The sequence below is a fragment of the Manacus vitellinus genome, unplaced genomic scaffold (genome assembly GCF_001715985.3).
Source record: "Manacus vitellinus isolate BGI_N305 unplaced genomic scaffold, ASM171598v3 scaffold_2_pilon, whole genome shotgun sequence".
NCBI lineage: Eukaryota > Metazoa > Chordata > Aves > Passeriformes > Pipridae > Manacus > Manacus vitellinus.
Genome location: NW_021940208.1, coordinates 62,057 through 133,418, shown reverse-complemented (window position 1 = coordinate 133,418; position 71,362 = coordinate 62,057). Strand labels below are relative to the sequence as shown.

Sequence of the window (71,362 nt, the reverse complement as noted above, 5' to 3'; positions counted from 1 at the left end):
AACAGATGTAATTTTGTGGCATGTTTCCTCTGTGGTGATTGTGGAGTTTATTTCAAGTTCAGCAATGCCTGAAAAATGAAGGAACAGGTCACATCCCTGTCCTAGCCATCTCTGTCTGTCTGAGGTATATTTCTGTCACCTCCATTAGAGTTAGTTATACCTCAGTAAATCAAGACCTTTACCGTATTTATCCTTTTCATATCCCAGTAAGGCAAAGCTTCAGATAAATTATGATTTTCCCAGGTTATTATTGTGGAGAAGCCAGAGCCAAAGCATCAGGCTCAATTTGTACCTTCTGAGTGTATGTCTTTCACAAGGGACATGCCGACTCCTGACCTGCTGTTTTCATTCAGTTCCTCCCAAAACTGACCCATCAAGGGTCTGAACTCCTCCATTGAGCTGGGAGGTTGGAGGGTGGGAGGGTGTTGTGTTTGGAGATGCAACTGCAGGGAAGGGGCAAGCAGCTTGAAAGGAAAATGGAGGAAATGAGATGGAGGGGATCATCCACTAGAGCCTAGAATCAGTGAGCCTGCAGGAACTTCTGGCAATCACCTCATTCAACCCCCTTTCCCAAAGCAGGGTCAGCAAGTGCATATTGCTTAGTATTTTGAGTATCTCCAGAGGTGGAGAGTCCACAGCTTCTTTGGGCAGCCTGCACCAGTGTTTGACCATCCTCACAGTTAAAAAAAAAAAGTTTATCCTTATGTTGAAATGGTATTTCCTCTATTTTTAATTTGTGCCCATTGCCTCTTGTCCTGCCATTGGGCACAACTGAGAAAAGTTTGTCTTGGTCATCTTTAATTCCTCCCCATCAGTATTGATCAGATCCCCCTGAGCTGCCTTCTCTCCAGGCTGAGTGGTCCCTGCTCTCTCAGCCTCTTGAATGTCAGATGCTCAAGTCCCTTCATCACTTTTGTGGCTCTTTTGTTAGACTCTCTCCAGTACATCCATGCCTCTCTCATACTGGAGAGCCCAGACTGGACCCAGCATCTAGTGCTGAACAGGGAGGAAGGGTCCCCCTCCTTGGACCTGCTGGCAACACTCAGCCTAAAACAGCCCACAAGGCTTGAGACTTTCTTTACTGTGAGAGCAAACTTACTGGCTTGTTGTCAACTTGGTCTCCACTAGGACCACCCAGTCTGGCAGATAAAGCTGCTGTACAGACAGTCGTGCCCAAGTGAGACCCACGTCCCTGTCCAGTTATCTAGCACATACTTCACTAGTTTGTATACCTTATGGGAGATATTTTGAAAAAAGGCATTACTAACATCCCATTAAGAAGCACCCTCTGCTCTGACCAAGCCAGTCATCTCCATGTAGAGGATTTTCACATTGGTCAAGGGTGATTTGGGGGTCTTATTGCTGAGGTGAGCAGGGTCAGAGGGGATTGTGGAAGGTGGAGGTGACTTAGTGATAACTGCAGCAGATATTTCAATTTTCTTGGAGCATTTTCAGCTGTGATAACGTAATTAAATTAAATGGTCTAGCAACATCCAGCAGCAGGGGAGGTGTTGCTGGGCAGACACAGGGCTTCTTTATGGAGCTCAGCAACACACAGGGGTTTGTCATTCAGGATTTGCCCCTGTGGCTGCCCCTGTAATGGGTGTGCTGACGCCAGTCCATCTCTCTTGATCCACTCACATCCCTGTCTGTGCCAGAAAAACGGGTCTCCTCTCTCCATGCTGCTGTACGTAAAGCCACATCTCCCCTCTGTCTTCTGTGCAATACAACATGCAACTTAGTTGATATGCAGTGAGGAGCAATTTATATTTTTTTCTTTATTTTCCCCTACTTGCATCACTTTTGCAGAGCTCAAAAAAATACAAATAAGAGTGACAGCTTGGTACACTCATAAAGCCAACAGCCAAGAGGGGCTTTGCCTGAGGAACAGTTCTGCCAAGTAAAGTAATGCTTCCTAACACAGCTGATTGAAGCCAAAGATGGCACGAGTGTGTCCTTACACTAAGCAAGAAGCTCACCAGCTCTTGAGGATCAGGCTGAAGCCAGGAAGAGCCAATAGCAGATTTGGGAGTAGGACCCAAGCATGACCCAGTGGTTGTGGATGACCCCCTTTGTTCAGCAACTTGTCTATATATTCTAGGAAAGAAACACTATTAATTTTTTTTCCCCTTTATTAAAAAAAAAGTCAAATGCTCTGGCAGAGAGTCAGCATGCAAGGAATGGGCAGGCACACTGCCTCATTTGTTGGAATGGCCAACAGATTAAATTAAGGTTTAAAAAAAATTAAAAATTAGAGAGGGAGAGAGAGAACAAGTGTTTTCTATGAGCAGAGTTCATTCACAAGTCACTCATTTCTCTTGCTCTTCAGGGAGTGATATGAGACAATTAGCTAATTGGTTTGGGGAGGTGACCTGTCAGTGACTCAAAGAGGAAAAGTCTCCTGTGCAATTTGACATAAAGAATATATTTTCAGCCCATGGTGACAGCTGCAAGCACCCCCCATTAAAATCAGGATGTAATGGCTGTAATAACGGCAAGCTTGGAATCCATCACAGCGAGGGAAAAGCAATGAAAAACCTGATAACATGCACTAAATTGCAGCCAGAGCTAATATGTTATGTTGTCAGGTTTAAAATATTTCTAAATTATCTTATCATTAGCACTGCGTAAGCACCCTAAGCCTTTCTGAGGTTGAAGTCTGTCCCCAATTACCTTTGCAATCCCTTTAGTTCAGTGGCTCATCTACCTTCAGAGCTGTGTAGCTGCGTGTCTTCGTGATGGAGCTGATGATTGTGTGTGAAGTTGGGAGGACTTGAAATCTGGGATTTTAACCCAAGCTTTCGGAAAGAGGGTCTGGTTGATCAATGTGCTAAAAGGTTGCAGATTTTCCACATTTTTCTCTAAGTTCTCAGGACCTGTTCTCAGAGTCAAAGGGATGGCTTCTTGTGTTGGGTGACATTTGAAGTAGGACCTGGGCTGAGATCGTTGAAATATCCCCATCAACCTGCTGCCCTTAATTTTGTGTGTTTTGGCAAAAGCAATAGGCTGGGGGGAAGCAATGAGAAGGAAAAAGTTTATCTAAGACGACAGTGTTGCCCTCAGAGCCACGCCAGCACATCCCCTCAGCCGCTAATCTCACTGATTTAGCAAAACCCAAAGTACTGAAGCGAGCATGTTACAAAGAGACAGCAGTCATGAGATAGTAAGATGAAGAAAAGCAGGAAGTCTCTTTCAGCCCAAGTGATGTAATTTTATCACAAACAAGACTTTATTCATGTGAATGTTTCAAAGAAAAAAAAATTTAAAAAAATAAATGCAAGTAGGGCAACTACAGCTTTTAGCTGCCAATGGTTGGAAGCAGGAGCAGGTCCCAAGCTAGTGCTTGGTTTTCTTTATGGAGGTGATTGGTCCTTTCTGAATATCAGATACCTAAAAATTATTACTATTATTATTATCATCATCATTAAACTTTTGAAAACTTTGGCTAGCAAAGCAAGACTCCATCTCTTCCCACAGTCCTACCATTCACCATTATTTCTGTGTGCTGTGCTCCATGTTCACGTGAGCCTGGTACAATACTTGTGCAGGAGGAATGACTTTGCTGATGTTCATGGATCTGAGTTTCTCTACTGACAATGACAAGGGTCAGCCCTGGGGATGTGTTTAACAGAAACTGGAGATACAGTGAATAAGCACATCACGTCTTGGAGGCTTCTGGCCACCAGGCACAAGTGAAGACATCCTCCCCATCCCTGCCCTGCAAATCCCTATAGGAAAATACACTGCTGGGTCCCCTGCATGAATGGGCAGGGGTTGTTGGGGGATCCAGAAGCACTGTGTCAGTTCAACACCTGTTTGGCTTGATGAGTTTAGGCCAACAGTGTTTACATGATGAATTAGGAAGGGTGATATTTTTCATCTTGGTGGTGTGTCTGATGGTTTCGCTGCAGCACAAACAGGAGATGCTATTTTAGTCACTGCTACACAAGAGGTTCTTGTAAATGTCATAAAATTAAAATAAACTTTGATGGACTGACCCATCATTAGTGGTAAAACCACCTATGTACCACTCAGGCATGTCCCACAGTAAGGCAACAGGATGTGTAGGCATGATTTACTAAAAAAAAAAAAAAATTTTCAAATCCTTTTTTATTTCTAAAACATCTAGTTTACTTCCTTTTTCCTGAAGTATCAAACATTGCTGAAGTGTATGGACAGCTTGTGTTTTCCCACTCTACCTCTCTGAGTCCCTGATTTTCATCCCTAAAGATCACAAGAGAGAAAGGGTGGCAGAGCTGCGCCGTGCTGGATCCCACAGGGACTGGATTCGTGTCGAGAGGGAAGTAGGGGCAAATGAAATAATTACAATCACATCAAGCAATTAAAAGGGGTTTTTTTTATCAGCATCCAAAAGAGCTTATTGCTCAGCCACCACTTTATCTCTTCACACAAGCAGTGTTGGAAGCTGTGATTTGAATACCAAAAGGGTGAAGCTGATTTAGCTAATGACCTCATGCAGCGTGTAGGGTTGAAGTTCCCAAATCCCTAAATTGCAGCAGCACAGGAAAAACTCCTTCCTGAGCACTGAATTTCTTTGGGGATGGTTTTCTCTATTCCAAATACTGTACTCCAGAGCACTCCAGTAACTCGTCATGTGTCGTGTAAGAAGAGGAATCAAAGGTCTTGCCAAAGAGCTCTCAAAACCTCTTCGTGTAGCCCAGAGACATTTCAGGCTGCAAAGGGCTCATTTTCTTAAAAGTTTCGGCTGCAAACCTTGAAGCCAGGTGCCTTGTCCAGGGCCTGGAGGAGAGGTTTGTCTTGATGAGCTGTGCATCAGGATTTATGCATTAAGCCAGGTGAAGGGCTGAGACCTCAATTATATTAACAGACTGAGGTGGGAATTTTTTGATAAATCATTTTTTGGGGTCAGAAAAATATAAAATTATTAAAAAAATTACAGAGACGCTTTGCTTTTCCTTACTCAAGAGGAAAATTCAGGGGAAGGGGGGAATAAAAACTCCTTTCTGGCCAGACCTGGGCCAAGATGTGCCAGGTATGGAGAACTGCCTGTAGGGATCCTACCCAACTTTATTGGTCACTGTCATTAGTAGAGAACCCTCTACCTGAGGGTGGGATGGAGGTTTTTCACATTTGTCTTTGGCTTTTCCCCTGGGGCTGGCTGTAGTCTGCTCTGAGGGCACTGACATTGGTCCAGGCTCTTTGCTGGGAGGTGTTTACTGAATTCTCCACATCAGGAGGTTTCTATACATACTTTGCTCTGGGCTCACTGCAAACATCCTGCCGGGAAGAGGAAACATTTCCTCTGCCCCAGGATAACCTGCCTTCCTATAGAAAGAGAATTGATGTTTCCGGATGGAGCATATGGATGTGGAAGACAAGCCTGCACGTGCTCCTGCTGTGCCCCAAGGGCCAGCTCTACCATTGGCCAAAGTCAGTGGGATAGCTTCACATGTTGAATGGCATTTGGAGTAGGAGTTGTATGAGGATGCTCCCTGGAGTAGTTTTCCAGGTGCCGGAGGGAACTCAGGTCATTTAATTCCTCCCATGCAGCAGCTGTGAATGCAATGGAAGTCCATGCTGGCATGCAGGACTTGGAATTGGACATAAAGTGAAAGCTGCTGATGCCCTAAAAACAAATACAGGGAAAACGGAAAGAAAGAAATGAGGCAGAGAGGAAGACTCCAGGAAATTAGGTGATTTTTTGGTTGTTTTGTGCTCTTTTTTTTTTTAATAAAACATCCAAGAAAAGATTTCCTGTGGCATGAAATTGACAACACAGGAGGGGAAGCTCTTCCTAAAAATAACTAAGAGCTGTCTGGCATCACTAGACAGCTCCTCTGCAGGGACCCTCAAGTTTGGTAGGGAGATGGATCAACCAGTTCCCACGGGTGTGTCCACTGCAGCCCTCTCCTTTTCATCCGATAGCAATGTGTTGAAACAAAGCAGAACTGACTCTTCCTCTTCTCTCCTTTCCCCCAGCTTTTTTTTCCTCTGTGCCAAAAATATCTGAAGTCTATCATGAGAGGCGATGGGGATGCAGGAAGGGAGGCATTTGCAAAAAAGAAGGGCTGGGGGGCTGGGAGAAATCCTGGGTCACTTGCACATGCCAGGCACGAGGCTAGAAATAAAGAGGATGAGAAGGGATGTCTGAGGGTGTTTATCTGAGAGCAGAATGTGACTCCACAGGTGCCACTGCTGTGGATCTGCGTTAGCGGTAGGGCAGCACCTTGGGGAATGAAACCAGTAGGTGAAATAGTGTCGTAATTGGGATTTTGATGGTGTTGATTCATATCTTGGGCAAGTGGGAGTATGTGGAAGTGCCTGGCTACCTGCTTGTCTTATTCCTGCTGCTATCCATCAATAGAAAGTGGACCAAGTGAGATCTGGGTGCAGAAGGTCAAGAGTTGAATTTTTCTTGCTGTTTCTCCCTGCCATGCCAGGTGCTCATCAAAAAGGGCACTTCTTATAACCAGCCTCTTCATGTCCTCAGAGAGCTGGCAGAAGAAAAACACAAAAGGCAAAATAACAGCAGGCAAAGAGCTAAGGATGATTCTCAGCTTCGTCTGGTTAAGTAGACATTTTTTGCAAAGGAAAAAAAAAAGTAATGGTGATAACAATTTTTCCCTTAAGTTTCAAAAATACTCAGAACAAAGGAGAAAAAGAGGAAGAGAAGAAAATGACTTGTTACTCCTTCCTGCTGGGATTGCCTGGCACCAGCACCAGAGAGGTCACCTCATGTTAATAAATCACCGACAGCTTTCTAGGGGCATAGCTCCATTGCTACAGTTCAGCCCCATCTCTGAAGACCCCAGGTTGAGTTTCCAAAATGTCACTTTCTGTAACAACTTTTGTTGCCATCTCCTGGTTCGGTACAGAGATGTACCAAACCTTTGGGTTGTTCTGGCTCAACACAGCAGCCAAACAGGCTCTCAGAGGAAGCCAATGCTTTTATGGAGGAGGAGATTATCCACTTTTTAATTATATTAGAATATAGACAAAAAAGCTTTGGGAGCATTGTTATCTGATCCATTTCTCTGCGTCAGCTACAGCTGCAGTCAGGGGGCTCTTAAGCCCTGTGTGCTGTGCATGTCCTGTGCTGCCTGGATTAGGGGAATGCTGTTCCCAGAATCAAGCAAGTTCAGTATTTTAGGGAGTTCTACACCTTTCCCTGGGACATGTGATACCAACCACACTTTGGGGAGGCTGGAGGACCTTTGGCCATGACCCAAGCTAGCAGATCCACCAGGTGGTCCTTGGCAAGACATGCTGAGCGTTCGGTGTTCAGCATCCCCAAGCCAAAACCTCCCAGATCTGAGCAGGTTTTCAGATCTTCCTCTGAAAGACCAAGGGGATTTACCCAGTTGGCAGATGGGAGATTGTTGCTGTCGAGCCCTAGCTTTCTTGTATTCTGCACTTATGAGCGAGTCAAGTCGCAGGGAAATTATGGCAGCTGAATGAATGCCAGGGGGCTGCAGCTTTCAATGGCCATGGTGGTTCTCACAACCTGCCTTTGATGGAGATGTAAATCCAGGAGAGGTTAAAAACAGTGGAGGTTGTCTGGATGTTAACCTGAGTGTCCAAGATGAGGATCCAGCCCTAAATCTGTATTTCTGCTGCAGGGGTGGCTTGGGCCAGGCTGAAGCAGGTTTGGCTGTTGAAATCACACCTTATTCCATATAAAAACTGTGTCTTCTTCCTGCTGCTTTGACCCTTCCATGAGGGCACTGCTGTCCTGTTGCCCCTCCCCTTCCCAATCCCAGGACCCAGAGCTCCCGAGAGCAGCCTCATCCTTCCAACTGCACTTAACACTTCTTTAGTTAAATGATTCCTTTCTTGAAAAATTAAAAAAATCAATTTCCTTGAATTTTTCCAAATTGCATAAAATACTTGAATGTGTGAGAGACCAGGATACACAGGGAGTGGTTGCTGGACTTGACCTGAGCTAAGCCCAGAAGAGTCTTATTCTGAAAAAAGCCATCAGTTCTTGCCCATGTGTGACATCTTGGACAAGCTTTTCACCCAACTCCCATCAACAAATTTGCGAGCATTTTATTCATCCTATGAGGCTGTACATAGGAAATACAAACAGATCCTTCCTAGGGTGTGGTTCTTATATGCTCTTCTATAACCTTGAATGGTTCCCGGATGCTCTACATGGTGCCTCATGATGAAGTAATGATTGTAATTGTTGGTATTTTCATGTTCTTTCCCAAATAAACCTCAGGACTCCCTGGAGGAGCTTCCCAGCTGCTGTAAGAACCTGCCTGGGGAGCACACAGGGGTTCTGAGACGTGTGGGTGGGGGCAGACAGTTTTGTACAACCACAGTGATGCTGCAAGAGGTGATAGAGTGTGAAGAGGGCAATTTTGGCAAGAAGTGTGTTTGAAATGGGGGTTGTTGCATGTTGCAAACACTGGGCATATGTCTTACTTTGTAGTCCCTAATGGGGATTAGTGTTCCATCCTAGAACCACTCTGCATTTCTGTGAACCTACAGATGAGAAAATCTCTTCCACCAGGATGTAAGAATTGCCCCTAAAGCCAGGAACATGGGTTCCTGGCGCTGCTTGTGGCTACTGGGCCAAGCACAAAGCCATCTTATGCCCCACAGCACCCCAAAACACATCAGGTTTTACAGCCAATGCAATCTGAGGTTGTTCCAGCCAGAGATGGCGTTCAGGGTTTCATTCTAAACCAGCAGCACTGGATTGATGCAGTGATGTTCAGCTTTCCTTCTGCTTCTTGGAAAGGCATTGGGAATCCAAAGGAGTAGTTAAATCATGGGAGCAATTTACTGTAGACCTTTTCCACACAGCTCTGAGATGGCTGATGGCAAATACAAGAATATCAATACTGCAGAGCAACCACAGGTTTGGCAATCAGTGACAGAGCAAGTGCAAGGCATTTTAATGCCATGGAAGAGAGGAGGGAGGGATGTCAGAAACCAGAGACCTGCCATTTACAGGTAGCAACATGCTAATGAGCGACATGTCAGAGCCTCATTAGCTCCTGAGGCAAATGCACAGTGTTCAGAGGGTTTCAAAGCTCTGTGCCATCATGGAGGGGGGTGACATCTCTGCAGAGCTTCAAGGAGCACAAGTGCCCACTGGTGCTCTTCCAAGAGCACTGTGTGAATATCAAAAAGCTGGGGTAAAGGGTTTTAATCTCACTTGGAACATCCACTTTCACTCAATGAATCTAAGAGAGGGAGCAGTGGCTCCTTGCCTGCCACGAGCAGATGTGCTTGGCTGTCTTCAGCCCCTTCCCACAAGCTGGGTCTTGTACCAGCTCTTTTCCCCCAGCATTATCCATTCTTCACATCCAGCACTGTGCAGACAGCCCTGGCCTGGAATAATTCAAGACTCTCTTGCCCTAATAGAGGCAGAGGTCAAACCTACATGACTCATGCAGAAACTCATCCCTTTGGGGCAATTTGTAATAAATCCCTGTGATTTCCAGGTGCTTTTTTTTCCCGATGCAGCTTTCCCTTGTCTTTCTGTAGCTGGGTAGAACAGCTGAAATAGGGAATTGTTTCAGGTGGATGCAGCTTCACACAACTGGCTGGCACACTGACATCCATCAGCCCATCGGAAACAGGCACAGGAGTGTGCCAGGCAGACGTCAGCAAGTGTGAGTTGCTGCTTCTGACAGAAGACAATACAGGATGAGGCATTAAGATATCCCTTGTTCCTGAGCTTGAGCAGGTGCCCCAGGGCTCTGGCTGGCCAGTGTGAACCCAGGCCCACTGAAACTGCATTTGGGCTGATTTACCTTTCGCCCTTCCTGCCCCATCATCCTCTTGGCATCTCCAGCATGATAATAAATGCAGATGTTAAATGAAAACAGCTGTAGATTTGCTAAGAAGCTGAATTCAGGTGTTTTGCAGGGAAAGTACTGCCCATGTACAAGGCTGGGTTTGCAGGCTTGCTGCTTGGAAGGATGGAGACATTGGGTTTGCAGCATAATCTCCAGGAGCCCCTTGGGAAGGCAAATATCCCACCCTGAGGTGGGACATGAAGATAAGCGAAACCTGTTTAGTTCTTACAGGCAGGATTTAACTACCTTAAATTATTCTAAGTGGATGAGGAAGCGTCCTGTGATCTCCAAGCCAAGCAGGTCACCTTTAATTTCCTTTTCCTTCCATCAGTAATGCTGGTGGATGGGTGTTTGATTTATTAAGCGCTGAATAATAGGGCTTTCATGTGCATTGCTGTCAGAGAGACAAATAGGCCCCTTTGAAGGCAAGTTTCAGGGAGGTGGCCGTGACTTTTTTAATATATATATATATATATACATAAAGCAATGCAGACCACCCCCTCCTTGGACATCCGTGATCTTTCAGGCTGTACGTGGCTCTCCCCCCATCCGCCTTGGGCCTGTAACGTGCTCAGAGTGATGATCCCCAACGTGCCCTGCTGGGAGGATGATTAATGCCTGCAAAGTGCTTTGAGAACATCAGATTAGTAGGACAGAGCCTCATTATTATATTAACAATCACCAGTTCCTTGGCCTTTTTCACTCTCAGCGCACTTAGTGCTGCATCTAAAAGCGAAATGCTGTTTACAAGCAAACCTTGGAGCGTTTGGATACTTTAGGGAGAGCTTTTTGTGTTGTTCACAGGTTTATTTTTAATGATGCACCTGTGGTCCAGACTCCTCTGAGGTCCCCACAAACCGCTGCCCTGCTTTTCATGCAAACACTGTGCAGATTAAAAATAAAGGCCATTGGGTACTCACTGTTATAACTATAGAAACCAAATATTTGGTTCAACTATAAAAGGCAGGAGTGTTTATGACTACAAGGCAAAAAGGCATTTCCAGCCAAAATGGAATGTATTTTAGTTCTACAGACTATTTATAGATAGGCAACTGCTCTAAATTTGAATCTTCCCTTCCGTAAGCAATTTTTTTGTGCCTACTGGGATATATCCTCGTCTGGGGTTTAGCAACGTCACTACAGGGAGTCAAAACAGTTTGGAGTCACCCTATGAGATATAATTACTTGTTTTAGGGGGTTTCTATGAGAGTTCTGTGAAGCTGGAGGAGAAGTTAGCTTGAAAAATGAATAAATATTTCCTTTGACTGTAAATTAAATATTTTGATTTGGAGCTATTGTTTTAACCCTTGCAGTTTAAAAGTAAGTGCTACTTTGAACTGAAAAATCCAAACATAGTTATGAAACGCTAAAATGGATTGCTTCAGGAGCTTGGAGAGGAATTTAAAGAATGTTTTCTTCAAGTAAACAATTTTGCAGAATTGATATGGAATAGCCAATTTCTTGCCATGTCTGTCCTAAGGTTTCAACTAAAACTCAGCCCTGATCCCTGTGCTTTAGATTTTAAGCTGATGGTGATAGAAGAGAAAAACAGGGTGTAGGTGGGGAAATGTGCTCATTGATCAGCCTGAACACCTGCTGGGAGTAGGGCTGTTTGGTTTTGGGTACCACTTGCCCTTGCAATGGTGAGCTGTAAATTGCACCAACATCTAGAAATCTCCTTGTTGGCATCCAGAGAGAAAACCCAATGTAAGGGTTGTGTGCGCTTCTCTGAATCCCATCGTGACACAACAGAGGCTAAGGAGACCTATAGAGCAGCTGTAGGATGAGGGAGCTTGAGTAAATAATACGTGGAGATACCTAAGCCCCGCTTAGCAATCGTGGTGGGTTAGTGCCTTCACTTCATTCCTGCTCATCCTGCTCTGTGAAACTCCCTCAGTGATTTCCCTCTTGTCCATAATGTTTACACCCTTCAAATATTTGCAGACAGTTGAGTTGCCAAGCCCCTGCTAAGCTGCCATTAAGCCAAGCTAAACACATTAGCTCAGAAAGTCAGTCTCTCTGACTCCATAATAATAGTTTGCTTTGTTCTTCTCTGATTTTCCTCCAGTTTACTGATATTTTCCTGGGAACATGGCACCTGAACCTGATGGTGATACAGGAGGTGCTGTGTTTGCAGAAAACCAAATGATGGATACGAGATCCAGGTGCTTGTGACACATGAAGCCATAAGTGCTGCTTTGTTTCATGGGGTCTAGATGCTTCCTGGCCTTGTTTGACTAAGTGCAGAGTGGAGGTGGCCCCATGGCCCCTTGGCTGAACCAAGGGATTAGCTAATTGAGTCCAACCGTTAGCCCAGCTCCACCCTGTTCACCACTAATATAGGACCACTCTCTGTGGAGGTCAGAGGGTGCCTGTCTGATGGTCATTCCTTGGGCTCCTCCCTCCTATCTTCTCCTTAGTGAAGCTGTCTGAAACTGTACCTTGCCATTCTCAAACCCCTCTGAAGACCTGCAGCACCAAAGGCATCTTCAGAGCTTCTCTCCCAATTCACTTATGTGTGGGGTGCTTTCTGCAGTAGAAAGAAAACCCTACTATGCCTTATCTCTAGGCATAATCCTACAGCTTTTGAAGCCCAACCTAGTCCTGCTGCCACCTCCCCAATCTTCATTCTTCCGTGCTTCTGCTGTTACAATCTCTCACTTGATCATGGTGGCTTAAGCAAGGAGACATCCTTGGCTTGGTGTCTTGACTTTCTCCTGCATCTCTGGATGCTAATAGTGGTAATCAGGAGCACCGTGGCTACATGGAGCCCACCCTTGCTATGAAGGAGATCTGGTCTCCAGTGTTTGTTCAGGGTGGAGAACCCAGCAGGGTCCTCATTTCTCATCCTTGCTGGTGGGACGGTGAGGAGGCCACGTGTATACAGCTCAGGGATCCACAATGGGCTACGCTCCTATTTACTCAGCTGCAGAAATCACTTGAGCTTGCAAAGGGCATCCATAGAGTCAACACAAACCATGTGCAGCAGGCTGCTGCAGCATGATGGGGCAGCACTGGGCTGGACTGGGAGTGCAGGGATGCATGGTGGGTTTTGGAAGTACCCAGAAAAAGGAAAGCCTGGGCTCCCCTGTGCATCAGGAGGTAATGTAATAAGGAATGCCTCGAACATTTGCAGAGCGCAGGGTTATATACATATCCTTGGAAAAACATGCAGCCAAGGAATCTGAGGTAATTCAATCCAGTGTAGACTTCCCATCTTTCTCAAACCCAACAGCCTGTGCAAGGTGGAGCAGGAAAGCCATGTACCAGGTGCATTCTCCAGCATAGCCAGAGAGGTCCCATATTTTAGTAATGCTGCTTTAAAAAGACAAATGCCTCCAAAGGGGTTTGCAAATGAGGTCCTGTGCAGGAATACAGTGACTCTCTTACCACTTGTAGATGCAGTCCCTGATCACGCCCGTGCCCATGCCTTGGTCCCCCACTCACTGCTGTGATCCAGGAAAAACTGCATTGAAATACAGAGGGTTATAGTGGTGGGAGAGACATGCAAGTGGGATCAGATAAGCAGGAAAATTCGAATGAAGAAATGCTGAGATGGAGGTGCAGCACTCCAAAGCGGAGGGGAAAACATCTTTCAACTTACTATGCACCCACCTGAGCCATCAGACCACCAATCTTAGTCTGTCTTGCCAAAGAATTTGGGGACAAGGGCTCCCTGTGAGAACTGGATTTGTTTTTCCCTGGCACCCTATGGCAGGCCAGTCCTTAAAGCCTCTGAGTAAATCACTCAGAGAAACTCCCCGCTCCCTTTGGAAAGCATCTGTGGTAGTCCCCAATCCCAGGTCACTTGAGGGGCACCTCCAAAGGCCCAGCAGGTCAGGTCCTTCAGGAAGGTTGGCCACAAAGAACATTTCCTTCTGGCCTGCCTGGTCCAGACACTGTGTTCCTGTTCCAGGATGGATTCCAGATGTGAGTTAGTACTAATACATCTCAAATCCCAGCTGCTGAGTCCTCCACCCCCATCCCAGTCCCTCTTGTAGAGGGATGATTAACACATCCTGCAATAAAACTCATCAGTTACTGCTCTTTCCACCCCTCTTTGCTGCAGGTTCAGGTTCCCACGCGCTGTTTTCTACCTCTTGGTTTGCAGAACTGGTGCAGGCAGAAAAATTATTCCCCACCCATCATATAACTCCATTTTCCACCCCCAAAGTATTTTTGCAGATAGCAGTTCAGTCATTTTTTGTAACATCCTTCTGAGATCGGGTCTTTATTTGACACTTGGAAAACAGCGGCACAACAGGGTAAAACCCCATTCTCCAAGGGTTTTTGACAGATTAATGGCAGCTGCAGCATCGAATCTCACAAACTCCTACCTCCCAATCTTGCGTTCAGCTTTCTACTGCAGTTCATTCTGTTCAGTCCCATTCTGTGTATTTTAGCTCAGCTAACACCCAGGATATGTGAGCTTTATGAAACTAAAAATAATCAGGGATTAATGTATATCTCCAGGGTCTCCCTCTGGATCTTTTCCTAAGGGGTGAAATTTGGGACACTTTTTAGGTGTCTTCATGAACCTTTCTTTGCTTACCCCTTTAGTATCAAAGTTATTTGGCAGCTCAGTTGCTTGAGATAAAGAGCATCACATGAGAATGAGCCACAAAAATGCATTTGAGCTTTAAAACACTCCCTAGCAGGAAGCTAGTATGATAGTCAGGTCAGTGAGCAGGGCACAGGATGCAGCTCCCAACCCCACAAGGTTTGAATGCACCTTGTGGCATCTTTTTGTCATTGCTGCACTTTCCAGGTGCTTTCTCGATGATGAAGCAAATGGAGCTTTTGTGCCCTCTCTAATAACCTGAGAGTCTTGTAGAGTCTGAGCACTTTGCAGGCCACCTTTCTGGGATGAGAGCAGCTTTATCTTTGTGACACTAATGGAAAAACAAGACCTAATGACAGCTAATCCTGCTCATTTCACTTACAGGACTACTTTTGGTGCTGAGTGGTGTTTGTGCTGTCAGTTTGACTTATCCAGTTTTGCCCAGCAGTGCCCTGCTCCCCCCACATCCCATACATGTTAGTTTTGAATCAGGGATTTCTGTGGAGCAAATCTAGTGATTCCCTTGCTGGAGAAACCTGGGAGCAGAGAATGGGGATGTCTGAGCATCAGTCTGGACGTGTTTGACTGGAGAATGTCCAGGATGCACTTTTACTGCCTCATGAGCCCTGTGAATCCCACCATGTGCGGATGGGTTTGTTCACCACCCTTCATCATGTTTTCCGTTTGCGTTGTTAGAGAAGGCAACGTGGGGAGAAATGAAGGTTTCTTCCCCAAACCCACAGGTTCAGGAAGGGATGAGTGCTGTGTAGGAAGGAGGACCAGGAAGTCTTGTTTCTCTGGCTGTGTCCATGCGGTGTATGGGCTGAATGTTTCCTTTGTGGTTTGGTCTGTAAAGGCTTGTGTCTAGCCCTTTGCTCTCGTGCCAGGGAGTCCCAGCCCTTCCATCCTGGAGCTGTCTCACTAAGACAAAGGACGTCAGTCTGTGCGCAACTTCCCCATCTCTACCATTCTGACTGTTTTGTGTTGGAGTGGAGCATGTTTAAGTGGGTCAACAAAGAGGTCATTTTTCCCAGTGCAAAGTACCCTAATAAATTAACCAGTGAGAATTTTAATAATACATGAAAGGAGAGAGGTTTGCTGCTTTTGGAAAGACTTTTCAGCTACTGATGGGGTCAATAGCTGGGTCAGTGGCCATTGGGATTCCAGTGGAGGGAGAGGTGATGGGCATTATCCTCCACTGATGACCATATCCATGCTGTCAGGCCAAGACAGACCTACCCATTTCAATCCACTGATATAAATGTTGCCATGTAACCATGTTTCAACATACATTAACAGGCAGATGGAGGAGCTGCTGTGCACTGGTGGTGATATGGAATCAGTGCCCACCCTCCTGTCCACTCCTCTGAAACCTGAAGAGCACGGGCTTCAAGCTGAACTTCCAGATGGATTTCCGAAACAATGAGACTTGTGTGATCAGTCAGGGGGAGCGGTAGACTACCTCAGTTGTGTGTGTCTGCAGCCACTTTTAATGGAATAATTTAAATTTAAGGGAAAAAGGCTAATCCACAGAAGTCACACTAAACAGTCCTGTTGATCCAGTAGCTTCTTGGCTATTGTAAAGTGTTTTTCAGCACCTCAGCCAATTTATTTCCCTTTGGCTTCCTTGATTTTAAAGAAGTCTTTAAAGAAGGCAATCTGTTACCATGATCCCAGGTTATTTTTCTGCCCTGTTCAGCCAAATTTGTGGGCATTCTTCAGGTCAAAGTCACAGTATTTGATGTCCTGACTGTGCTGTTGGTCAAGCAGGAAATAGGAATGACCAGAAACCCTGTAGCATCCCAAATATACTACTGCAAGGGTTTCTACAGGCTCTAATTTTTAGAAGACAATATTGACATGAATATTCATTAGAAGTAGGCTATCTTTGGCCATCTTCTCATCCGTTTGATCTCCTCATCTGTGTTGACTAAACCAGACTACTGTTGATCAAGTGACCCATTACGTGTTTGAGTTCCCAAAGCCAAATAGATTATTTGAGCTCTGAAATATCTTTGCCAGGCTTTGTTTGCTGGCAGAAGCCAAAGGCTGGGGCAGACATGTGGTTAATAAAGTGCCTCAGCACTCTGTTGGCTGCTCTTCCTGAAGGCCATGAAAGACTCTGCCAATACACAGTCATATGCTACTGCAACATCCATTAGACCCTAGTCATCTGTCTTTGAGGTGCTACCATTTCGGGAAGGTCTTTCTTTCTGCAAGGAAACCAAGGGCTTTACTTGCTCTCTTCGAGATTCTGTGTGGATGGTCTCTGGAGACTGCATCTCATAAAGCCTTCTGCCACAACTGAAACTCTCAATGGCCATTTCCCCTTGATTTTTGGAAGGGTTTCCTTCACTGAAGAACCTTAGAGAGATTTCAAAGTCTGGTATTTGAGGAAAAGTTGAGCAGAACAGTATGCAAAGTTCCTGCAAGGAAGCTTGCGGAGGTCCAGGAAGCAGCAGTCTTCCTGTCTTTCCACCAAAGCATGGACAAAGAAGACGACATCTTTCTAGATATGGGGTAAAAGAGATTAGGTTAATTCTAATATAAGGGAGTTATTTCAAATCTAGAAGGTAGAAGAAATGTACAGAAGAGACCCCCAGGCAGCAATAGGTCGATGCCCAGCATCAATCTTGGCCCAGTGGTGTAGCCCCCTGGTCTCTTAAAGGCAGCTATAGCGTAGTGAGGGCAGTCCATACAGCCCCAAGAGCATGGCAAGTGAATTAAAACCTGACAGGTCCCAGAAAGACGTCACCCACAAATGTGGCTCTTCTTTGTGCCATTTTTCGGGGATTAATACTAGGTCTCAGCATTTCCCTAAGTGGAGCAATTCCAATGGCTCCTGCGGGGAGAAGCTGCCGGTGGCACAAAGGGTAATTAAACGGTAAATGTTGAAGACAAATTCATCAGACAGGGCAGTCTGGATCACTTGGCAAGCAGAGCACATTTGAAAAAAAATACATTAGAAGACAACCCAATGCAAAATTGAACATCAAAGGAGAAGAAATTGAGATTGTTCCTACGGAAAGGGGCAGTGAATCACCAAATGCAGGGTTTTCTGGGTTTGGTGGAAAGAAACTGCACGAGCAGTTTCTGATGTGAGTTGAGGCTGCGTCAGAAACAGCTACAGTGACCTTTCATGTCTAAATGAAGGGGTATGAGGTGTATTTATTTTTCCTTATGTACAACAGCAGCAAAATATATTAGAGTACCTGGATACTAATTTCAATGCCAAAGAGGGAGAAAGGAAACATGAATGTTTTGCAGAAAGGGTGTTTGTCACGGAAATGTTTAGACTGGAAGCTTATTAGTTTTTTGGAAGAGCACACCCTTGTGTGGTGCAGATTTGGGGTTGTCCCCCTGCGTACCCTGAGTACTCTGCTGCCCTGAAGCCCATGAGCCAAACTGCCTGAGCAGGGTGCCTGTCAGGAGAGCAGTGGTCAGGGCTGTGAGCTCCACACGGCTGATGCAGAGCCTCGGACAGTGTCTGGGTGTTCATGTGCCTTCTGTGAGAGTCTCCTGGAAACCAGTAAATCCCTCAGCAGGTTTCAGAGGGGCCTGACACAAGGATGAGATAATTAGGTTTCTACGAGTTTCATCTAAAAGGGTGAGCTGGAAAAGGAGAGAAATCCTCTTTTAACTAAGGAAAGGCTTTCACATGAGCTTACACATTATGAAGCATCAGGGAATCTACTCATCAGGGTGCCCTTTTAAGCTGTAGGAATGAACCCCAGGTCCTAAAATCAACTAAACCATGAGAAACCAGCGGACAGGTGAGTGTCATTGGTACTGCTCTCCACGGAGCTGTCTTTTTCATAGCAGCTTTTGGCTCCATTTCTCACTTTTGCCCACATTTAATGCGTTTAGCCTCACAACCTCCTGACTCTCTGTCTTGCCAAAATAGAAACACCCATCTTTCCTGGAGCAAAGCCAGGGCATCATGTTAAGCTGTGGTGGTTGGGCTTTGCCACGAGGGTTGTTGTGGACAGTGCTGCCTCCCTTGCCCTTTCCAGGTATGGCACATTTGAACATCCGTAGAGAGTCAATCCCAAGTCCTTCTTAGTGTTGAATGTTGCACAGTGGTCAGTAAACCAGCATCTAGGGAAGACTCTCTCCTCCTCCTAATATTTTCCCTGTTGTAGACAGTTTTCATTGCGGACCTCCATCATCACACATGTTGGCACTCAGTGACCTTGGGGGGGATTTTGTTTCCGTGACTTTATTCAGTCTCCAAATGGGGCCAGCTAAACTGGAATCCTCCTGAGCATTCTTCAGCAAGGTCATTCCTGTGTTGCCTGAGGAAAGTCTACTTTTGTGTGCCCAGAGCCTGGCTCCTGTTACCTTCCTGTATCTCTGTCATTCTTGTATTAGGCAAGAGTGAGTAGGTCATCTGCACCACCCTCTCCCTGCCACTGAGAGTTTCCTCAGCATCTCTCCTATCCTGACGCTTTTCCAGACTGAGGAGTCCTGTCTCACTTATTAGTTCCTTGCAGAGAAGCCATTACAGACCTTTCATCTTCCTTGTTGCCGTCTTTGTGACAGCAATGTGATGCTGGCTTTGGCCTTGTCACCCAACCAGCTACCATGAGGAAGTGCAAAGGGTTGTCTAGCAGACTGTGAGTTCAGCGTGAGCCAGATAAGGCCCATTTCTCCCCCTGCAGAGGTTAGTCGAGCTGGAGATGGTTACAGATGATGAGACAGCTCATTAAAGTGGCTAAAAATTAACAAGCCTTGGAACTTTTCTAAAATTAGGAACCATCCCTGGAAAGACAAGCCGATCCCAAATATCCTGCTACTAGCCAGAGTCCTTTAGATCACCAGAGAAACATCCTTACTATCGTCTTCAGCCCCACATTATCTCCAGCTTATCATAGCAAACCAAATGGGATGGTGATTTTTGCTGTGCGTAGATTCTATTTGGCTCAGAAGATGTTCAATATCACTTTTTAAGGGACTTTTTTCTGCAGCCTTTAAGCAAAGGAAGTGACATGTCAAGGGAAGGGGAAAGCATTCTGACGTATCTCTCATTCCTGATATCCAGATCTATGTCCATCTGTATTTCTATCTGCCTTCACCTGAGAGATTGAGGGCAGAGTACTTTAATTACAGGATTCAACTGCTAGAGCTGACATGGGTGCCTATCTCCAAATGATTAAAACTAGGCCTTAAATTGGCTTTTTCAGATTCTTTTCTTTGTTCAAAAGTGCTGCTTTAAATCAGCTTTGCTTTGAAACACAAGCAGTGTTCAGGGTTTGGAAAGGGCTCATTGGTAGGGAATAAAGCAGCCCCTTCCCCATCTCCCTCTAGGGTACCATGGATGCTCATGGATGTGGGACAAAAGAAACCCCGAAATGCAATGCCCTGCCTGGAAAATATCTCTCAACCAAGCCCAAGCCTGGTGAAAGTAAACCTTATTCTCTCTTGAACATCCTCGTGGATGTCACAGAGGGCTGGCAAAAGGTGACACAGGGTTGGAGAACAGCCACAACCTCCAGGAGGAGGCAGAGGGGAGATGAGCAGTGGTGTTGTTTTTCCAGTGAAGCCCATCACTGGGCACTCATTGGGCGAAGCATCCCAGCAATGAGTTTTGTGTGGGCAGAGACTGGTGTATGTTTGCCAAGGAAGTCTGGGGAACTGTGGCTCCTGCCAACATGGTGTGGGTGTTTTTTGGGCAGATCCATGTTGATAGAATCATACAATCATATAATGGTTTGGGTTGGAAGGGACCTTAAAGATCATCTTGTTCTACCCCTCTACCACAGGCACAGAAACCTTCCACTAGACCAGGTTGTCAAAGCCTTGAACACTTCCAGGGATGGGATACCCACAGCTTCTCTGGGCAATGAGGGTAGCAGCTCAAGGTAGCCCAAAGCTAGGGGCAGGGGAGAGGAAATTGCTGACACTGCTGTGGAATTTATTTTGCTCTTGCTCAGACCAGAAAGCTAGAAAAACTCAGTTATCAAAATGCTGTGCTCCAAGTCATTTATTTATGCTGCGTTCCCATGTCCAGCCCTGCTTGTGTAATGACCGGGAAAGCTCTTATCAGAGACTGATACCAGAGTCTCAGGAGGGAAAAAAAATCTCCAAGCAGTTTACTTTTGCTTCCAGAAACCCAAAGTTGAAAAAGCAAAATAAACTCTGCTCTTGCTGGTGGTATGCTTGCATAGTATGGGCTGACTTGGTCAGCTCTTGGTCACCTCCACAGGGTTGAGTGTAGTCAGTGGTGGCAGCTGGGTTTTGCAAACAGACTTGAAGAGCATCGATCTCAATATGCATCATGTAAAATATGTATAACTGTAATATTGTAATATATGATATATATGATAAATAAAATATCACATCACGGGCTGCTGGGGCATCCTGTTTGATTGTTGCAGCCCCATATCCTGTCAGCCTTCGAAGAGGACACAAGGTACAAGCCAGCCCCCACGGTGCTGTGCTGGCAATGGAGATGTTGGGGGACACGGACTGTGCAGCTTTGTGCTCAGTTCATCACTCGTGTGGCAGAACCACATGCCTGTGCTCAGTGAGGCAATACAGCAGTGCCATCACTCTGTCGCTTGCACCAGTGTCGAGTCAGGATGCATCCAAGGCAGATACAGAGGATAGGAATTGCCCTTCAGACCAGTATTGCTGAAAACAAAGCACCTCAAGGCCAAGAATGAAAATTCTTTTAGTGGCACTCCTTTTCTGGATTAGACCCAGACTAAATAGTCAACTAGAGATTTGCTGCAATCCCATCAAGACCCCGGGGCCATTGCCTGCAATGTTGCTTTTATAGGATGTGATCCTTTTCTTGTGCTGTTTTTCTTGGGCTGGCTGATGGGGGCTTAGGGCAGAGGTAATGGTGGTGTCATCTCACCCTTTCTCTGGGTGTCCTGCGGATCCCCAGGGAGGCACCAGCTCTGTCTGTCCCCACGCAGGTACACCCACCCATCTGCCTGTACCTCCTTTGGGTGCTGCTCCAGTATCCCACAAAGGATGTGCCACAGCAGGGCGGTGGGAGAGTTTTCGACTAGGAACAACAGAGTGGAATACAGAACACGGATGAATAGGAGGAAATAATTCCAGATAACAAAGTCCATGCACGGCAGCAGGGATGCGTTCGAGGCTCTGCGCATGGACCATTTACAGCTAACCCTGAGGCAAGAACTGGGGTCCAGGCCGGTCCTGTGAACCCCTTGTTTTCCCAGCACCTTCTCACTTGCAAAAGCACCACGCAGCTTTCAGCAGAAGGAATTATCCAGAAAAGGTTACTCTACTCAACGAGAGTTGAAAAATGCCAGTGCTGCCCTTTCTCATACTAAATGCTGCAGATGGATGTGCAATGAGTGGCTGCGCTGATCCCACATCGGGACTCAGGGTCTGAGTGGTCTCATCAGGTCTCCATATGACAAGTTTACTAGGAGCTGGACCTAATTATGGAAAAGTAATTTAGACTTGGAGATAACAGGTCAGAAGGGACCTTTGGAGATCTCCAAACCAACCTCGCTCTCAAGACAGAGCCAGCTTGAAATTAAGGCCAACTCTGGAGGTAAATCACATCACTCCTGGTCTTGTCCAGGCAGGTTCTGAATATCTCCAAGGCTGAATATCACCCCATCTGGATTTTTTTTTGTCCTACCTCTCACTTTGAAGCCTTTTCCTTGCATTTAGTGAAACTTTCCCATTGCCTCTCACACTGTCCCCATGCTTCTCCCAGTAGAGTTTGGCTCCATCCTTTCTACACCCTCCAGACAGGAGCACTCCTGGCCCTCCCCAGGGTTTCCCCTGTGTACCTCTTTCTCAGACAGTCACAGCTTGTCTGGTGATGTAAGTACAACCTCACTATTTGGTATTTTGTTTTTCTCATCCTTAATCAGGCGCTCCTAAGTCCCATCAGAAATGCTATCAGTGCCCTCGCGTCCCAGAGAGAAATCTTTATTTTCCTAAGATTGATCATGCAGCACAGAGCTACTGAAATCTTTCCAACCAGAGAGCTCCCATAAAATAAATATAAAGGGAAATGTTTTCCACATTGTGTCACTGCTGTGTCGCCCATTGCGTTCGCAGAGGGTGGAGGTGGGGAGCAGGTCCTCCAGCTCACACCAGTGTACCTTTAGCTCCAATCTGTCCCAAACCCTTCCTTCCCTGGTAAGCAAACATCTCTGGTGGCAGGAGCTGTTTTTGAAGCTTGTAGGTTTTTAAATGGTCTTGCAAGTAGGTTTTAGTCTGTGTTTGTGCCTCACCTCCTTAAAACCCCATCTCACCCAGGCATGAGTGATGCTCGGTGCAGGACGTGCTGCCCTTGGGTGAATTTCACACGTAGCGATTCAGCGTGTGCTCTGAAGCCTAATTACACCTCCAACACTGGGAAAAAAAATACCAGGAGGGGAGGTCAGTTTGACAGCCTGAGATACACACTGGGTTGGGGTTTTTTTTCTTTGTATCACCTTCCCTCAATCCTTCAACAAGGAAGAGCCTCTTTGTACCCCAACAAGGTTTCCTGTGCCCTGCAGGGTCTTGCCATTGTGGTGCGACGTTATTAACACTGCCAATCAAGCCTCCCCCAAAGCGATGCTGCTAATGAACTCTCTGTGAACGTGGCCACAGCAGGCATGTGATTAGCAGGGAACAGTCTCCATTCCTTTGCAGTGCGAGGAGTGGGGTTGGGACCTCTCTGTTCCCAGCACCGTGTGGAAAGGTGCTGTGAGCCGGGAGTGGGTAAGGAGAAGGTGCTTAGAGAACAGTGTGGGGGATCTGAAAGGGCAGGAGTGGGTCTCAGGGAGCTCCTGCTTGTTTTTGGGCTTGGGGGCATAGGGGCTATGTGACAGCAATCAGCCAGCAGAACTGTTACCTGAGCAGACATAGGAGGCTTCCTTGCTGCTTACAAATCTACTTCCAAGTCGCATTTCCTTTGAGTTAGCACTAAGACAGGGAGGGGAGAAGTGTTCTTGCATGAATAATAAAACCAACATCCTTCTGTCCATCAGATGAGATAAAAAGCCCCCAAGGACACAGAGGAAGACAACATTATTATACAGGTCACCAATAGGTTACTCTACAATCCTCCTGTGTGGGGCTTCACTCGCTGATGCTGGTAGCACCAGCCACAGTAGGGGATCATGTTCCTTCTAAAGGACTGTGGGGATGGGTTTGCTAGGGCAGGATCAGCTCCGGTGCTGGGTAACACAGTCCAACAACTACTGTCAGTGTAATTGTTGCACATGGCAAAAACGGTAACACCACTGAATGGCCCAAGCCACCCCAAAACATGCTCTCAGCATACCCCCATTATTTCTGTCTCCCTTTCCCAGGGGTGATCTTGCCAGGATATCTAAAGTGGTAGCAGACTGGAGAGGGCATCAGGGGGACACAGCGACTGGGAAGAACAATGAGACCTTTCCAGGCAGTGCAGTCCTTCTCACATGCTCCTGAAGCGTAAACTCCTCTCTGCCACACCAGATGTGCCAGGAGCCAGAGGGCGAACATGCTCGATGGGGTGCAAGACCACTCTGCACTGCAGAGTGAAATCTGGGGGGTTGTTGGTTGGGACAGACTCTTGGCTTTCTGTAGAGATGGTGGCATCCCCACCAGCAGCTGGTGGCCACAGGGACACAGGAGCTATCCTGCACCACCTAGAGCTTCTCTGGCTCTGAGCAAATCTGGGACACAAGCACCTGCTCGCCCTGCCGTGGGGTTTCCTCCTTGAATCGCTCACTCTGTGGCTTCATCCCGGTGTGAGAAATTTGCCTGATGTCATGGCTAGGTCGCTCATCCTGCCTGCCAGCCTGGATTAGACCCTGTGATTTGTGTCAGATCAGATTTTGGAAGGTTTACTTCACACTGGTGGTGTGCAGTGCTGGTGGGCATGAAGTTGATGTCAGGGAGAAAAGGAACAGGGCAGAGAGATTTCCTGGGAAATATATATTTCTCTTCTCTTCTCCTTACATATGCTATAAGGGTGTGTTGGTAAAATTTATAATATTTCACATTTGAGAGATCTGAAATATAGGAGTTTATCCTGATTGTAAGAACATCCCTTTCAACTCAAAACTAACAGTCTCTGACTGTTTCCAACCCCTCACTTCAGAGCTAAAATAATACTGGGTGGACCACTCCTATAGGCCCCACCAAGAGCCATCTCTCCATATTGTCACTATTTGATTCCTTCTTAGGATTGTGGCACTTGGCAAGCTCCTCGGGGATGAATACCTGGCTTTACTAACATTGAAATTACAATTTTCCTCACCTCCTTTTTTTTGGAAACAACATGTAGGCTGGATATCTGCAATCACTTTGCAGAGAACGGGGAATCAGAAGGGAAGATGCTGTCCAAATGTCCTCTCACTATAATCATAGTTAATAAAGCCTCTGTCTGGCCTGTCCTGAATTGCATTTGGGTACTTGGAGGCCCCAGATTCTCTGCCCTGAGGCCACCAGCTTTGTTACAGCATTGTGACATCAGGACAGCCACAGGGGACATGAGGGACCTCATTCAAGGAGTGGTAGGAAGATAGTATGGTGGTGGTAGGCAGATGGTATGGTATGCTATGGTGTGGTATGGTGTGTGGTGTGGTGTGGTATGGTATGCTATGGTATGGTATGATGTGGTGGTATCTCAGTTGCTCAAGAGCAGCCACTTCCTCACACAGCAGAAGGGACAGGAAGGGTCCCAACCACTGCCTGAGCCCCCCAGAGCATCCCTGCCAAGCACACTCAGCCAATGAACCAGAAGCACAACTTCATCTCTGCCAACCCAACTCTCCATAAAACAACCAGCTCCAAGTAGCATCCAGCTGGAAAGGAGTCAGTTTTGTAAACTTTAACTTGCCACAGCACTGTTGAGGTGGAAAGCAATCAAGCAGCAGTTACAGTTCTCAGTACCCAAGGAGGATTCACATTGCAATGGGAGCATGATGGATGGGCATGGGCATTTTTTTTAACAAAAAAGAAATACTTGCCAAGTGTCAAAATATTTCTCAGTGATACTAAGGGCCTTTGGCAGCTGTAATTGAACTGTGAAGGAACCTGATGCAGGCAAAGGACCACACAGCTGGAAGTTTGTGCTGCAAAGGCACCAACTCTTTTATGGCTCTTAAGCTGTTGGCCACTCTGCATTGTAAAGCTGTTAAACAAACACAGCCCTTGGCTCACACCAGTGTTGGTGAGGCACACTGCTTTGGCAGGAGTGAACTGATGGCCACAGGGGCTGCAGAAGAGCTATGAAGAAATAGAAGTAAGGAGAGAAGGAAAATTCAAGTGGAAGAGGAAGTGCATGTTGGTCATCACAGCCCCATGCCGGGAGATGATGATCTTGGAAAGAGCGTATGCGTTCACATGGAGTTGCATCCTCCTCTGGTTTGGCATTGTCTGAGATTGCTGTGCACATATGGATCACATACACCTTACTGCTGTCATAGGTGGTGATCAGTAGACCCTTAAATCACCCTCTTGCAGGAAGGTGATATGCTAGGGAAGCCTAAATGTGGAAGATTTGGATGGTATTGATAGCTTTTAATTGGTAAATAGGCAAGCTGAGCCCTGTTCCTAATGAAGACATAGGAAATCCACAGGGAAGAAATAAAATATGCTTGCTGAGCTCAATGTTCAAAAATTCAAAGAAATGGGGAAAATCTCTATAAAAATAAGGAGGTTCCTGGCTATTTCTTTATTGTTTACTTCTCTTCTAGTGATCAGTGCTTATTCCTCTGGCTCAGAAGCTGATCTTAGGAGGCAGGAACGGCTGGCCTTGCTGCCGGGAAGTGTGGTGGGAGATGCCTCCAGCTGTGCTGCCTGCAGCCACCTGTCCAGGACAGGCACTCCAGAGGCTGCTGCCATGAGCTGTTTCTGGGTCAGAAGCTGTTTTAGAACACCAGTGACTCTTTATCATCAGGAGGGCACCTTGCAGAGGTGGACTGGGTGGTCATCCCAGGCTGATGGGGTGCTGCCCTGTCCAGTGGTCGCAATCCTCCAATGATACTCCAGCTCCTGAAGCTTCCCAAGAAATTTTGTGCTGACAAGACCCGTTCTTTCTCAATCAGCCTATGTTAGAACTTTTTCAATACCACCAGACTGTGGGTGTTATACTATTTTCTCTGCCAAATGTTGACTGTGTGGGGCTTTTCATTGCTATCAGACAGACCAAAGAGAATTGGAGAACTTGTGACTCTCACATTAGTGATTAAAAGAGAAGCTGTGGTAGCATCATTTGCCTTGCTTGCAGCATTTCCTCCTGTTTTTCCATGAGAACTCTAAATTCTGGAGTCTGGTTTCTGTACTTCGTGGATTTTTTAATGCAATGTCTCAGCCATGAAGGGATGCTGTAAGATTGCATTCCAAATGGTTGGAAAGCAACGAGCTAAGCAGCTGGAACTGGTATTGGATGTGTCTTCATTCAGGTGATGGTTCATGTGGTTGCACAACTGCATCTTCTTTCACTGATGTATGTCCATGTCTTAGCCCTGCTAAGTGGCTGCAAAGAAATAACTCAGTGCTAACAGGAAGAAGCTAGTGGGACATTTTCCACCTAGAACTAGAAAAAAAATGTTCATGAGTTTGTTTTCCAAGGATTTGGGTGAACCATTTTGAGGAGATAGACTAGCAAATTATTGCTGCTGCCTGGTGAAATTGTTTTTTTCCCTCCCTGATGGACACAGCTCTGCTGTGTGTCTAGCTTTTCATCTAAAAACAGACATTTTGATGAGAAGTGGGTGACTGTCTCCTAGATTAAACTAAAATCTGCCAGCCTTGCACGTCCTCCTGCTAAGCAATTTGCTGCTTCGCTGCCTTTAGAAGATTGCACTGAAGTTGCTTTCCTGGCACCAGGACCTGGTTTGAGAATTAGTGCAAAACTAATTTGGTTACAAATCTAAAAGACACCACCAAAAGCTATTTTCAAGCCTTTGAGAAGGATGGTGTGAATCAGACTGTTCAGGGAAAACGTTGCAGGCATTTCTTACCCTTATTACAGCCACAAAATTCTCCAAAACTGTGGGATCCTGGTGCAGCTGGCTGGCTGAGTTCTAGCACGTGTCCCTCACCAATATGCAAAGCCTCACAGGGCTGTGGTCAGCACCCAGGGAGCATCATGGAGGACCCAGCACACCGCTCGCCCTGCTGCCTCTCTTGGGTATTAAAGATGTTTGTGGCTTTTGGTTCTCCTTCTTAGGGACATCATGTGCTTCCTCATCACCTAACCTCTTATAATCATATGAATTCCAAAACTGGTTACATATATAAAAATTGAAATGAGGTAAATCTCATTACAAAAAAAAAAAGGTCCACAACCAGAGTGGGATGGTGGAGATCATACTGGCATGCTTTGGCATCCTTTGGTTAAAACCAAGATGTGTGTCAGGTAATGCAGGAGCACTGGTAATAATCCACATCGCCCCAATCATCCACATGCACCTCTCAAACCTTCACTGCCTTCAAAGACATCCTGAACAAACTGTTTTTAGGACCATGCTTAGATGTAGTCCTTTCCTTCCATAGGCCCTGGGACCTGAGGCCTCTGCAAGGCAGCAGACCTCTTGCAGTGGAGAGCAGCTCAAGGTGGTCCCTTAACCCATGCGTCCCTCACATAGGTGCCATGATCCTCATGCGGAGGACACCCCAGAAAAACCCACTGTCCATCCCATAGGATGGGGAGTTACAACACAGAGTTTTCCATGTAATTTAAGTTTTAGCATTTAGCATATTATCATTGTGGTTATTCCCCCTCCTGTGGGCTCCCAGCTGCATTTGGCATAGGGAGAGCAGTAGGGCTGCAGCTCTCAGGGCCAGGGCTGATGGCTGACATTTATTTTACTGATTTACTTCAAACTCCGTAACCCTCTGAGCCCATTCCATGAGTGGTTTGGCCAGGGGCTGCCGTCAGCAGTGCTTGGAAGAATCAATGATAACCTTTTTCTTTGCTAAGGAGTTACCTACGTGCCAGGGAGGCAAGGATGCTGAAAAGCAAACGAAGCTTGGATGCTCCATGGACCTCCCTGGCATTATTCCTGATATTTAAAAAAACAAACCAGTTCCCTATTGATTTTACTAGTCTTTCTATCCTGGCATTTAAACAGAGATGGGATTGGCATGGTTGGTATCTGCAGACACATGCTATGATACTCTCAGGAGTTTCTTTGAAGGTCGGACCACCAAGGGTGCTATGTCCAAAGTGCTTGAGCAACTCCAAGCTGCTGAAAGGCATTTTGGCACTGCTATGGCTGGTATTGCCACTCCACAGATTATTTCACATCAAGGAGAGAAGGGTGTTTGGGTCCTGGGAGCATGGCTGGGCTGTAGGGTAGGAGCAGGGTTGCTCTGAGCCTCAAGACTCTGAGCCTTTTTGGGGTCATCTTATGCTACAATACTATTTCAGTATTTAATTCTCCTGGATAACCAGTGGGATTTTAGTGTTGAAATGAAGAACTGAGCTGAGTCTATGCACCTCTTGCAGGGATGTCCTGAGCAGTATCCCGAAGCATCCCATGATGGAGAAGTGTCGTGTCCCTCTGTGTCACCCTGTGCCTAGTAGTGGTTTTTCGCTCTCACAGATTCAGTGATGGGATTCATGCTTCCTCTTTTCTTGGTTTCAGGCATGGAAGAAACGCTGGTTCGTCCTGCGCAGTGGTCGGATGAGTGGCGACCCCGACGTCCTGGAGTACTACAAAAATGACCACTCCAAGAAACCTTTGCGTGTGATCAACCTCAATTTCTGCGAGCAAGTGGACGCGGGCCTGACCTTCAACAAGAAGGAACTGCAAGACAGCTACATCTTTGACATCAAGACAAGTGACAGGACCTTCTACCTGGTGGCTGAGACTGAGGACGACATGAACAAATGGGTTCGCAGCATCTGTCAGATCTGTGGCTTCAACCAGTCCGAGGAGAACACAGGTACCATGAGAGCCATGTCCATGGCCAAGAGCATCTTCTGGCCTGTCCTCCTAATGGTGCCCAGCTCCTCTTTCAGATCAGACCTGTGGGAGGGGAGTTCAACCTGCCACAAGGCTGGCAGGGCTGGAGTGGGAAATGGATGGGCTTCCTTGAAGCTTGCCTACTTTTGACATTTGAAGCAGAGCTGGCTTTGCTCCTGTGAGCTACCTAAGTAATTTTTACCCCCCATAACTGCAGACCATGGAGTCTCTTACAAGAAGTTGGTAGGGCTTGGAGACTTTTTTAGCTGCAGCCTTTGTCCCCATGTGTCACTGAAATGCCATTGAGAGTGATGGGGGGCAGCAGTGAAAAATACTCCTCATTCAGAGGTTTCAGTCCCTTGGTGAAGTGGAGGGAGAAGCTTTATGGTAACCATTTTCCTCCCCACTGCAGTTTTCTCCACTGCTGACAGGCTTCATGTGAAGGACAGACACATACCCCACACCTACATCCCTGTCTCTTCCTGGGACCCTCTGGGAAAGCGCCCTCTGGGAGGGGGAAAGAAAACCCCACATAGTTTTGTGCAGTTGTGGGACCTGTTCTACCGGTTATGCTTCAGCATCCAAACTCGATTGCATTTGGCAAGCTGCTGCATTAAGCAATGGTGAGCTTCCTCTGCTTTCCCAGTACCATGAGGTCACATATAAATCCTGAGGGAGATGGGATGAGGAGTTGAGCCTGGTGTGCAGTACTGCAGTCACCTGCCAGTCCCATTATACCTGGTAGCACCTCTGGGCATCTTTGCTTCATCTCATCCATGATCCAGTCTCATCCAAAGGGACTCCAGTCCCATGCTCTATCTGCATGAAACTCCCTATAATAACATCCAGCTTGAATCTGTTTTGGTCCCTTGTGGAGCAGCTGCCATCCGCGGGAGCTGAAACCCTGCCAAGAGCTTGTCAGGCAGGACAGCAAACAAAGCATCACAGCAGCACGGATGCAATCTTCACTGGCTGACGCATGAAACAGGATGTCACCTTGGCAATGGGTGTACAAGTGGTAGAAAGGATCCTTGATAACGTCCCCAACCCGGTCTTTTAGGGAAAGGTCAGGCTAAATAAATTACATACCGTTCCAATATCAGCAGCGCAGCCCTCAAGGTTCAGCAAAATTGTTCAAGCCCCCTTTTTAGGAGCTGTTTTGTTGCAGGATTTTCCATTTTGCGTGAGTTCAGTTGGGGGAACTGTTTTTCTTCTCATTTAGTAAAACGAGCTTTTAGCCCAGCGGCAGCAGGATCGATACAGGACTTCAGTGAAATATAAATCTGTGCAGCAAAAGGAAAAACAATCTCCTGCTTGCAAGTACATCTGTCCCAAAGGGCACACAGGGATCATCAGGCTGCAGAGATCTGAGCACTATTCCCTACAGGATCATCGAGTGACATCAGCAAAAGAGGAACAAAAATCCCTATTTGTAACAAAATCACAGCTCGTTAATGCTTCAGGGAAAGTACCCACTTGAAACAGTACCCAGCTGCCAAAGCGTGATTTTCTGAGTAAGCCAAGAGAAAGCCTACAGGGGTGAATGCAGCAGATGTGTCCAGATGCTGCAGCAAAGAGGGATCATGAATTATTCAGAGTTTGTGCTTCACTTTGGCTGTTGCACGGGTGACCCCATGCTCACCTTTCCTTCACCATCCCTGCTAAGTAATGGCAAATAAATCATCAGTTTCCCAGAGTAGATAATGTTCATTTGAAGGACCCATGGCCCAAGGCTGGCTGGAGAAGTTGAGGGATCATTGGAGTGGGATGGGTGTGGGAGTCTTGTCCATCTTGGCATGTATGAGCCCATCACCTGCCCTTCATGACGGGTCAGCCAGAGAGAGAAATAAAACAGCTGTAGCAATGTTTGTAACTGCTGTGTTCTCTCTTCATCACCTCCTTGAAGTCTTGGGTTTATGGGTAGGAGAGGATCAGAAGTTTGCATGAGATTAAGACAGTTCCTGGGTAGAAATAGATCTTGGGATACTTGGCATTTCGTTCTTCAACCTTCATCCCTTCATCCTCAAGCCTCTCTGTGCCTTGTGGCCTCTGCCTTGGAGAATGAATGAATCGGTAATCAGAGGAACCAAAAAGGGGAGGAAAAGGTAACCATCATGGGCAGGAATAGCTCCATGCTAATTGTAGCAATTAATTAACTAAACATCCCTCTCCCAGCAGACAGTCAGCATGGCAGAACGAGATCAGAAACTGCTGGGGAAGTCACTGTGCACATTTTTCTGGTTGTACTTGTTCCTGGGCGTGTGACTGCTTTATACTGGCCCAAAAGCCTTGCTGGGTCTGGCTACACAGCCAGGCTGTTCCCAGCTGGATTGTATTCACATCCCAGCCGGGTAAATTCTCCATCACTGGCAAACACATTACTACAGCTGCCATCACATGCGCAATTACCTCCTCCTCAGAAGGATATCCCACATCAGCTGAGTCCCAGCCACTGATCACTAGTTTGATTTTAACGCAGTGGTGATGGGGGACAAACTCATTATCTTTTGGGGCAGTTTGGGTAAAAGCATGTTTCACCAGCTCCCTGTAATGGTAGGGAAAAGACAGGTTTTCAGTTGCTTTTTAGCACAATTTAGTAAGCAAATGGACAACCTGGATGCAGCTGCATGCAGTGATACAAACTAGCTGCAAATCCTCTGCACCGGTGTGGGACCATGTTTGGGTGCTGCCCATGCTCCCAAAAGGCAAAGTGATTAAAAGGCTAAACACCCTTTGATGCTTCTTTCTGTTTGCAGCTTGATGGGGGAGTGTAAATATTCTGTTGCTTGGTTTTCATGTTAGTCCTTCATATCCTGTCTAGACTGGGGGACTCTCAGGATTAAGAAATAGGCTGAACTTTAGGGCGGTTTAATGTCGTGCTATGGTTCACTGCTGGCTTTGCTGATCACCGGCTGCGTTACACATCTGGTTTGGCGGAAGGAAGCTCGTTTCAGCCTCAGAGGCCTAAATGTCAGTGAAGTGGTGGGTCCTGCAGGCTGTCCCAAGGAGCAGCCCCAGTGGCTTTGTTCCCTGCCCCAACCTGAAAATAATTGCAGATTACATCTGCCAGGAGAAGGGAAATTAAATTGATTCTGAAGTGTTTACCCAGACTGTGGCAAAGCTCTTTGTTGCTGTTAACACCTATTTACTTTGAGAGCTAATTACTATTTTTGAACAAGCAGAGCCTTACAGGATCCTGGCTCCTCTGTGTGTCTGAGAAAGTCGATGGTGCTCAAGGAAAGTTTCTCCTGTCTCAGTGCTACTTTTACACTGCAGTTTGCGCTGCTGCCACCTTGATTATTCAAATACAATGTGGGGGAGACCTGCTGGAGACCCTGAGCCACAGGCTACATGAGAAAGGCAGGCGTGTGGGTATTTCAAACCATCTGCATTTTCCCTGCCCTAGTGGGCAGACAGCCAGGACTCAACTGTGAACTGTATTTTCTCATATGCTTTGTTTGTTGAAGTTAAAAAAAAATACCAAATCCCACTAAACATATCTCATGTGCCATTAACCCTTTCCAGAGCTGATGCTTCAGCCAAAACTCCTCCTTGTCCCATCCCCAACACGACAGAGACACAGCTACGGAAGCCTGTAATTTCATTTCTTGTGAACCAGTAAGTGACTCTGCAGTGAGATGTCCTTGCAGAAGTCCTGTGCACGGATTAGTTATTTTGGAGGAGTCAATAACTTTATTAACTTTATGCCAATTTACTGTGCCACCCTCAGCACCTCCCTGGAGCTCCTCTTCCATCTCCTCCATGAAGAAAGGGCTCTTTCAGGGGCTTGGATTCATGGGTGCTGAGCAAACACTCACAAGAGTTTAAAAGTTTATTCATGCACTGCATTAATGCCCCTGTGCTAGAGGTTTAACCCAGGCATGGAACCAAGGAAGGGAATATTTGTGGGTAAGTAGGTGTCCTTGCTCTGAGCTGAAAGCACTCGGAGAGGGTGAGGTAGGCTTGGGAAAAGGATGGCACTGGGCTCTCCCATCTAGGACTTAATTTCTTTTATTTATCTCTGCTTTCTGCAAGGGAGCTGCTCCACGGCTGTCCTGGGCTCTGGCTCACTCCTTGCACCATCTCCAAGGCTCAGCGTTGGTATTTTGCATTGTGACTTGGATCAATTCCCAGCAATCCTAAGTCTTTTACTGTCTCGCTGAACGCAAGTCAGGGCTGAGCGTTAAAGTTTAATGGAGATCTGAGCGTCTCTCCTTCCTCTTTCAACTCAGACGTGCTCATTCTAGCAGAGTTCAATGGATTGACGTCTGGGTACCAGTCACTTTCTGCTCACATTGATGAGATCTATGCCTCACATGCATGGTCTCCCCTGTGGATCTCTTTGTCTTGATGCTGCCCCAGACCCTCCACCAGTTGCCCCCTTCCAGCCAATGAGAGCAAATTTATTGCTTTAGTACCCATTTGACTTGCTTTGGCTGGGGGTCCCATATGAGTTGCTGGCTGGTTTCTCCCCAACCTGCTGCCTGCAAGTCTGTCTTGTGAGCCCATTTGGCTGCCCTTGCTCCCTTCTCACTTCTCCCCCAAAAACAAGTTTATCCCAGCATCAGTCCAGTGATGCCTCCAGCCCCATTGGTTCAGTGCAGCCGGGATTGCCTGGGTGTTTGCCCAGCAAAGGGAGCTCAGGGTGGACTGGAGAAGAAAACAACACTGAAGACTTGCTGGGAGAACAGGAGCTGTTCAGAACTGAATGAAGAGGCTACAGGCAGCAAGACTAGAGTAAAAACAAGTTTGAACATCATATACCACCCACCTCTCCCAAACACGCCTGAATCACCAGTGTTCCCCATCCCTGCATGCAAGAGCAGGGCACCAGGAAGCCCAGGCAAGGTGACAGCTCCTGCATTTCTGCCACCCGTGCCTCTCCCATGGCCAAGCAGAACTGAAGCATAGGGGAAACACTATTGACTGCCACAACACCAGGTACTTCCTTGCTATTGTGTGCAGCACACGCCTCCTTCCTTCCCTGCTTGTGCTCTGGAGGAGTTACAAGCCCAGCGCCCTGCCAGGGAGTGTGCAGAGGCTGATGAATGTCAGATGATTAATAGGGCCAAGGAGGGATATGTGGGGGTGTCCTTGTGTCCATGACAGCACCCAGGCCCTTATGTGCTTTGTTTCGGTGTCTTCAGGCAGCACTGCTCCCTAAGGGCAACTAAGCAGGCAGCCCCTTGTGGAGCCAAGCTGGGCCAGGACTTCACATAATCATAGAATGGTTTGTATTGGAGGGGACCTTAAAGATCATCTAGTTCCACCTACCTGCCATGGGCAAGGACACCTTCCATTAGACCAACTTGCTCAAAGCCCTGTCCAACCTGGCCTTGAACACTCCCAGGGATGGGGCAACCACAGCTTCTCCGGGTAACCTGTGTCAGTGTCTCACCACCCTCACGGGAAAGAATTTCTTCCTGATATCTAACTTAAACCTGCCCTCTGTTAGTTTAAAGACATTCCTCCTTGTCCTACTCGACTCTTCAGCTTCTTCTGTTAACATAAGTCAATTTATCTTGACTCCATCTTTAAGCTCTGGTAGGGGTTATACTTCGTATCAACTCACTTTTAGACCAGTCTGTCCCCCAGAAGACAGTAAAACATTTCACAACAAGCAATGAGCAAGATTACGGTTGAGTTGCGCTTGACTCATGGGATGAATGGGTCATATCTGGTTGGATTCTCTTCATGTATCCCACCTTCCCATGTCTTGTTCACCGACATAAAGATCTAATGTTCCCGGCCCCATTCGGGACTTGCAGACAGCCTGTGTTGGGACAGAAGTGTGGAGTCCTTGAGCCCTTTACTCTCACCCAGTGTCCCACCATACATATAGGTGTAACCTTTTCCTCAGTGTTCCCGTCAATACTTTCTGCACTCAGTGTCGTGGCACTTCCTCTTTTAAAACACCTTATGTCATGTCTAGACCTACTGCTTGCACACCTAAGGGCATTTGGATCAACTTCCCCTCATCCTTTTCTACTGTGTTCTGAGTGTTCCTAACAAGGGAAACAGCTATGGCTTCAGATTCACTGTGGGAGGACAAATGCAGATGTCACATCTCAGCCCTAGGCTTCACTGATCTTTGCTGGAATGGATGGGGGAGACCTGGTGACTCCAACTCACTTTGCACCAGGCTCATGGTTGAACTTCAGGTGCGTACAAACACCTTCTTGCCCAAGTCCCCGTTCATCCTGCCGCTTTAAATTTGTTCCAAACTTCCCTGACCCTGGCTTTCCTGCTCCACAAACAGCAAGTTATTTTAAGATCTGACACTGTTCAGCTTTTATTTCAGTGTAAACAATACCGGAGATGGAGTGGTATTGGCACAAAGGAGCAGCTTGAGAGCAGTTAAGTGCCTGCTGCCTTTTTCCCTCCTTTTTTTCCTTCACTCCCTTTGGAGATGAGCTAGTTCAGGTACTGATGAGTCGGCTGAAGAGCAGAGCACCACTAACAACTTGGAATTTGCTTCCTAGAAGACAGAAACAGGGAGAGATCCTTGTTGAGCTCTGCCAGCTGGTCAGGGTCTCCTTGCTGTGATTCCCTTGGTAGTTTGGAGAGGGAACTGATGCCACTGAGACATGTGTGGGTGGTTATAATCTGTCCACTTTTAGGGAGAAGGTGGAAAAATATGTCTAAAATGAGGCAAATCATTTGCACCCTGAAAGTACCCGTTTCTTTCCTTTCGCTCTCCAGGAAACTGGGACAGATGAGTTTACACGTCCGCTTTCTAGACTCCAAAAACTCTGCTGAGACAAATCCCACCTATCTCAGGATTGCTGTCAAGACCTTTGAGATATCTGGATCTTCAAATCGTGTCATTTGTCATCATTTCATTTACACCAGATGAGGATCAACCCCTACTATTCTGCCATACCTTATTCTTCTTGCTGTACTCTGCTCTCCATCATACTGTGTTACCAGAAACATTGCAGGATCAGAGTCAGTGCTGCAGTGCTCTGATGGTCATTGTTCTAAATGCCAGCGTCAGGTTTCCTGCCCATATAGGTGCCAAGAAAAGGACTGAGGCAAGGGTGCAGAGGATTTTAGCAAGGGAAAAGGTCTTAAGGTATCTACGTGATTAGAAAGCCAAGCTTCTGGCTTCAGGGTATCTGACATAATCAAATCTCAGAGGTTTTCAATGCTAGGATCAAGATTTTCTTCACGGTTTGGGTTTTGGAAATGTAGGAATTTTTAGGATTTGCTTATTTAGATGTTTTTATTCTGACTGTGGACATTTTGAAGAGGTGAGACTGAAAAAAAGCCAGAAGATATGTCAGCCTTGTGTTTGCAAACCCATGACTCTGCCATCCCAGAGAGTCCATTGGGAGATAAGTGTTAGTTGAGCCTCCTTTGACCATACCCAGCATTGATGGGAACTGGCAGAGAATATGGCTGTTCATGGGAGCACCAGGTTTATAGGCAAAAAATGCTCTTATCTCACTGCAAATAATAAAACCATCAAACAGCAAAAAGAAAAATTTATGCTCAGCTTTCAAAAAGGACAAACAGCCAAATACGCCAGTTCTTTTTGACTGTTTCCCAGCTGGCTCCCAGCACAAGGGTGTCCAACTGGCCTCTTCTGAAGATAAATATGGAGCTGGAGGACTGGGGCCTTTGGGGAAAATCCTGCCCTTTCCTGGCCAAAGTCCCACTGGGTTAACTGAGCTGGGGCTGGGATTTGAGCTGGGAGAGGAGGAAGAAATGTGAAGTTCAAGAGGTTTGAGGTTTTTTTAGAGCTAAAAGCATTGCCCAGCCTTTCCAGCACAGGTTTCCTAGCAGAGATTGACAAGCTGCATTCACGTCTCAGCCCTGGCCAGAGCTGTCTACTGGCCAGGTACCCAGAATCAGAAACACATTTAAAATAATTCTTTGGTTTATAATTGGCTTTTATCGCTATGAGCCCTGTGCGTGTCAGGTCGGCTCTGTTAGTTTAATGGGCGCGGAGGAATTTTTAGGGTGACTTACTGACCGTGGAAAAATGAGCATGGCAGATGGTATCAGCATCGCATCAAAAAGCAAAACCATGCAAAGCCCTCGGAAACAAAAACAGCTGATGGGCTTGGAGCAAAGTGACCGGCGAAGCGGCGCTGTCTGAGCAGAACTGAGGGAAGGAGGGAGAGTTGAGGGAGGCATTTTTGGGTGTCAGCCAGCTGGGAGGAATACATTTGTATTTCCCAGAGGGGTCTTGGGACTGTTGTAGCCCATGTGCCCCAATCATGCTGCTTTGGGATTCATGGAGCTGCCATGAATCTGTGACCACAGAGCTGCTTGGGCATCAGGACAGGACATGGATCTGTGGGGTGATGACCAACACATAGGAACCAGGCTGGGAAATGCAGTGCACAGAGGACCCCAAAATGGGTGTGCGAGCAAGTTGAAGGACAAGAGGAAAAATCACTGTGACCTTTGTAATTGATAATTTTCTGGCAGTTTTTCACAACATAGCTCTTCCCTCCCCCCTCCAAGTCAACGTATTTCCCCATTTCTTCCCTCCACATATTTCACATTGTTCCCTCCAAAGCTTTGATGGGGACCATGGTTTTATGCACCCTGCGCGCTGCTTTGTAAAACCTGATAAAAGCCAGGACAGATTTAGGCTCTCATTTCCCGGACCCCAATGCCTGTTTGTTTGCTGGTTTGTATTGCTTTATATTTCCAATTAAAACCAAGCCTGAGCAAAGGGAAAGATTTCTAAAGCCTTTAAAGCCTCCAAGTGAAGGCACATGGATCAGGAAGGAGACATGAAGCTGTCGATTACTGTGAACTTTCCATGACACCACTCAGGGTTTGTTTCCAGACTGATTTTTATTTATGAATGCAGTAGCATTTATTACTGATTTTATCTATAAAGATAACAATCCTTCCTTAGGTGGTTTCTATGCCTCAGTTATAATTACTGCCTGCTCCTCAAACATACTTTTGAGTTATTTATTGTGGTACGATATCAGATCTGTAATGTTGGCAATTACTTAGGACTGAGGGGTTACACCTGGTCTGTGGATGCCCCATGAGTGCCCTTTCCATGTCCCAGCTCCCTCCATGAAGGCTGAGAACATCTTTTGGGGTCCATCTTAGTGTAGATGTAGCCAAGAACCCTCTCTTCTGGTATGCAAGGTGTTGCACAAGCACTGAGCATAAAGGCAGCCTCTGCTTGAAGGGATTCATCACAGAGGCACAGAACAGATATGTTGGTGCATCTTTTCTCCTGTCTGTAGCCATTCGCTACCAGAGGCAGCTCAGTAATGGTACCTGTTCCCTCCAAGATGGGAATGGTCCTTAAAGGGAAACTTGGCTGCAGCTTCTGTAAAACCTGTTTAAAAATGAGACTGTCCACGAAAAATGAGATGTTATTTATCTCTCCTGTTCCCCCCTTGCTCAGTCTGCTGCTTCTCTGTGTGATTCAGACCTAGAAGGGAGTTACAGTTTCCTCCAGGCATCGCAGAAGCAACTTTGCTGTTGGTCCATGCTTACTATCACTTTAAGCCACAGAGAATGAAGCAAATACTTAGGGCTGCGTGGAAAAAAAAGACCAACTCCCACAAAAAAATAACAAAAGCAACCAACTTGAGTCTCCATCTTTGGAGATACTCAAAACCTGACTGGACACAGTCCTAACCTGCTGTAGCTGCCCGTGCTGTGAGCAGAGGATCGGACTAGACCATCTCCAGAGGTCCTTTCCAAACCAAATATTCTGTGATTCTGTGATTTTTATGATCTTGCATTGCAGGGAAATACCAGGCTTCAGAGTATAGTGAGAGCTGAGATACCTCAGCAATCCCAGCAGATAAAAACGGAGTTGTTCCCTGTTAACATCACCAGGAAGGTGGGAGGGCAGAACACAAGATGAGACATTGCCTCATCTGAGTCCATATCACAGCATATCCCTTGGCTCTGGGTCAGACCAGCCTCATGTTTTCTTACCCTTTTTACTCTGTCTGATGTCCCACATAGTCTTCCAGCTGCTCTGTGGTGGGTGAAGCTCTGGCACATCTCAGCCCTTACTGGGGGTATAGCTTCCTTTCGTACTTACTGGGTTGTTGTCACATGCCGAGGAATGTGTCTGACTCGTTTGCACCTTTGATTGATTGCCACCCTTTATATCTGTTTATTAGGATGGAAAATAACATTTCACCTCAAAAATTTCATCATGTGTTCTTTCAGCTCCGCATGACCTAATCCCATCCCAGCCAACACAGCTGCTCATTGCCCAGTTTTGGTATGATTACCTTCCATCATTTCACTGCCAAATATATAAACTGCCCCTGTTCTTGTATGCTGTGGCTTTTGAAAGTAAGCTGGAGTGGAGGGACTCATTGCATTAGCTTTTTTTTTTTTTCATAGCTGACAGTGAATCCTCTTTTTGAAGTGTTGGGCAGGTGTCTGGGCACTCGCAAATACTTCATCACCTGTAAAAGTGTAGTGAATGGCTGTTACGCTGCCTGTGGCACCATCCTCACCTTTATCTCATGGCTGATCACCTGCGCTGCCAAGCACCACCTTGTTTGACATTGCTGTCTGTGTAAACCATTCCCTCAAGCCTGCATATGCTTTGCACAGACTAAACCTTGATGTAAAGCCTTTACGATGGTAATTATTTTTGCTGGCTTGCCATAACAGTTCATATTGCTCTCCAATGAGTCATGATGAAGCCTTTCAAATACCCACTTGAAATCCATAAATTCTGTGATGAATCTTTGCTCTGCTGCTTGATGGTTGCTTTGATGATTAGTGTTAGGGTCAAAACCTGGTCAACACATGGTCTTCCAGGTGAAAATAAAAAGGGACCTTATAAAAAAGAAGGAGAGTGACTTTTTACATGGGCAGATAGTGAGAGGACAAGGGGAAGAGTTTTAAACTAAAAGAGGAGAGATTTAGATGAGATGTTAATAGGAAATTCTTTACTGTGAGGGTGATGAGGCACTGGCACAGGTTGCCCATAGAAATTTGTGGATGCCCCTTTCCTGGGAGTGTTCAAGGCCAGGTTGGATGGGGCTTTGAGCAACTTCCTTTAGTGTAAAGTGTCCCTGCCCATGGTGAGTGGATGGAACTACGTGATTTTTAAGCTCCCTTCCAACCCAAGCCATTCTATGATGCTATGAAAATGCTGCCTTCCTTTCTTGAGATTTGTCTGGAAAAAATTCCTGATAGAGCTGAAGACTTTGTTTTTCCAGGAGAGCTCTGTGGTGCCTCTTAAGTCTAACATTTTTATTTTGTTTCAGTATCTCAATCCCAGTTTCCTGATTTACATGGATTTTTCTCATCCCCATGACACTAAGAAAAGGGCTGGATTTGTGATTTTCACTTGAAGCTTATTCGTGCTTTTATGGCTTTATTACAGGTTTTAAATAACATCATATCCCTTCTTTGGCATCAACGTAATGCCTTACGAGCATCTGAGATCCTGCTGGCTGTTCTGTGATGCTCCAGAAACTCACTTCCATAATTTCTGCTACCTTTAAGAAGAACTCAGAGTACAGACTTGCAAATGCTTTGAGTTTCTTTGGCATGGTGCTGGAAGGACCATCCTGTCCTCTGCCTGCCACTAATATTTTTATGGAGATAAATCCATGTTGTCCTAGTCCTGGACAAACAGTGCTTCTTGTACACTGACATATGTCAGTAATAAGAACACATGCTAATGTCTGCTGTCTCCTGGTGCTGTTTGAAGGGAAGGCCAACCTGTGTTCACAGAGCTGTATGACACAGAGTGGATTGTTTTGCAGATAAAGTGGCTTAAAGAATTAAAACTGCCATGACTGCAAGAATGCCCTCAGTTATATTAGATAAGTTAAAATATTTGCTTTAATAAGGTTTATAAATGATGAAGTGACGCACAAATGAGTTTTCCCTGTGGGTGCATTGCTGCATGAGTGATCCCTCAGCTGAAGTTCTCAGCTGTCTCCGGAGTAGTTGGTGTTGGAAAGCTGGAGGAGGCTGGCTTCTGGTCTGGTCTGGTCCCAGTAATCCCTGCATTCCAGTGGTTGTAGCCAAAATCCATTATATCCTGGCTTATTCCTCCCGGCATCTGTGGAGAGAAATGGGTCTAATGTACTGTGTATTGGTCACCAAACCACTTTTCATCCCATAGATGAAAGATGATGATGATGGTGATGAGATGGGCACCAAGTATTGGATCTCACCCAGATCTGTCCCAGCAGCTAAATACACTAAGTTCAGACATGAGTCATCTAGGTAATTGAAATAAAATATAAAATAAGTCCCATTCCTGTGAGGACGTAAGAGTGCTAAGAAGGGGTTTGTATGGAGTCTGAGCAATCTGGGGAAATGCTGCCCTTGCAGCAAGCGGAGCAGGTGATGAGCCCAAAACGAACTCCATTTCAGAGGTGGTGAAAATTCAGCTTCTTCGTTTTCACTCTCTCTGTAATTCATTTTCGTACACTTTCAGCGGCAATTTTGATTCACACCTTTTCATTCTGAATTTGAATGAATTTCAGAAAAGATCAAGAATTGCACTTTTACATCTAAAAAGCACATGATTACAATCTTCAGTCGAAGAGGGGCAATCCACCCCCATAAAACGATCTACTCTGATGAGAATGAATTGAAATACCTTGACCTTCTCCCCTTTTACTTAAAATTCACTTTTACCCTCTAAAGGTTTCTTGTAATTTCGGGCTTCAAGCAATCCCTTGGTAAGCTCCTATTTTGATTAAATTGCATTTTCCAGCTGGAGGATGTCAGAACGTTTTCAGCTGGCCCTAAGCCAAGCACAGAGCATGGGCAATGCACTGGGCAAGAAGATGCAGATTTTGGTCTGGGTGCTGGTACCATCTGTGGTGTGTGCAAAGATGGGTGCAGCTGCAAGGGTGGTGATGTAATCTGATACTTCTGGGGTTTAAGGATGGGCTCACTGCACTTTGTGAGCTGGTTTGAGAAAGGAAAAGGAGGGTGAGGAAATGCTGAATAAGCCCATGGAATGGTTCCCAACCCCTGAGCAAGCATCAGGGCAGAGATGGTTTGCTCTGGTCTTCAGATGCCAGAGGATATTTTGCTCCTGAGTCAGGGGATGAATGCCAAAATCCAAAAGTATTACCCTGAAGGAGATTGTGATAAATCTGCCTTACTTATGTCTCCTGAGGACCAAGCTCTACATTACGCTCCACTGCACCACTAAACCCAGCTCTGCTGCTGCTGTGTGTTAAAAATAACCACAAAACCAGCCCATGCTTTAGTGCACAAGGTTCAAACAGCAACATCCATACGGGGAGTTTGCTCCACTTCTCAGTGCAGAAATATCCAGCAGGGAGAGACTTGCTTGTGCATGACCAGATGTGGCAGGGAGATGGAGGGTGTCCGGGTGGAAACACTCATGCACGGAGAAAAGAAAAACAAGAGCATAAAATGGAGCTCAACTGGTGGTGACCAAAGTCTATGAGGATGTTAAATCCAGCAGGATTCAGGACTCCATCCCAGTCTGCATTTCCTTTGACCACCCTCAGCTCTTTCTTGGGATTGACCCAATGGGATACAAGCCATGATGAATGGGGAATGTGGGGGCAGGGACAGGACTGGAGCTGACCCTAACCCAAAAGCACTTGTGGGAGAAGCTGCCAGCCCTGCATTTCTGAATGCAAATACCACCCTAAAGTATTGCACTGCTTTCAACTCATGCCAGTTCTTGCCTTTGGCACAAGCCATGCTCCCTAGTCCCTGCCAAACCAGTACAGATGTTTTAACACCCACCGGAGCCCAGATAATTACAAACAGAATTGAAAGACTGGTCGGAGTTGTTTTCTTTTCATTGCCTGAACTCTCAGCCATTCTCAAGCAAGATGCCTCCCACTTTCTGACGTTGCTTTCAAAGACATTTTTGTGGGACACATTACTAATACTAGTTTTATTATTAGGGGAATGCCGAGAAGCCCCAACCAGGATGAAGATCACACCATACCCGCTGACCGAAGAGTGAAACGAGTGCGGGGAGGATTTTCATGGGAAATTAGAGCTAGTTTCTAACCAGTAGCTTTCCAGCCATGGCATTGCAAAGCTCAGCTTGTTTTCAAATGGGTTTGGGGAGTGTTTTGAATGGGACAGAACCATGTGATGGTAGGCTGGTAGGCTCAGGTCAGAGAATGCTGCAGGTCCTTCTTATTGTAGATCCTCATGGGAAACGGGGCCCATCATGGAGAGCTTGTGAGCAGAGCATCTGAGATGAAGGAAGGAGCAGCATTTCCTGTTTTAACAGAGGGAAGCCAGCAGCAAACATTTCCTTCCTGATCTGTTCTTGTACAACCCTAAGATATAGGAGTGTGCCTGTGATCAGGAGCTCTGTTTCCTCAGGCCAGTTGCAAACAGCCAGGTTTGAACTTAACAGATGAGAACTGATTCAGCATGAATGAAACCAGTTGTCATATGCATCTCCCCTGGGGGCACTTACAAAGCATCTGTGGGGAGGAGGACCAAGAAAGCCTCCTCAAGCTTCATTCTACATGAACCACGTCCTCATCTCTTTTCCATGAGGATGCTTTGAGGTCCTTCTGGACATGCAGGTTCATTTTGTCCTTGCAGTTGTTATCACAGGTGTTAACTGCTTGGGTGGAAACTGACGGGCACAAGCTGGTGGGCTCAAGCTGTCTTCATGGCTCTTCCCTCAATTCCTGCTGCAAAATTCCTCGTCCGCCATGCCTAGCCATGAAAATTTCCATCCAACATTATTCCAGTTCGTTTCTGGTTGCTGTGGAGACCAATTTAAATGAAACTCTAGTATTTTGAAAGAGAATATGAGTCTAAGTCATTTGCGATGCAAGGTCCCATGCTAATAGCATTAGCATATTATTTGATTATGGCAATGTGTAGGGAATAAATTCCAAGTCCTTTTGCCATCATTGCATCTTAAAAGAAGAGGAAGAGAAAAACCTCTGGGCTTTAGCTGATAATGAAGACCTTTACTGCATGTGAACTCCTGATTTCTGAATGCATAAGCTTTGGGGGTCACAGGCATTTTTAACCTCATGGCAATGAGGTTTTCTTTTCTTCCTTGCTGGAAGAACCTTTTCTTTCTCTGCTTCCACTGAGCACTGTTAATAGACTGTCTAATAAGCAGGACTTGAGTTTTTAATGATGGCCAGAGAGATCCAGGATGGCTTTTTCAGCTGTTTGCGTCTTTGCTGGAGTGTTGGTGTGGAAGAGCCCAGCAAAAGAGCAGCTGTGCAAGGCAGAGGTTTTTGCTTCTTGCATTTTGCCCTCTAACATCTCAAGAATGGCATCGCCTTCAGTATTTCTTCAGATGATTCCAGTATGTGGACAGAGTATGTCCATACCCCTGAATGGAAAAAAAAAAAAACAAACAAAAAAACCACATGGAAAACCATTGCAGAGAGACTTCTTTTGAGAGAAGATGCTGCAGAGATGGAAAAGGGAGAGCTGAAGTTTCCACGGGAAGAAAAAAAAGCCAAACTATTTCATTTTTTCTGTCACCATCCCTAAGGGCATGTTTTGTGGGGTTGAACTGACCCTTGCTCACACTGACCCCTGGGTCACTTTGTCGCAAGTTCAGGGACACAGTATTGCAGCCAAGAGGGTTAATGACTTCTTTTGTCTCCTCTTTGGACTTTTGCAGTTGATGTGGCTGATACTGCCCTGTCTGAGCATGATGGGCCCCCCCTGAAGCCATGTGAGAAATTTGGAGCTCTACTGCAACCCAATGTCCCCATCTTTGCACCTACCCGTGCGCAGCACCCACCTCCCTTTTCTTGTAACTCATCAGCTAAAATACCACCCATGGAGCAAAAAATAACATTAATCCTGTATAGAGGAGAGAAAAATGGGGCCAAACTCCTGCAGTTAGGTCCCATGCATAAGTGCAGATGCACCCATGAAGAAGGAGACTCTGAGAGGAGAAATTTGGGGATCCTCTTTCTTTCCCCATTGCTACCTTGCTGAGCGATGGTGAAGCAGACCTGTACCAATGCTGCTGTTTTATTGACTCCCCGACAAACTGGGACTTATAGTGTTTCTTCCCCCAAGGTAAGGTAAGATCGAAATAAATTACTTCTGTAAAGAGCTGGGAATGGCAGTTCTTCTATAATACAAAGTGCAAATATTTGTGCCTCTTGTGCGCTCCTCTGAATAGAAATGGTACTAAATCATGCATAAGTAAAATAGGTTCGCATTTTCTCCTAGTGAAAGTTTTCCTCTGCTCTCCTGGAACACTAAAGACTCCTGTTGTCATAAAAAGGGCTATAAAATTTAAAGCGAGCCGTTAAGAAGGCCTGGCTGGGATTAGGCTGGGGTTCATTATTTCTCCTTCTCCATCCCTGCTAAGTGAGGCGTGCACACATGTTTGCTCAGGCAAGGGAAGGTGCCCACATACTGCTCACAGAGAATGATAAGAGGATGAGGGGAAATTTGTTCAGGACCTAAAAGCATGTTTTTCCTGGGCTAGGAGAAGTCAATGGTGCACCAGCTTCTGGGCTTTGCCCCCGCTTTTTGATGGCATGTTGGACTGTGGCACTTGGATGAGACTGTTTTGTCTTGATGTCCAAGGGAAAACCATGTTAGGAGATGCCAAAATCATTAGTTATCATCATCATCATGATAAATAGTAATAACCGATTGTAATAACCAATAATAATATCCAATAGATCCTTTAAAACAGGATACCAGAGCTTCATATCACACAGTAAGAAAGCTGGTTTGATCCCAGGACATCATGAGTCTGTCTGACTTTTTCCTATGGGAAAAAAAACTTCTTTTTAATCTATCTATATATGAAAAACACCATATATATCATATATTATATGACAAATGTGTCATCTCTTTCTATAGCTCTTAGCTTTCAACAGCTTCAGCCCTGTCCTGCAGCACTGGGCTCCACAGACTGCTTGTACCTCCAGACAGATTTGCTAAGGATTCCCCTGGCATCTGCTGGAATCATATATGCCACCCACAGGCAGAAAGCAGCTATTTCTGCACATCCCCATTGCCTTGTTTTTTGCCACCTTATGCTTAACCTGATAAAGGCAAGAATACCTGCCTTGAGACCACTTTGTGTTTTATACAGTTACACCATATCATCTTTGCCCTTTCCCTTTGTTCCAGCCCTTTTTTTTCCCATTTAATCCCTCAACAAATTGGTTTTGCAATATCAGAAATGATGATTCATGAAGCAGAGAGTTGGAGATGAGGTTAGTTCTGTGCAGCAAATGAAGGCCAGCCCAGCCCACACTGCCACACAGGGATTGTCCTTCATCCTCAGCTGTAGGTCATTGTCCCACTCCAGGACTCTTTGATAAGGGTGTCCCAGGTAGGGTGCTCAAGGGCACGTGTAAGCCAGGTTTGCAAGCATCATGTTCGTCTGCTTTTATCTCCAGCACTGAAGCCCTTATAACAAAAATAAATAGGTGCACACCAGGTATCCCCATCTGGCCAAATGGTAGACTTCCAAATATTGACACGAATGTTGAGCTCCACAATCGAGTGGCAGATTTGCTCTTCAAAGGGTAACCACCATGTCCAGGGCATGTTGATATGAAACAAACATGGGTCACCGATACCAGGGGATATTTCCCAGGGCAGGGGTGGAATTTTGGGCTCAGCCTCATCTCACTGAAGCAAGCCTGTGTTCTCCAAGGAGAAGCATTGCATTGTTTCTATTGCAGTCTCTCTCCCTTCTGCCCCTTTGTCCTTCAAAGAATTGATTACTGTTAAAATAACTGAGATATATAATGCTTTGAGGTCAGGACTTGGTTCCTTTTCCTCTTCTCACTCTCCAGCACTGTGATTTTTTTCCCTTGGTTCCCGTGCTTCTCCAAGGCAAATGCTCCTACTTAGCCACTATTTTTCAGTTGTTTCATATGAACACAAGCACAGCACTGACACTAATGGAGAAAGACGATGCTATTTATTGTAATCTTTGTCTCACTGTCTCTCCCATAACTCTTTCTTGGGTAATTCTCCCTGTTCTGTGTCAAATACTTAAATAATTGGGGGATCACACTGTTCTCCATAGAGAAAACCTAAAGGAACCAGTGCAGCTAAGTGTCATGTAGATGACTGAAATTGGGTAAGAGAAGCCCTCTGTGCAGCAGATCTTGTCTGTAAAGTGGAGATGCTTCTCCTTTCTCTTGGCCACTCTCTCCTGATCAGTTTCTCAAACTGATCTCAAATGGAAATTAGCATCAGAAACTGGTAGGGAAAAGCTCAAAAGCCCTATGTCACTGTTGTCCCTACCCTTCAGCTCCTCTGCAGTGGAGGATGCAGCTGTGCCCTGTCATCTCTTTTGGGGAGCTCCACTCCCCTGCTTGGCACCCAAAATTCAGACGGTGATAAGTATTAATGTGCCTGTGTCCTTGCACACAGCTCCCCATCCTGATGGAAACTGGAGAGGGGAAATTATTGTAATCAGATGTTGTATCCCACTAACCTGCTGGAGAAAAACTTAGTGACCTGCAAGGACATCCTCAGACTGACAGCAGCTTTTCCAGATGCCATCTGACTTGGAGGTGATAGGGAAAGCTTAGTAAATAAACCTTCCTCTGGTACCACACTCATGCTCATGGCATCCCAAGGCCTCTTGGCATCACTGTGGCACGTTGACTCATGCATTGGACATGTTGTTTGTTCTCTCTCTGCCAGGAGAAGCATGTGGAAGGCTTGTTTTGGTAGGGTCATTTGTCTTGTTTTAATTATTTCTTTTGTATTTGTGCTCAAGGAGTGAGCTGGCAGCAAAAGCAGATGTGCAGGCAGATTCCCATGGAGAAAGTTTCCCCTTTTTTTTTGCTAATAAATGGTGGAGGTGCTTCAAAGAGTGAGGAAGACGATGGTGCATGAGCACAGTCTACCCTGCGCCATCCTAAGGATTATTTCTAGTAGATTTCTACTATTCCCTCCTAAAAGAAAGTCCCATTGGCCACAAGTTTAAACTGGTACAAAGTCAGCGACGCGATCCAAGGCATTCCGTGGCCTTGTTTGCCAGGGCAGATCTGAGGAGCCCTTATCTGTGGAGCCCTTGGACCAGTCCTTGCCAGCTTGGTTTTGGCATCATAGGGAATTTTGTGCCACTCAGAAATGCCAAGCAAGCCTGGCACCTTTTTTGCGAACACTGACAGGAATTTAGCTACACCCAAAAATCAGCACCCTCCCAGGTGTATCATTTCAAGGTATAGGAAGTTGTAGTCCCAGCCTGTGCCTTCAGGTGGGGAAAGCTGACATTGCAGCTCTGGTGAAAAAGGATATTCTGAGCAATAAGTTCCAAAGGAGGCTGAGTTATTATTGCACTCAGATAAGCACAGGAACACTGTGTGAAGCTATGCACACACACCAATAGTCAAGTGCTCTGAGCAAGGGAATTCAGACTTGTCAACAAGGAGGGAAATACCACTTTGAGGGATTGAGAACATTCATAAAAAATTCCTGGCTCCCAGCCTAGTCCATCCCATTGCTGGCCGTGCTCTCAGTTATGGAATTTTGCTTTGGGGATGTATTTCAAAGGGAGGTTTAACACTTTGCTGCAATAAACAGACAAAAAGGTGCATCTTAACCTTGACTGGTGAGTGCTGAGCCTTCAGCCAGTCGAAGCCCACCTTGCACCATGGAGGTTTGCAGGGCTGTGCTCGCTTGACCATACCAAGCCTCTGGCTCACTTTCTTGCAGGGACCAGTGCAACAGCTGTAGCCTGAGCCCAGCAAGATGTAAATGTAGAAATCGTGCTGCTGACATTGAATTTTAACTTGTGGGCATCCAACACTGCATTTTCCAGACCATGGGAGTCGAATTCTCCAAACTCGGAGGAGAACTGGCCAGGAAACTTCGGGTTAAGATGACACTTCTCACATGGCCCCACTACATAATTTTAACTCTGGCCCCCAGGGAATGGCAGTAGGAACTGCACAGGATCTTATCCCTTTGGCTGTACTTGATACATTCCTTCAACATAAACTCAAGATATCAACATAAAGCCAAGGTATTAGAAGGCTTGTCTACGCTGTTAAATGAAGGAGATTCATGAGTTTATCCATGGTCCTGAGATGGATGGCCATGAAGGATGGAGAAGCATCTTTCTTTTTGGCTTTTCGACAGATAGAGTTGAGTATCTTTGGTCATGATGCAGGTGGGACGGGTGCCTGGAGGCATCCACATGGAACTTATTCACTAAGTGCCCTGCATGGGTGTGGGAAAGGAGTGTTGGTCCTCATCTCTTGGGAGCTGGGCACTGCAGCATGGCAAGTTGAAATGGCTTTGGGATCTCTGGTTCGTATTCAGTCTGCATGCCTTACCTTCATGGGGACCTTTCTGCGTTTCAAGCCAATGTGATGTCCTAACCTTTCCCTTAGCATGTACTAGTCTTCAAATACTATTTTTCTGCCTCCATTTCCTTTCTTGCCTCCTTTTCTGTCCCCTATCAGGACCCGTTGTCAGCGTGTGACCTGGGCACATGACCTGTCGTTTATTCTAGTGCAAAAAACCCCCACAACATAAAAAATCCAGAGCAATCTTGGCAGTCTCCTTCCATAGGATTTATCTTCTCAGCCCTTGCAATACCCTCCCAGCCCCGCAAAGCAATCCATCTCTCACCTACTATTACAGAGTTCATCTCACAGACCTAATGGAGTACATGAGTCCTGAATTGGCTCCTGCTAATGCTCTCAGTGGCCAGGTCGCTGCGGGAAGCGAGCTGGGAATTCATTTTGAAAATCAATGCAGATGCCAATAGAGCCGCTCTCCCCAGGGAAGCTACATGCTTTTACTAGGCATTGCCTCCTGCCCCCCTTCATTCCCCATTTTCATTTATGTGGTCAGAGTAACCATGGAGTAATTCATCCTGATTTCAATGAGTGCATCTTCTGCACTGCACTCTCCAGTTTCCCCAAATCAGACTGATTTTTGGGAAAAGATCAGGATCTCCTGGCAGTGCAGGATTCACAGAACTCCCCAAAGTGTTGTGATTTGAAGTTGCTGTTCCCTGGAGTGATGCTGGGGACCGTCTCCTTTGTGCAACCCCATTTCTCCCCTTAGGCTGTGTTAGCACAAATAAATCAGTGTAATTTCTAATTCTTGGATGTATTTTGCCCTGTCATGACATTTTGATGCAATGGCAAATGCAAAGCCTGCAGGGATAGTGTGGATGTTGGAGGGACCCCGACCTAGTGCAGTTCATATTGTCCCCAGAGGTGAACTTCACACTGGGTTGGAGACATAACACTGATCTGTCATCCTCACACCATCCTCAAGGGGTCTTGGCCAAAGCACAATGTCACAGGCAATTCCCGGCTGTGATTTGGGAGGTAGCAAGATAAGGGGTTCCTGAGAGGCACTTTAGGTGCAGTCCCTGTTTTTGATGGCATTGTGGGTTTGGGCTCTCTTGTTCTGGTTGACCACAAAGCACTTGATTTGGAACTTTGATTTGGGATTTTCATAGCTCTCAAGACTCCTTTTCCAATGGGAATCATTCTGCACTGCTATTGGATAAATATTTAATAAGAATGAGGGTCAAGGCACTGTTTTGTCCAAGGACACTGGGATGGCCATTTACTCCCTTGAAAAGCACCAAGGGATCTTTAATGCCCATGTGAAGAAGACAGGAATCAGAGTTTTAAGCTGTCATCCCCCACCATTAATGTCAATGTTAAATATTGATCCTTTCTGTGTTTAGCACAAACCAAACAACAGAGTCAAGCTCTTTGGCTTCTATTAATGTACTTTTTCTGCATCGGGTGAAGTTTGAAGTAACACCAGGGAAAAAATGTAGCAGCAGCCAATGAGCAGCAGACAGATTGATTTTGTATCTTGACACGACTCAGAAGTTGGTAAAAAAATCACTCTGTGTGGAGCATCTCGTTGTCTGAACTGTGACAGCCATTTCTCTGCAGGGTAAGAGAATCAGGCTCAGAATTTCTGGTGTGATCTGGAATTTGAGGGAAGGAATGGAAAGAAAGAGATTGGAACCCTGTAAAACCCCCTTCATCCCTGCGTTGGAGCATGGGTGTCTGAAGTCAAATTTGAAGGGCAGGTGGTCATGCTGGGGAGCAATCGAAAATCAGTGGTGGCCAGAGATCAGGTGGATTTCCACTTTTTGTTAGGAGTTGGTTTTTTTCTGGGTTTTACATCAGCACCAAATAAATGTAAATCACAACTATTATGAAGTGTGCCTTCAGTGAACCACAGTGAGTGGTTTCCACATGCCAGGAGTGCATGCATGGTCTTCTGTGTGGTCTTCTGCAGCCAGAGATGGATCAGCTTTCCCAAAATATTCTGCAGCTTGTGGTTTTTCTGGGATTTTGGGTTTTGGTTTTGGTTTGTTTGTGTTGGGTTTTTTTTTATAATGGGAATTTACAACTTGGCTGTAAGAATTCATCTGTGGTTCGAACTCATGAAGAACAGTTATGAGAGGACTAGAGTAGCCAGGTGATTATTCCTGACCTCTGGGATATTCTCCATTGAAAAGAATTTAATATTTTAAAGTCTGTTTCTCCTTAAGCAGGAGGAGCAGGCACTAGGAGTCATGCATTGGGTGTGCATCCAATTTTATTAGCATAAAACAGCAGGACATCTCTTGAGGCCACAAAATTAGTAGAGAATTGGGAAACATGAGAATGTTTTTTCATCTCCGCTGCCATTATGTCCACCCTGTACCTCAGTTTACCCAACTCTAAAGGGATGGCAGTGATGCCCTTACATAGAGGGATGGGAGTGACTTACATCTCACTGCAGTGTGAAAGCTCCTCTCTTTTTTTTAAATTAGGTTTTAACAACCCACTGCTCTCTCCATGAAATAGGCTGACATCCCGCAGACATCCCTGCAAACCACTAAGCATGTGATGAAATAGGATAAAATGATGAAATATGATTCTATGATAAAATATTATAAATATGTATTTCCATACATGGTACCTATAGTTGCATGTGCTCCAAGTAGAAGAGGTGAGAGCATCACTTGGAGTCATAAGCAAACCCCGCTGACCTCCATAAATGACAGAACATTTAAGTAAGGAAAGTCCTGGAAACAGAGGTTGCCAGGTAGCTCCATCTGCCACTCACGTGTGTGTTTTTTCCCTGCACAGACACCCTGAGGAGCATTGCCTCCATGAACCATGCACCACGGTCCTCCCCAGCAGAGCTCAGCAGTGCCAGCCACCACCTCCTGCGAGAGCGCAAGTCCTCAGCACCGTCCCACTCCAGCCAGCCCACCCTGTTCACCTTCGACTCACCTGCCAGCCACCTCCAGAGCACCCTGTCTGCCAGTGCCCCCCAGGACTACCTTTTCCTCCACCAGTGCATGAGCAGAAAGTCAGAAAATGCAAGGTATTTTAGCCCACCTGGGAGCAAACCTCAGGGACAGCTGAGGGAGGGCTGGGTATCAGTGGCTCAACCTACCTCCATTCTTGGAGGTCTGCAAAACCCAGCTGGAGAAAGCCCTGAGCAATGGTCTCATCTCATCGTGGCTGGGAGGAGGAGGTCACAAGCTCCCAGCTTTCCTGGCTTTCTGGGTTGTGTTAAAAACTGTCTAGATGGCCGGACCCAGAGGATGGTGATCAGTGGCATGAAATCTAGGTGGAGGCCAGTCACTAGAAGTGTACTCAAGGGGTCAATACTGGGTCCAGTTCAAAGGGCCATGGAGTTGCTGAAACAACTGGAGCATCTCTCCTAAGAGGAAAGGCTGAGAGAGCTGGAACTGTTCAGCTAGTAGAAGAGAAGGCTCAGGGGGATCTCCCCTGCAGATAAGGTGCAAAGAGGATGGAGCCAGGTTCTTGTTAGTGATGCTCTGTGCCAGGACCAGAGGCCATGGGCACAAACTTAAGCACAGGAGGGCTCCTCTGAACATCAGGAAACACTTTCACTATAAGCGACCAAACAGTAGCACAGGTTGTCCAGTGAGGTTTAGCAGTCTCCATTCTTGGAGATACTCCAGAGCTGTCTGGGTGCAGTCCTGGACAACCAGCTCTAGGTCACCCTGCTTGAGCAGGGGGTTAGACCAGATGATTTCTACAGATCCCTTCCAACCTCAACCACTTTGTGATCCTGCAGGCAGGGCCCTAATTCCTGCCTTTAATCAGAAAAACAACAAACAAAGGGATGGGCAGGGTTTCCACCACTTTGCCAGTCACCCCTTCCAGGCTCACTGGGCTTCGTGGCAGCTTGGCGGTGCACGGTGTGGTATTTCTGAGCGAGCGACAGCTCTCCGCCTCCAGACCCAGCCGGTTGCCTTAAATAGCGAGGAGTTTTTTGACGTGAAGAGTTTTGGCTCGCAGGAGCAGCGAGGAGGGAGGGAGGGGAGAGACAGTCAGAACCCAGCTGGCGTGGACTGAGAGCAGAGCCCGGGCTGCAGCCTCCACTGGGCTTTCCTGCTGCAGCTGACTTTCCCTACTTGAAAAACAACAAGAGAAAAAGGCTCAGAAAGATTAACTTCAGATGGAGTTAATAGAACAGTGTTTGAAAAAACAGCCCTCTGATGCTCCAGCTGTGAGGATACCTAAAAGCCACCCTCTGAGAACCCAAATGTGGCTGGGACGCAGAGGAGAAGGAAGCAAGCACCAATGCTTTGGTGAGCAGAAACTAACTGGCCGGTGGCAGCTTCTGCAACTGGGCCAGAAATAATCATCTGATCAATGCCCAGTGCATGGGGCCAGGCTGTAGAACTGCTGGGAATCCCTCCCCTCTCAGCTCTGGAGCTCTTACTTTACTCATCCATAAAATGAGGGTAATAGTAGCTAATTGGCAGGCAATACTGAATAATTAACACATGATGTTTCAAGTCCTTGACTGAAAGGACCCTGCCAGAACCGAGACCTTTCTGGGTGTACTGAGCTCCAAAGGTGGCGGGAGCTCAGTACTTGTCTTATCACAACATCACTTGTTTTTTTCCCCAAATAAGCCCTATTTCTGAGCGCCATCTCGTGCTGGCTCCGTGAAAGAGTCCCTATTGTCCCTGCAGAGCACGAACCCTGTCGAAGCAGGGGTTGCAACCAGCATCTCCCAGATTTTCCCATAGGTCTGGCACTTTCCCAGTGATTTGCCACAACTGGAAACTCTCCCATAACCCTTTCAGGTTCTCTCACCACAAAGATTGATACAGGGCAGGAGCCTCTTCCATGGGGGAATGTTTATGTGGGGCTGGGTGAGCCCTTTCTGGGTGGGAGCATGTGGCCCCTAAAAACCTGACCCATGCATGGTTATACCTTTGCAGGCAAAAAAACCCAATCAAGGTTACCTTTCACACCCTTGCAGTGTATATGCATTAGGTCTTCATGTAAGTCAGTAAGGTGACAAAGAGGAGAAGCAGAGTTTGCTGCACCCCAGGACCAGCTCTCCCCCCATCTCAACCCCTTTGTCCCCTTCCTCTGCAGGAGTGCCAGCTTCTCACAAGCCACACGGTCGGCTTTCTTCATGCGGAGCGACACAGCGGTCCAGAAGCTCTCTCAGGGCAATGGGCACTGCATGAACGGGGTTGGTGGACAGCTCCATGGCTTTTACAGCCTGCCAAAACCCAGCCGGCACAACTCGGAGTTCAGGGACAGCGCGCACGATCTCCCACGTTCCTTTGGCTCCTACACCCACCCCAAGTCAAGCCTCACCAGCTCTGAAACGGATAATGAGGAGGTCTACACCTACAAGACTCCCAACAACACCCTATGCAAGGAGTTTGGGGAGCTCTCCACGGACTCCTATGACATCCCTGCCACCCCACTCTCCATCTACCAGATCCCCAGGACATTTACACTGGACAAGAACCACAATGCTCTGGCTGTGGCCGCCAGCGACTCACCCTCTGCACCACCCCCACGGCCCCCAAAACCTGGGCAGACGGAGCCACGGTGGGGCAGCCCACCCCAGCGGCTCCAGCCCAGTGAAAATCTAGGTCTGGCCCCCATGGCAGCCACCATTCCACGGAGAAACACGCTGCCTGCAGTGGAGAACAGCAGATTGCACCGAGGTGAATTTTGGGGGTGGGAAGCTGAGGGTGGCTTTGTTCTGTCTACCAGACTTGGGCAGATCAGTCCCATGGGGTTGTGGTAGGGCTGGAGTGCTGTTGGCATCAACCAGGGGGTGGACACAAAGAAGCTCTCCCCAGTCAGGATCTGGCCCTGTTTTTTGTATTCAGCAGGCATGGAGAGGCATCCACAGAGTTCTGCCCACCAGAGCTACCCAGATGACTATTGGCTATGTTGTAACTTGAACCAAAACCCCAAACCCGCTTGCTTATGAAGCCCTTCACCAGATTTTTGTGATTTCAGCTATTTTTAGTTTGCCTTCAGTTCATAACCAGGTTTATCAAAACATACTTCAGCCTGGAGCTGCCTTGGTTTTGCTCACCAAAGTGGGTGAGCAAAACCTTAGGTTTGCACAGGTTGCACATTACCTTGGTTTTGCACATCTCCAAGACCCGATGTCCCCAGCACAGCAGAGATGCTGTTCCCATTGGCCATGAGTAGGCCATGGATGAACAAGCCCACTTGTACCTAGAATGACAAAACTGCAAACTTAGAAAAGATGGTTGAAGAGAAAATGCACTGTAAATTTTACACAGAGCTCTATGAAATGCCTCTTCCATCTCCTCCTACCTAATTGCCAACATTTAGGCTGAGATCAGACCCATGCTCAGCAGTAGGCAGACTTATCTAAGAGCTTAGCATTCATCCTCACCCCATCCTGCCCTTACTGGAGGCTCCCAGCCCCTACATCTGCTGAGCAAGCTCCAACAGAGCTCTCCCTTAAACCAGTTTTGTCACCATGATGTACCTTATCTGACATCTTTACCCCTGGGATTTTGCAGTACTTTGACAGAACCGGGTTAGGTCCACACAGCATGTGCAGTTGTGGTGATGCATCAGAGAGATGCTAATTGGGAAGGAGCATAGCAGAGAGTCTGTGACAGACTAAAGACCATGTCTTCTCATCAGCATCTGAATCAACAAAACAGATATTGTCCTCACAGTGCCTCGTTTTCAGGGACCCCTTTTTATTGGCAGTTGTGGTGGGACACGTTGTGCATTTGTGGTTGCATTGCAGCTTCTTCTTGCGAGACGTATGAGTACCCCCAGCACGGGGGCGGCAGTGCCGTGCAGTCGGTCGAGTCCATGAACGATGGGTACAACTCCTACCTGGTGAGTGAGACTTGGTGCTGGCCACCACACTGTAGGCACCTACTTGCATCTTATAGATTCAGAAACAAGTTGGTTCCAGGATGGACCTCACAGTGCAGGCCTGCAGAGCTAAGTCAAGAAGGGTTTTATTAATTATTTCAGTTAAAACCATGGTGGCCTGCAGGGAACAGATGGAGTGACAGATGGACCTAACCCAGCACCGCAGGCAGAGCTTTGTTTCCACACAGTGTATCTTCCTGGAGCTTTGGTCCAATAAAAAAAAAGTGCCTAGGAGTTTGACTTCTTCCTTAAAGCCTTGGATGCTTCTGAGTTAAATTTTGACACATTGCCAGAACAGCCTCTTTTGTGCACTTTCTAAGATTTCCTGAGCTGGAAATTACATTAAAGCAGCCTTTCATATTGCATTTTAGTCATGATCAGAGCCCAGGCAAGAAAGGCTTTCCAGGTTAAGCATGTTTCTGCAGCTCACTCTGATCATAAGAAGATGCTCAAGTCTGGGCGATGAAGACCTTTCTCAAAACTTAGGATGTTGCAATGTCTTGGAAACAGAGAAGGTAGACCCTCTCAGTGCAAACTGATGGCCAAGGTGGGGACAGACCATCCCTTCCCTCTGTGCTTAGGTTTTAGTGCAGTTCCCCCCTCAGATGTGTATTCATTTATGAAGAGATGAAGGATTTATAGTGGGGTGGGGTTGAGCAGAGTCTGATACTTACAGCACATCCTCCCACTTGTCCCCCAGCAAGCCAAGGCAGCAGTGGCTCGCTCCCACAGTACTGACTCCGAGGACAACTACGTCCCCATGAACCCTGGTTCCTCACCCCTAATCCATGCTGAGAAAGCCAACGACAATGCCCAAAACCTCTACATCCCCATGAGCCCTGGGCCGCATCACTTTGACCTGGTGGGGTTGTCCTCAGCCACCCTTCCTGTGCATAAAGGAGGAGCTATGGTGCAGTGTCACAGACGACTGAGTGAAATCCAGCCCCCACCAGTCAACCGCAACCTCAAACCCGACCGGAAAGGTAGGAATGGTTGTGGGAAAATCTTTACAGGAATCCTTTTATTCGTCTCATACCTCAGACTTCATCTGTCGTCTTGTGCACAGTTCTGGGTGGGGTGCATTTTGCTACTGCCAGCACAGTCAGACCTTCAGATCTCTCCCATCCCCTTCATCTTTCAGGAGCCTTATAGTACAAATGCAACTTTCATGGTGCTTGAACAACCCATCTCAAGACCTTCCAGGCCTTTACAGGAAATATATGTCATAGACAGGATCTCACCCCCTTTGCCTGCACCCCTCCCTATGCTCCACCCCAAAATCTCAGTGTTATGTTCAGATGACTCAGATTTTTCCTGCTGTTTCCTCCTGGTTGGTTCTAGGCAGTTCTTCCTTCAGGGCTTTCCCAGTATCCTCCAATTCCCTCCCAGTCCCTTGCCTGACAGGTCACCAAGGAGATCCTAAGGAGGAGGGCTTTCATCGTTAGGGTGTCCACACCTAATCCCATCAACACTCTGATCAAGGGCTGGGGCTGGAGCATAGCACTCTTCTCTTCCACCTAATGAACTATCCGTGATGAGAAGAGTTTTCATGTTCCCCTGCAGATGCCCTTTCCCATTCCCTATGGGAAAACACTCCAGACGAAGGTAGCTCAGGGTCGGCAGCATCTGGTCTTGTCCCCATCTCACAGATTTTCACAGATCCCTGATGAATGGGTTTATACTCTGGTGTTTGGGCATTTTTAGCAGATCCTCATTTCCTGGGAGGCATACTCCCCTTTTGGGACCACCCATCCATTTTAGGGCTGTGGGTCAGAGGGAGGAATTCACTGTTTTCTCTCCTGGCGTAAATGAGTGCAAGGATTTTGGCTGGAGATATTTGTCATCAGCAAGAGGGCTGGTTGGCTGATTAGCAGAATGGGAAGTAATCAACCATTTTTTGGGGACCCTCTCATGCCAGTCATGGATGCTGAATTCTAGGAACATGCTGCCTCTGAATAAAGGCTTTTCTCTCCCCCAGCAAAGCCATCACCATTGGACCTGAGGAACAACACTGTCATCGATGAGCTTCCCTTCAAATCGCCAGTCACAAAATCCTGGTCCAGGCCAACGTGAGTATGAATTCTTGCTCTGATTCAACAGCAGCTGTCTGGTCTTGCTCTCGCTGGTGTCCACGTGTAGCCAATCTGTCACCTCTGTCATAAGTTCCCCACATCACAGCTGGTGGCAGAAAGATAAAATTATTTAGGTTGGGATTTCACATGAAAGCCCAGCATGTGGCTGAGCCCAGCATGTGGCTGAGCAGCTAATTAAGATCCCTTGAAGACATTTCCTGTTTCTGGGATCTGACGACTTCTGGAGAGCTATGGCTCTCACATTGGACCTGTGGTCCACCACAACTCATGACCCAGCTGAGCCAGACCAACTCAGCCACACTGGGAGTGTGGGGCATGATTGCACATCCTGCTATCCCCCCAAAAACCCCACTGTAGTCTCAAAACATAGTGTGACACTCTTGGGGTCTGACCAAGACGTGCTTTGATTGCCTTGAAAGCAAAGCCTAGCCCAAAGGAAGTCTGCAAAATTAAACCAAAGCTCTTCAGAGCTATGTCTGCCGGCCAAAAATAACAGGATTCGCACAATTTCAGCTCTGCTGCTAATTCACGGTCTGATGTTGTCCAGTGAAAGGCAGAAGCAAAGCTTGGCTGCTATGACTTCTCTAATAAATTGGATTGTGTGGAGACTGACTGCAGGGCATGAGCACTGTGTGCTGAAATCACTGCACTGGGAAGCGGCGAGCAGGGTTTGATTGACAAGATGTCCGACCCTGGAGAAGCTAATGGATTTTTCCCTTATCAGCTAATCATATGACCCTGCTTTACTGAAAGGCAACGAATAGCTTTTTAAGACACACGCTTTAATGCCAGACACTGATTTAATTATTTTGTTTGGTATAATTAGATTTGGCCAATTGAAAGCAAGACAATTCCTTGGAGGATTTGTTTTCCAGCAAAAAATTTGGATAGGGCCCCGTACAGTAAACAAATCCTGTAGCTGTGGTAAGGCTGGAGGTTAGAGGCTTCACCAAGGCTGGCTCTGCATCCTCCACAACTAAATGTTTCCTGTGAGATAAAAGAGTTCATGGAGCCTGGTTTGTGTAGGTGATAGCAGGAGAGTTACAGGTACATAGCAAGCAAAAAATTGTAGAAAGAAAAGAAATGGGAAGACCAAACCCAGTGATTTCCAACTCATGGAAAGGATGGGTTGGAGAACCTCAATTCCACCAGCTCTTCTTCATGCCCAGTCCCCAGACTGGAGCATGGTAATGTTTGTAGGCATCAAAAGCTGCCCTCCTTGGCAATGAACAAGCAGCCCCTGCCACCATGGATAACACATCGACCCTTGTCCTTACAGCCAGACGTTCAACGCGGGCTCTCTGCAGTACTGTCGCCCTGTCTCCTCCCAGAGCATCACCAGCACTGACTCGGGAGACAGCGAGGAGAACTATGTGGCAATGGTAAGGGCCCCACAGCTAAGACAGATGGTCCTGGCAGGACATACACATTCCGCAGCTCTGCAAACGCATTCCTAGCTCATGACATGGAAGTGCTCAGATAGGACTGTGTGATGTCCATCCTGACATACATCCCTGCATGCACAAAACAGTGTGCTTCCTTCTGAAAATTACATGTCCCATTGGAGTTTTAAATGTATATGAGAGCAGAAACATATATCACCTACTTTAACAGGAATTAAGAGGGGATAAAAATGTATAAGAACTGTCAGGGTGTATTCTCCTAATTGAAGTTGATTTTTTTCAATTTTTTTTCCCCTAATATCGACTGACATCATATTTGTGTGGAGGGCAGGGGCTATCAGAGCAGCAACAGGGAGCGGCACTGCTTACAGGGAGGGGATTTTGTCTCTCTTGGTGGAGCTGCTGATTTAAGCATATTTTGGAGGTTATGTAACTCATGGGGTAGAGGAAATCAGTGCTCTCTGTAGCATGGTTGTGATTAGCGAAGATCTCAGAGCTGGCCTGGCCTCACTGAGGTGTGGTTCCTGGGACATGCTAAAGCCCACATCTGTTATCAGGCATGTGAATAAAATCAGCACAAAGGCAGAAGAACTGCTCCAATACATGAAATCAAGAACATGAGCTTGAAATATTTGTTAGCACAACATACAACATATGTAGTCCCCCACCAGTTCTACACACCCTGGTCCCAGAGACGGGTGACCAAATATCCAGGCTTTTTATTAATAAAGTGCCACCAAGGCGCTTTGCTGCCAGATTTGTGTTAATTCCCTTTTTTCTTTATTCCCATTTTAATCCTCATTATCTCTCCTGTCTCTTCCCTGCATTAGCAAAATCCCATTTCTGCTTCTCCTGTTCCTAGTGGTACCAACAGCCCAGCGCCTAAAAAGAGTTCGGGGAGTGTGGATTACTTGGCCCTGGACTTCCAGCCAAGCTCACCAGGGCCACACAGAAAGGTATGGGGGATTTTATAAACTTCTTATTAAAAGTAATGCATCTTTAAGGAGTTCTATGCATATTGACAGTAGCATGGTCCAAAGTCCTGGACCATGGTCTGAAGAGTCTCTCATGATCAGAGAGCTGGAGCACCTCTGCTGTGGAGGCAGGCTGAGAGAGGTGGAATTGTTCAGCCTGGGTAAAAAAAAGGCTCCAGGGAGACCTTAGAGCTCATTCCAGTACCTAAAGGGGCTGCAGGAGAGCTGGAGAAGGACTTTTGAGAAAGGCATGGAGTAATAGGACAAGGGGGAATGGCTCCAAACTGATAGAAGGTAGATTTAGATTAGATATTAGGCAGAAATTTTTTACTGTGGTGAGGCACTGGCACAAGATGCCCTGAGAAGCTGTGGATGGCCCATCCCTGAAAGTGTGCAAGGCCAGGTTGGATGGGGCTTTGAGCAACCTGGTCTAGTGGAAGGTGCCCCTGCCCATGGCGTGGTTGATACTAGATGATCTTTAAGGTCCCTTCCAACCCAAACCACTGCTGTATTTACTCTAGGTCAGACTCAGTGTCTCTTGCATGTCTGTAGCCCTGCTGGAAGTGTCACCATAAGCATGGATGTGCAGGGGTTCAGGGATGCTGATGAGACCAGAAATTCAGCTGGAGATTGTATTCAAAAGCTGTCAGGAGGTATCCCCAAGAAGTACCAGAAGGTTTTTTTCCTCCTTCAGAGCAACACATCCTCCAAAACTAGACTTGGGTTTTCCACCTGAAAGTATCTGAAATACTTTCTTAACCTTATTCAGAAAATGCTGGGAACCTGTCTGCTGCCAGTCAGGTGCTTTCAAAGGGTGTCATTTGGGCAGGAAAAGTACAAACTGCTTTCAAAAAAAAACCCCTGACCTTTAAAAGTTAAATAATGTTGAGCTGATTAAGCCATTGCCTGGTGAGGAAGAGCTGTGGGGAGAAGATGGGTCAGGAATGGGATACTTCTGTCAAGTGTCATATGGAAATGTGGAAAGGGAAGCTCCTAAAGACACAGATGTTGGTGACTTTTCTCCAGGTTCATACACAGGGGAAACAAACACCATCTTAAAGCAAATCATAGGAAAACAGGGCAATGAAGTATCTCAGGACATCCACATATCCAAAGGAAGCTATGTCTCCTGAGGTGATAAACGAGACCTAAAAGTCTTGTGAAGGTTTCACGTTATCTGGTCCAGTTGCAAGCAGATGGAGGTCCTCTGAAATGCTTGTAGAGGCAGAAAAAGCTCCAGGACCCCAGAAACTATGGTAAAAAATATCTCCTTTTTCCTTAACATGTCTCCTGGGTGAACCTGCAAACATATCTGTTGTTTTGAGAGTGAAAATGGGTTAGCACCATAGGTGAGTAGAATCAGCAATGCTAAAAGGGATGGAGCTGGGATTTTTATGTGTATCTGTAAGAGTTCTTGAGTTCTTTACAAAAAAATGAGCAAAACGTAAGGCTGAATTTGCAATATCAGCAGTTAGAGAACAAAATTGCAACCAAACATCTATGTCCCAGAGTCTGTGGGAAGGTAAAGACCCAGGTGCTGGTTTTGCCCTTCCATTGCACCACAGTCTCATGCCAGCAAGAGGCAGAGCAGGTGAAATCTTTCATCCAAGACTCTTTGGGAGTTTAGAGGGAGGGTGATGAGCTATGGAGTCTGCAAGAAAGCAGGAATGGTGCTGGTGGATTTGTGGCACCCTCAGTGCTCTGCAGGAAGGATCAAGGGGGACGAGCAGGGAGCTGATGAGTGACCCTGTTTCTCCTCCCCACAGCCCTCCACCTCGTCAGTCGCCTCAGATGAGAAGGTTGATTACGTGCAAGTGGACAAGGAGAAGACACAGGCACTGCAGAGCACCATGCAAGAGTGGACTGATGTGCGGCAGTCCTCGGAGCCTGCCAAGAGCGTGAAGCAGTAGTGCCTGCAGCAGGCATCAAAACAGGCCAATGTCCTGTCGGTTTTCCCCAGCTCCACTTGGGCTGGATTTCTAAGACTTGTCTGTGGAGGGAAGGGGGTCTCATTATTTTTTTTTTCTCTTAAAACGAAACAAAACTTAATTTCAGGGGAAGACTTGGCGGATACTGTTTGCCAGTGATAAAGACCAACTATGTTCGGTGGCTAGTTTTGTGCTTTAGCTGCTGGATGCACTATCCAGGAAATTCGATTTAGCAATACCAGGCTTCACCCTACACATCTTTTGCTTACAGCTGTCAAAGCCACCTTGTATGTGCTAACACTGCATCATCTCTCCCTGTCTTCTTCCATACCATACCCCAAACGATGCCATGCAGGTTTGCAGCATCTCCCATGTGACATCATTCACCAGCTCTGATTTCCACTCCTTATGGTTCTCTTCTCTGCCTCCTCCCAATCCCAAAACTTAGCAAGAACCATTCCTTTTGAAATCATTTTTGTTGTCTGATCTCTTGTAAATAATATGCTCAAAACCTCTGAAGGCTGTTCTCCTCCTGGTCAGACAGCCCCTGTGGTTTTGGTTGGGGTTGTTAACTTTCAGGAGCTTGAGGAGTATCCACTCTGTCCCATTGAGCTAACTTAGAAGTCCAGGACTTACCCCATCATACACACACAAACATGCTGGCACATGCTCACACAAGTTTGTTGGGGTGTCTTCTGTTGATATTTTCCAGCATCTCTCAAAGTCAATGGGCTGGAGAGATTGGCTTTGGAAGCTAGAATTTAAGCCCTGACCCGCTGCCTGTCTGAAATCAGTTCCTGTGAATCTGATCCCAAGAACCAAAATTTGCCCTTTGTGGCACCAAAAGAAGCCCATATAGCGAGAGTCCTACATCTGTGGCCATTGTGAGAAGCTCTGAGGGGTGCAGGGAGGCTCTGGAGACCCTGTGTATCTAGACTGGTGTAAGGATGAGTGACAAGAAGGGAGTGGAAGGCTGCTGCAAGGACTGGGAGAAGGCAGATGCAGAGGTTGGTCTTGAGTGAGGAAGTCTGGTGGAATGTTTCTTGGAAGAAAGAAGAGTAATTGAAATGTTGGTTGATAGTGAGGTCACAGGCTTGGGAAGAGGCTAGTCAGGACAGTCAGGGCAAGGTGTTTCAATATTAGCTTTAACGTAGCATTTTGTTTGGTTTGTGGAGGGTCCAAAAGGCTGGACTGTTTTCTCCTCATCTTCAGCAATGTTCAACACAGAAATGGGGCTTGCTGACATTAACAACCCTACGCTCTAATTATGGGTGGGAATCTGCTGTTGCCCCTTGCCAGCATCCTTAACACATCCAGGCTTTGAGATCACTCTGCAGGCAGCTGCTGGACACAGAGAGACAAGAAGGATGAGACAGTTTAATGCAGAGATAATAATTTGTGATCTCATGAAAACAGGAAGAACTTATGATTACCATGGAGCAGCCTGATTGCCAGACAGCAAGCACTGACACGAATAAACAGGTTGACTGCAAACCGACAGCCAAATGAAGGAAACATTAGAAAGATGAGGTAATAATATTTATTAAATAGCTGGAGCTGTTCTTTCTGCAGGCTTAACCTCTCCCAGTTCCATGAGCTCTGTGTTCCACCAACACCACCAAGTTATATTGATTATTAATGCTTAAGCGTTAACACATTTGTTTAATCTTGGTTTGAGTTTGGAAAGGGCCAGACGTGACCCACAGAGGGATGGGATACCAGCCACTTAAGGATATGCTGGTAAAATAACTTTTGAACTTCCAACACCATTTTATATTTTCTTCTTGCATACCATGAAAGGGAAGGATGTTAATGGAAAAGGTCTGACAACCCATTTAGGGCACTGAAGTGTTGGGCTTTTACAGAAATAATGAAGCAAATATCCTAATGCTCATGGTAAAATAATAATCACTAGAAGGAAAAAAATCCCAAAGGGGAAGATTTAGCACAGTCAGATGCTTTCTGAAGGTCAGGCAGTGTGTTACCGCCTTTAAGGGCCGTTGCGTCCTGTTGGGGGCTTGCACACTTGCCTGGTGAGGTGACGAAATGAAGACTAGAGTACAGTGCTCTGTATTTCTATCACCCCTGTCATCACTGCATCTCGGTACCATGGAAGTGGGCAGGCAAGGTGGAGGCAGCAGCAGTAGTCATTTCTGATGGTGCAGGGGCTTGAAACACAGTAGGTTTGATTGAAACACAATGGGTTTGGATGCAGTTTGCTGAGTGGGGGCCCTATGCTTCTGCACTGGGTGGGACTAGATGCATCCAGTGCCCACTCTCACATATAATCCAAAGTGTTAATTAAGATAGAAGAGGCCTTTTGTGATACTGGAGAGACTAGGCCTTTTTTTTCTCCATGTTTCACAAGTGTCTGTATTTGTTCATGGGGCAAGCACTGGCGTGGGATAGCACTTTGTCCAGGCTCAGATCCCCTGTTTTAATGATTTGCTCTCATGAGCATCACTGGTAACTGGCCCATTACATTTGGCAGACCAAGGACCAAAACAGCCCAAAAGTAGCTATTTTAAAACTGCTGGTTGCTCATCCCTCTCTGCTTTGCAGTGAAGTCTGTGTTTGCACAGAAACAGATACGTTTCTCCAATTTTTTCCCCTGCTATGCACCAAGCAAACAGCACCTCCAAACTGAGTAGCAGCCCACAGACTCTGTGCCCTATAGACATGACTGTATCAACCCCTCCTGAAAGCTGTTAAGTAATCAATGGCTTCAGTGGAAATAGTCATCTGTAACGATTGCTGAGCTGATTACAGCAGTCCCTGATGATTAATGTTTGTGCAGTATTTAGTCTTAAATCATATTGAAAAGCAGCTGCTTTAATTACACAGACTGCCAAGAACTTTGTCCTGAAGGCATTGAGTTTATCACATCCACTCTATACTTGGATGCTCAAGTATGACTGACTCTTTTGTTAGAAATAGGTATTTTAGGAAGCTGAGAACATTGCAAATTATTCATTTTAATTGCAATTAAAATGGCTTGAGCCTTCACATCAGACCCTGCTCTGCAGCTCTATGGTCTCATTTAGAAAAGGGATGTGTTTGCATGTGTGTGGCAGGACAAGCATCATGACCTCAATTATTTACTTTTTATGAAGCACCAGGGCCATGGCTCAAAGCTTTCCCCAAGCTTTAAAATTTCTAAGCTGTTGAGTTTAAAGGGAAAAGTCTCCAAAAGTGTGTATACCTTGCTGTAAGTCTGCAACTGCTGTTCACAGTTCTTCTGTCTGGTGAGTTCTGTGAGCTGCCTTGGAGTTGATTTGCTCTGAACTGACATTTGAGTGTTTAGTGTGAAATACATTTCTAGCTCTAAATGGATGCCAGGCTTAGGCTTAGTCTCAAGTTGGAGAAAGAAAATACATGTGAATGCAGACTTTGCCAGGGCAAAGTTGAGAGTCTGGCAGATAAGGCTAAATACAGAGCCAGAACCAAAAGGTAGCTAAGGCTTGGGTTGATGGGGGCTAACTAGGATAGATTTGGACACTGGGCCACCAGCCACTGAAAAGGCTGATGTATGGGGAAACATGTGGTTGGAAGGAGAGAAGGCAGGGGAGTTTGCCAGCGTGGCTTAAGTCTTAGTCCTCACCATGTGCTCCTTTGGCATGAGTCTCAAGTCAGGTATATAGAGATTTGGGGGCTTTTACTCAGTAAAAGCCATTGCACTGGTGGGAGGGGAGCTCCCACCACTCTCGGGACTTACCCAGGGCATTTCACTCTCAGTGGGTGAGTGCCTGACAATGTGATGCCTCAGTGCTCTGGCTTTCAGGGATCTCTGGTCCATTCACCCAGCTGTGAGATGGGCAGGAGAAGCCCTACAAGAAATGTGGTGGGGACCAGTATGTGCTGGGAGACACCTTGCTGTGAGGCTCTCATGAGCTGTTTGTGGGGCAGCAGTGCCATGGCTTCACAGGGTTGTCCTACGAAGTACTATATTCATTCTTGGAGCTTTTCAGGACCAGTCTGGATCAACCCCATGACCCTGCTTGGAGCAAGGGGTGAGACTAGAGACATCTCTTCCACCCTGAGATCCTGTGCTGCTGGGGTTGAGTGGAGACTCCTCCATGTGAGGGAAGGGGCCGAAAGTGTTGCTTAGAGCCCTATAACATCCAAAACTGGGACAGGGCCACTTCTCCTGTGAAGCCATGAAGCCAACTGTCAAAGAAAACAGCTCAACCTCTAAGGCCATACGCACCAGCTAGAGGAACTAATGCATACTGGGGCCATCCCTTGCACCTGGGAAAGGGCTGGCTGGCCCAGACCAAGTTACCCAGGACACAGACACACAGTCCAAGCAACTAGAAGACATCTTGAACCTATGAATTTTTTATGCTAGAGACTAACCCAGAACCCTCAGCAGCTCCATGCCAGCTCCTACACCCTGGCATCCCAATCCTTTGAGCATATAAGGAAGAATGAAGAATTGGCTTGTTTTGGCTACCCATTGATCATGGCTCCTTGGGAGGGGTACAGCTATGCCCAGGTCTTTCTTATGTGGTGTAGACTTTAGTAGGAAGATGTTAAAATAGTTCCCAGGTCCTGTCTGATCTTTCTGGCCTAGGAGGTGAGTAAGAGAATGGTTTTCTCAAGTTATGCTTGCATTGTATTGATGTTTTCCCACCTGATGATGTAATAGTTCCATTCTATGTAAAAGTTGACAGTCACCCACATTATGTGATTATGGAGAAGCCCTACTTGTAATGGGAAGGGGGAAGAGCAAAGCCTAACCCCTGACACCAGTCAGAGAACATGCATGGACATCAAAGAACTGTCAAGAAAATCAGAGGGACCAGTCCAGCATCAATTCACAAGGGCCAATAAACCAATAGGCCCCTGATGAGTCTGTGTGCCTCTCTTCTCTGCCCAACCTGTCCACATGGATGCAATGATCTTGTAGCTGTTAATGAGGTTCTTGCAGGTAGAGATGCACACCTTTTGGTCATTATTTCTCCTTGGTATCCCATCATTGTAGTCACAATTTTATCTCCTTGTTCACAATTCTTAGTGTTGTACTGTTGATTGGGTTGTTAATTCAGTAGTTGATATGTAGCAAGGTGTCACCAAACAGCTATCCCCCTTCCATCCCATGGCCAGCTGGTCCCTTTGGACGTGGTGGATGAAGCACGTCACAGAGAGAGGAAGGGAGCAGGACCCTGGGCTCCACTGGGAGCCTGTTGATGAGTTCCGTAGGGTTAGGATCAAACCTTTAGAGTAGTTATATCCCACTCAATCTAGCCCTTGGCAAAGTCAGCATATCCCCACTGACTTCGGGCATCATTGTGTGGGAACAGATGCAGCCAAATTAGGGTAGTTTTCTCCATGTGTCTCTTAACCTGCTGCGAGGAGGGGTCGGAGCCCCGGCTGTGAAGCTGTTGCATTGGCAGCCAATTCGCAGGGACGTTTTGTGTGTTTCAAAGCCTATGACTGTTCTTAAAGAGGAGTATTTTTAATTTTTTGATTTCCATTTGTAGAAGGAAGGAAAAGAGTAATTTGTGGCAAACTGTACAGTATGTGTCTTCTTGTGGTGTCACTGTTTGAATGGTTATTAAGTTTTCAAATCACTGTGGACAGCTAATCACTTAAGTTATTAATTTATTCTTCAGGGGTTTGTCGTTTGGTTTTTTTAAAGGTAATTTGAAACAATTATTTATCCTGTAAATCGGTCTTGAGTGAAGCATAGATAATACTTTTTTTGCTGTTAATAAACATGGTACATGCCTGACGTGAAGGTGATCTCATTTTTAAGTACTGTATATGCAACAGGAAAGCAATGGGAAAATAAAAGAATGATAATAAAAAGACATCTCTCACTGGTGATTCCCAGCATGGATTCAGAGTGGGGAGAGAAGGGGGGAATTCATGGGAAGAGCAGATCAAGTTCAATTATGTAGCACCTTTAAAGCTTTCAGAGCATCTTCTCAGCATGTCACCAAGAGTCTCTTACAGCTTCAGGTTGTCCCATCTAGGTAATGAGGACCTTTAGGATGCAGCTAGGGGGTTTTCTGATACCAGAACCCAAACCATGTGTTTTTCAGCTGCTAAATTGAATTTCCTACTATATGTCTGCTTTAGTGTGTGCAGAGTAAGGACAAGTGCTGCCTTCAGCACCCATCAGCAGCTCGACATCTGTGAGCCCCAAATCACCCATAGAACATAAGCACAAGGACAAATTCTTTCCCCAGAGTTAAAAGTTCAACCTTCTCCTTCAAGGCACTTATATATACTTTTTCTAAAAAAAAAAAGACAACTGTGGAAAGATATGTCCATAAGCACAGCCCCTGTAACACCCTTTTTAGACGAGTAGCATCACCTCACACCTGCAGCACATCTGGGATCCCAAACCAAGAGCTGAGGACTCCCCTTTGGGTTCTCCTTGACCAGAGGCATGTGTGACAGACACTACAGGCTATATTACCACATATACTATAGCATATACTTTATCAATATACAATATGCAAATATCACTGGCATTACTAACACTAGTAATACAGTATATACTATACTTATTGTAGCATATAGTAATATACCATACTCGTGCTATACTGGAGTTCTGTAAGGCCTTTAATATGGTCCCCTATAACATTCTTACCCATCAGTTGGAAAAAGATGGGTTTGATGAATGGCTGGACCATTAGATGGATAAGGAATTGGCTGGATGGCTGCATCAGAAGAGTTACAGTCAATGACTCAGTGTCCAAATGGAAATCAGCAATGAGTGGTGTCCCTCAAGGATCCATACTGGGGCCAATACTATTTAGTATCTTCATCAGTGACATAGTGGGATTGGCTGAGTCCAAAAGCTAAGTCCAATGCTAATAACTACAGGAAATGAACAGAGACTAAACCAAACAACCTCATTACACCATTGAAACTCTCCAGGTTGCTCTCCATGCTAAGCACTGCATGCTGTTTGCCTCTGCTTCTCTCAGAATACCTTGGGGGAAAAAAAGACATGTTCAGCGAAGAACATGACTATGATACAGCCTCTCTATTTTCCATGTTGGTTTGACTATCTGACTTCATCATTTAGATTAGGATCTCATCAAGGAAAGACAGTTTCCTACAAAAGCACCTTACAGCACATGGCTCAGAAAATGCCTCCAGGTGACACTCCGGCAGAAAGAAAGGAGCTAGGACAACAGCAACAGGAAAACTTTTGGCAACCTCTTTGAACAGGAGGTAAATAGCAGTCTATTAATAAAACCAGGAAACACTGTACTTTCTGTGAAACTTAAGCTTTGGGTCCATATTTATTCCCTCTTAGCACTGCCTTGAGTCTAGCTGACTTAAAGGCAACAAACACATTCCACTGCTCATCTGCAAGACCCCACTATTAGAATTGTGATCTTCTGTTGGAAGGCACCCAGCTGTGGCCTGGGATCCCCATTCCAACTCTGCCTGCTCTCCTCTTCCAAGCCACCCCTCTGCAGGATTGTCCACATCTGTGAGGTTGGATGCTCATCTCGCATCAGCATTCCCATCTCTTTTTTGACCCATCAGCCCAATAGCTGTGAGTACTGCAATAAGACACTAAGTCTCTATGTTGAATTACTTAATTTCCTTTATTTATGTGTAGGAAAGGCAATAAAAGAATATGATAGTATACATCACAGATTTGATCCCAAGTGTCCTCTCTAGCAGACTTTCTGCTCACATTATCCATAGCAATTTCTATGCTTTGCCTTTTCCTCTACAGCAAAACAATATTCCCAACCCAATACCCCACGGTCAGGATTAGGTCCTGCACTTAAGACCTAAGGCACAAGTCTCTGCCACTTGAGTTGGAGATATCTCTACTAATGGCGTGAGGGAGGAGCAGGTTGGGGACAACAGCTGGGGAGGGAGACGGGAGGGAGCTGTGGTCCTGTAGATGTGCTGCCTGGGGCTTGAGCTGGCCACCTGTCACCAGAATCAGCCCCTGTCCCATTACTGATTTATATAATACATTGGTTTACATAGTATGTATTTATATTGGGTTGATATAATATATCTAGTTGGGCTCCTCTCCTTGCAAATCAGCATTTTTTTTTAAAAAATAGCTAGTGAGTTTAGGGGAGCTCTGTCATTTGCTGCTCAGTGCAGGGTATCCCAAAGAAAAGCACAAATTTTAAAGGGCAGATACAGCCCAGAAAGCCATCAAATGACAGCAGCAGAAAGAGGCTAACTGAGTCCTAAAGACACATCTGGAAAAACAGCTGTGTGTCTGGGCCTGATGTGCACACTAACAGTATCCAGAGGTCACTAGTAACACAGCAGGTCTTCACTGGAGCCCAGAACCCCCAACTGGTTCAGATCAGTCTCTCTTGGCTGGAGGAGTTTGTGCCCTTCAGTCTCTTTTGGATGCCTTGCAATGCAGCATAAAGCCCCTCTGGTCAGCCTGCCATCACTCGCTGTGACCAAGCAGGCTTGCAAGCTCACTGCCTCACAGATCAGCATTGCTACACTAGATGCTTGGCAGTTTTCAGACTTTTCAGCCCTTCTCTACCTTTAAAGGTGTGTCAAGGTGGGTTCTCAAAACCACATTAAAAAGAAATAAAACAACTGAGCAGAGGTCCCCCCAAAACAAACTCAGCGCCATGGGAAGGTCTGCAAA

The 71,362-nt window shown here is 46.3% G+C and overlaps 2 protein-coding genes across 2 annotated transcripts in view; one reads left to right on the top strand and one right to left on the bottom strand.

Moving 5' to 3' along the window:
* The first annotated feature begins 28,934 nt into the window (after window positions 1-28,934).
* Window positions 28,935-65,018, top strand: GAB2 (GRB2 associated binding protein 2). Its single transcript, XM_029960884.1, has 9 exons — window positions 28,935-29,229; window positions 52,280-52,520; window positions 54,563-55,149; window positions 56,226-56,320; window positions 57,060-57,342; window positions 58,338-58,428; window positions 59,732-59,834; window positions 60,686-60,811; window positions 62,596-65,018. Exons 1-9 carry the CDS (start codon window positions 28,968-28,970, stop codon window positions 62,737-62,739), a joined length of 1,932 nt encoding a protein of 643 aa, XP_029816744.1. The 5' UTR covers window positions 28,935-28,967; the 3' UTR covers window positions 62,740-65,018.
* A 5,337-nt stretch (window positions 65,019-70,355) lies between these two features.
* Window positions 70,356-71,362, bottom strand: part of USP35 (ubiquitin specific peptidase 35) — a 27,776-nt gene continuing 26,769 nt past the window's right edge. Inside the window, exon 11 of the mRNA XM_008933425.3 lies at window positions 70,356-71,362. This exon is cut by the window's right edge and continues 549 nt beyond it. The gene's annotated coding sequence lies outside the window, so the exon portion shown is untranslated.

Excerpts from the sequence above, each read along its gene's own strand:
- GAB2 (XM_029960884.1), top strand. The coding sequence starts at position 28,968 with ATGAGTGGCGACCCCGACGTCCTGGAGTACTACAAAAATGACCACTCC. Across the intron at positions 59,835-60,685 it reads AGGAGAACTATGTGGCAATG|CAAAATCCCATTTCTGCTTC; the intron begins GTAAGGGCCCCA and ends TCCCTGCATTAG. Across the intron at positions 60,812-62,595 it reads CACCAGGGCCACACAGAAAG|CCCTCCACCTCGTCAGTCGC; the intron begins GTATGGGGGATT and ends TCCTCCCCACAG.